Source organism: Bidens hawaiensis, unplaced genomic scaffold (assembly GCF_021521415.1).
Source record: "Bidens hawaiensis isolate Kalapana, Puna unplaced genomic scaffold, B.hawaiensis_p1.1 tig00005359_1, whole genome shotgun sequence".
Classification (NCBI taxonomy): domain Eukaryota; kingdom Viridiplantae; phylum Streptophyta; class Magnoliopsida; order Asterales; family Asteraceae; genus Bidens; species Bidens hawaiensis.
Window position 1 is genome coordinate 1,278,108 of NW_027491341.1, and position 72,089 is coordinate 1,350,196.

At 36.3% G+C, this 72,089-nt stretch overlaps 2 protein-coding genes across 2 annotated transcripts; both read left to right on the forward strand.

Annotated features, from left to right (window-relative positions):
- Positions 1 to 2,589: 2,589 nt before the first annotated feature.
- LOC143629626 (uncharacterized) lies at positions 2,590 to 6,757 on the forward strand. The gene is made up of 8 exons (XM_077098854.1): positions 2,590 to 3,620; positions 4,405 to 4,483; positions 5,453 to 5,549; positions 5,624 to 5,687; positions 5,766 to 5,822; positions 5,908 to 5,945; positions 6,324 to 6,405; positions 6,492 to 6,757. Exons 1-8 carry the CDS (start codon positions 2,592 to 2,594, stop codon positions 6,591 to 6,593), a joined length of 1,548 nt encoding a protein of 515 aa, XP_076954969.1. The 5' UTR covers positions 2,590 to 2,591; the 3' UTR covers positions 6,594 to 6,757.
- Positions 6,758 to 24,412: 17,655 nt separating this feature from the next.
- LOC143629638 (uncharacterized) lies at positions 24,413 to 31,832 on the forward strand. The gene is made up of 3 exons (XM_077098864.1): positions 24,413 to 24,541; positions 24,742 to 25,254; positions 31,638 to 31,832. The coding sequence occupies exons 1-3, from the start codon at positions 24,413 to 24,415 to the stop codon at positions 31,830 to 31,832; spliced, it is 837 nt and encodes a 278-aa protein (XP_076954979.1).
- The last annotated feature ends 40,257 nt before the right edge of the window (positions 31,833 to 72,089 follow it).

Genomic DNA, 72,089 nt, shown 5'->3' on the forward strand with positions numbered 1-72,089 from the left:
ATAACCTATTAATACTTCTTAGTTAGTCTAGAGTGTTCTTTCTCTGGAGTTTTCCTTACAAAATATCCAGCCCTTTTAGGATCATCATGGCTGGTCTAGAGACTTCTTTTATAGCCAAAATATCTTGTGTTTCTAGACATTTCAATGTCTAGAATGGTCTTGCATCAAGCCTGATTTTTCCAGCAGAATTGCAGCCATATTCCAGCCCTTTAATGAGTCCTCTAGAACATTTTGGGGCTGCACAATCTGTCCATAACTGGGTTGCATGTTCTGGCCATTTCCAACAGCTTCTAAGGATTTTGTTGGCTGATTTAGAACATCTCCAAGGTACTGGGCTGGTTCTGAAAGTTCGGGGTTGTTCAGGGCAGCCCTTGATGCTTCTTTAGGGTTCCAGAATGATCTGGATGACGCGAAAAATGTTGGATTTGTGGTACGTGAAATCCTCCCCCACCTGATTTCGCAACGCCCTCGTTGCGAGTTTTCGTCTCTTGTCTTATGATTTGAAGTGTTTTTATGGTCCTTCCTTGTTTAATGGTGTCTTGTTCCATGGACATTGTGTGCACTTCGTCTCCTTTAATTATATATATGGTGTTCAAGTACATTGCAAGAGCGACCTTAGTTTTTCGGAAGAAATCCATTCCAAGTATAATGGGGTAGTCATCCAAAGGTATGACCGAGAAGTTTAACTTGCCTGTCCAAGTTCCAACTTTGACCCTAACATTCCTGGCGGATCCCTCAATGGGTTGGGGTTCTCCATTAGCACCCTTGATCCATCCTCCGCGGGATGTGATAGGCATGCCAAGTCTTCTTGCCTCATCAGGTGAGATATAAATGTGACTTGCTCCAGTGTCAAGCAACGCCTTTACAAGTCTCCCTTTTACTTCAATGGTTTCGAAACGCGGTCTTTATTTCCCCGATCTCGTAGTGTTGCCTGCCGTTGTTGGTGGGCGTGGGTTGGTGTCGACATGTGCCGCCATATTGAGCGGCCTTCCTTCGACTTTAGTTAAGGCATTAAGAACGTGTAATTGCATTGCTCCAAAGTGAGCCTCTTCGGTTTCGTTAGGCTCTTCAGTAACCATTACTGCATCGTTTAAGCTAGTTTTCTTCATGCAATAACGTGGGTTATTCGACCCGTCACATATGAAGTATCCTTTATTATAAGGTTCGTTGGAGATTTGAAGTGGTTTCCGGGTTTCCTCTTTCCGGAATTGAGTGTTGGTGGGTCTGGCTCCCCCCACTTTTGTTGTTGTCTTGGACGGTAAAAACGTTTCTGGGTGTTCGTGTTTCGTTACGATCATGTAGGGATTCAACAAAAATGATGGCAGATGATAGATCTTGAACGTTTCGATGTTCAATTTCATTTATAGCCCAAAATTGTAAGCTATTTATAAACTTTGCCAGTGATCTCCCAGGGGTAATATCCGGAATTTCTAGCATAATGTTAGTGAATTCATTGATGTAATATTTTATTGTACCATTTTGCTTGAGATTACGAAGATGAATTCTTGCTTCATATACGGTGTTTTCCGGATAAAATTGGTGTTTGATTTCTTTTATTAAATCTGCCCAAGTAGCAATGGTACACGTACATTGCATAATCTCTTTACTCTTGCATCTCCACCATAACACAACAGTGTCTTTTAAGTATATGGGTGCTATAGTGATCTTTTTAGCATCATCATTGATGTCTAAGACCTTGAAGTATTGTAATACTAGGTTAGGTACCCATGTCTTGCACGGGTTGAATAACTTAAAAGAATGATAAATAAACTTTAGTATTACATTTATTAGTACAAAGTTAAATTGCAACTATAATTCACAAACTTAAAATAAATCATAAATCTCTAAGAAATACATCATTAGATAATACAATAAATATATGGTAACAACTAAAGTAGCATAGTATTATGAGAACATAACTCGTACAATTGGAACAAAACGAACCTGTCATAAATGGAAGAAAGCTCTTGATTAATCGAAGAATGTGCAGTAAAAGAGAATCGATATGGTTTTGATCAGCAATATATGGATAAAAAGAAATAGATTACAGCTACAGAGAAAAAAAGAATGTGAGATGGGTTTAGTTAAATATCCAAATATTTTTAACAATGAACACGAGTAAGTTTTAAAGGCTAAAATGATTCATATACCTGTAAATGTTTTTATATATATAAAAAACGATATAATTCATGTTAGAGAAGTAAATAATAAAAAATGTTCAATTTATAAAGGAAGTTTAATAAGCAAACCTAATTTCTTCTTAAATAAAATACGTTTTGTAAACACAATTATGGAAATCAAAATGAAAAATTATGCATGTTTAATGTATAATTAATAGGAGAGAGAGGCGGGAAGATGAAGTAAGAGTGCACCAAAGAATGACATGTGACACGATAAATATTTATTATATAGTATAGATATATATTTAATAGAGGAAAATATATAATTATTTTTTTTAAGTTGCAGAAATATATAATTAAGAGACTAACAAAGGGTAATATGTAAACGAATAAAAAAAAACAGTCATTTGTTACACCGTTGGAAACAAAACATTGATTTGTTATTTTGTTAGGGTTTTGCGAGCGGCGACGATGGATTCTTCCGGCAAGCGAAAACGCGAATACACGAACGACGGCGTGGACTTGTTAGAAGCCTTGGAGAAGTCGTCAGACATGGAAGCACTAGACATTAAAACCCTTAAGAAGCTCGTCCTCCAATTCGAACGGCGTTTAAAAGACAACATCGCCGCCCGCCTCAAATACCCGGACAACCCTGAGAAGTTCGCGGACTCCGAGGTCGAACTCCACGAAGAGATCGAAAAGCTCAAGATACTCGCCGGAGCAGCCGAGCTGTACCCGGATTTAGTTAACCTCAACGTCATCCCCTCCATTCTCGACCTCTTGACTCACGACAACACCGACATCGCCATCGACGTCGTCTCCCTCATTCAGGACCTAACCGAAGAGGACGTCCTCGAGGATAACCACGACCCCGCTCACATCCTGGTCGACTCTTTGGTTCAGAACAACGTCCTCGAGTCCCTCGTGCAGAATCTCTTCCGCCTCTCCGAAACCGACCCCGATGAGCTCGCCGCCGTCTACACCACCCTCTCCACCATCGAGAATCTGATCGAGGTCAAGCCTGCCGTCGCGGAGATGGTCTGCGAGCGGACCAAGCTCCTCAGGTGGATTCTTGCCAAGATCAAGCTTAGGGAGTTTGATAGCAATAAGCAGTACGCCTCCGAGCTGTTGGCCATTCTGCTTCAGAGCAGCGCGGCCAATCAGAAACGCTTAGGGGGGATGAACGGGGTGGACGTCGTCCTGCAGGCGGTTGCCATGTACAAGTCTCGGGATCCCAAGAGTTTGGATGAGGAGGAGATGGTGGAGAATTTGTTTGATTGTTTGTGTTGTTTGTTGATGCCCGCCGAGAACAAGGAGAGGTTTTTGAAGGCCGAAGGGGTCGAGTTGATGATTATTATCATGAATCAGAAGAAGCTGTGTTACGGGTCCGCCATTAGGGCGCTTGATTTTGCCTTGACCAATTATCCCCCTGCGTGTGAACGCTTTGTCGATGTTATGGGGCTTAAGACTGCTTTTCCGGCTTTCATGGGTAAGGCAAGTGCATCTTTCTTTTCTTTATGTTAATATCAAGCATTACATTGATTATTGTTTAAATCTTCGGTTTGCTGATGCCTACAACTATAACTCTGTGTTGAACATGGAAGTAATACAACTAATGTGTTTCTGTTATTAGTGATTCTTGCTTTTTATAATAGGTTATGTTGAAAGAATTTGTCTGCAAAACATAGAAGCTTCAATTGTTTTGTTCTTTCTGGCATATACATTTTGGCATTGTTCTAGATGGATGATGAAGAGTTACTTGAAATTTAAGACTGTTTTGATTGTGTTGGATGAGTTATATGCTATTAAAGTCTACGCAGTCGAAATCGGTGCTGTAGTGGTTATCGGACCTCTATCGGCACCGATTATATAGGCGATATTGACCTGATTTATGACTGATATCACCGGTTTTCCTGATATCAGTTATTTAAGTCTTAATTGTCAATTGTCAATTTTTAGTGTTTTAACTCTTAATCAGTTCTTGCTTGCTACAATTGTTAGTGTTTTGTAAGTTGCAAAAGGTTAAGTTATTAATGGTAGGAGAGTATACCAAATTTTTAGTGTTAAATTGCTATATATATAAATTCTGCATGATATTAAAATTACCGATGTCCCACCGCGATAACCGATATTTCAAATGTCGGTTCTTGACCGATATCTGATATATTTTAGCATTAACTGCATGGATTAAAGTATACATGCTGTATGTTTGAAGGCATAATAATTTATGTTGCCAGATATTAAAGTATTTGGCTAAATAAATGTTGTTTTCACTTAACTTCAGATTCCAACAAGCAAAAGCAAGAACAGATCTAAAGAGGAATTGGAGGAGCGTCTTATATCATTAGTTGCATCACTTTTTGGTAAGATGGCAAGTTCAATTTTATCTTTATGTAATTATGTGTGTCTATTAGATTTTTATTAACCATCAATTTTCACATTATCTTTTTGCCCCTATCTATAACTTTATTTCTACATCTTTCCACCTTTTGGCTGATTTTGGTACTTTATATGTTTGGTATATACTTGTTTGGTACATTATATCTTGCAATTTGTTGTTTGGTTCTATACATTAGAAGCTTCAGTTAAAACTAACAATAGATGTCAGGATTGATTGATAGTTTCTGGACATGCTGTTTCAATGGATTTTGCTTATTTCTATAAGTCAGGGTTCATTTGACATGTAAAGCGTTAACTAATCAACTAGTTATTTGATTTAAGTTTATTCCGACGTCAAGAGGCACAAACGAATACAAACACTATCTTCTACAAACACAACCCATTTTGCTTCGCAGTGCCAAACACTCAGATAAATGAATCAACTAAAGCAAGAGCCAAATACATATGATTTAGTTACCAAAACATAAGAACCATGTCTGCAATGAAGAAAACCATAAGCATGTTGTTTTGGTTTATTATATGTTTCTTCATTGTGGATGTGGTTTTTTTTTGTTTTGGTAACTGAATCATATGATTTTGATTATTGATCTTATTGCATAATTTATGTGGGTGTTTGGCATTGCAGTTGATAAAATTCAAACAATCTGTTTAAACAAAATGAGTGCATTTGTAGTCTTGTAAGAGATGGTGTTTGAATATGCTTATTTTGTTTGATTTTGTGATAAACTTATAAGCAGATAAATAGTTGTTTTGTTTGTTTGTCAAGTTCTGATTGATTGACATTATGATCAAAATCTGTTTTCTTGCAGCTACTCTAAACTGATTATTTGACCATAATAAGATATTTAGATTTTAGAACCAATATCACTGTATCCAAAAGTTTTTGAAACCGGATAATTTGTTTATCTTTATAAAAATACAATGTCAAACAGGTGGTGTCTTGAAGGGTTCAAGAAGGGAAAGACTACTGAGTAAATTTGTGGAAAACGAGTTTGAAAAGATTGACCGGCTTATGGAGCTTTATATGAGGTAATTAATTTTTGTGTGCAAATTATTTCTTTTATACACTGTTTTCTTTTACTTTAATTTATATTGTTTTACAGATATTCAAACAGAGTGAAAGAAGAAACTGAAAGGCTGAATGATATTGAACTTGAGGATCTTGAGGTTTAATTTTTTATTTATATATGACAATTGTTTTTTGTTGCAAGTTATAACTAATACGATCGTCATTTTTTTATGCAGATGGATGAAGATGAAAAGTACAATCGAAAACTAGAATCTGGACTCTATTCTCTTCAGGTAAGTAGTTGACCATGTTGACTTTTTCATTATTAACAAGACTATTTTTGTTGGATTCTAATCTCTTTCCTTTTTGACGGTACAGTTAATTGCAGTTATTTTAGGTCATCTTTGGGCCTCTGAGTAAGCTGTTTACTTATCTCTGATATCTACATATCTACACACACACATATATATTTAGTGAAAGGTTCATCACAGAAGGCTAAATTATCACGAGAATAAAAAGGACAAACCTAAATCATTTGACTTTTTTATAATGGTTAATTTTAAAAACTTTTACTTCTTTCATACAAATGTCTATGTTATATACATAAAAACCATAAAACTAATTTGTTCATATGTTTTCCATAGTTATCAAAAAGCGCTAGGCGCACTAAATGTGAATAAGTTGGTTTTCTGCATAGAACCTTTGCTTATACACACACATACATGTGTATATATTTCTGTTTATAAGAAATTTTCTACTTAAAATATTGTAATTTTCAATTGGCAAAATTGCAGACATCCTCCAATTAGAGCAAGAATCGAGTTGTTACTTAAGCAGCAAAAGCTGACAAAAAAGGATGTCAAGAATGTGCTGCAGGTATATATATTTTACTTTGTTCCTGAAATATATTATTATTTTCGAATTCCTCGTTCATAATCTAACTATCTACGACATATGTGTAGGAATATCATGACAACATTGGTGACCTGGATGGTCCCAATGAGAAGGAGAAAGCACAAGCCAAGATTCAGAGATTTATCACAGCTTTGTCGGATACCCGTTAAGCATTCTGTACATGTGTTGGTATTTTAGAGTCAAAATTTGCTTTAGGTGCAAGGCTGGTTGGGGATAATATTAAGGGAGCTTTGATCTTGTACAAGGTCTTTTTACAAGATTGTTTAAAAACCGACATGTTGTATGATTGTGAGTCGTATCATTGACTGATCTTAAGATTTGATTATATGCGAGGCACTGATTTTTAAAATTTGCTCTGTGATTTATTCTCTCTTTTTCGACGGAAAGTATAGAATGAAAATCTGGCGGAGATGAGAAATCCCGCAAACTCAGTATATGGATCTTACACATGTCACATGTTCATTTTTTTTATAATAATTCAATAATGACATATTGGTCTTTTCAAATCAAGGGGTTCTCTCTCCTGGAAACCCCACATGTACCATTTTGTAATTTGTTTCTTTATATCTGACTTTCTTATATATCCTTTCCTAAGACCCATATGCTCAAACCATGGCCAGCTCCGAGAATTGAAAAAAAAAATTTGATTGAAGGCGAAAAATATTTTGGGTCTAAAGTAAAAAAGAGCATTTTGTTGGGTTTAAACAATTTAATTTTTAAATTGGCTTCCTTGGTTATGATTTGGGTTGTTTAAAAAACTAATGTATAAATATAGGCTAAAACATGTTTTAAATGAGGCTAGAACCTACAACCTTTTGGTTGGGAGTCATACCCCTTTACCACTAGACCAAGTTAGTTATATAATTGTGTTAAAACATTAAGTATAGATATAGTTTTTCATCAAAATACATATAATTTTTTAAAAAAAATCCGGGCCTAACGGGTAGTTGGGCATATGATCGTCGACTACCCTGCCATATGCCATGATCGGCCTTGGCTCAAGCAAGGGTTTTTGTTCATTGTTCCGGCCAAGAGAAAGAGACCAGAGATAACTTGAAGCAGTGACAAAGCAACGGGCGGCAAGGATTGACTTAGGGTTCCGGCCTAGAGATAGAGACTAGAGGTAACTCGGTGCCGCCGGTTGTGTCAGCCGCCAGTGGTGGTGGCGGCTCGGGTGAGAACCTCCGACTCTGGTAGGTGTTTTTCTTGATCGATCTATGATTTTATGATTTTGGTCGTTCTTTACCTTTTTTTTTGGTAGACCTTTGATGTATTTTTTTTCTTTTTGTTTTCATTTTTAAGATCTAAAGAAATTTATTTTCGTTTTGGTAGATCTTTGATGTTTGTTTCAGGATAAGATCTAAATAATGTATTTGGTAGTTTTTTTCTTTTTTTTTTTTTAAGGTATGATGAATTTTCGCCCTTTTTCTTTTCGTTTTTAAGATCTTAAGAAATTGAATTTTCGTTTTTTCTCTTTCCTTTCTTTTAAGATTCATCCATATGAGTGTATTTTTTGTTTTTTGTGTATAGTTAAACTAATTATTGGGTTTGTTAGCTTGTAGTGATGTTGACAATAAGTTTATGACGTCAGGAAGATCCAAGAAACGAGTAAAGCGAGATCCAAGAGCATACAAAGAGCACAGACTGGGATCCAATAGTTCGGTTGTTTGTCCTTTGTATTACAGATTTGTTTTTAGTTCAATGAATATTGTATTACAGATTTGTTGTACCTGATAAAAATTTGTCTGTAAAATGTTCAGAAAACATATGTTTAGTTTGGAGATGTTGAATTAATTCTTATGTAAACTGTTTGAAAAACATATGTTCAAAAAATATATGTTCGGAAAACGTATGTTTGTAACTGGGAATATTGAATTATTTCGTATGCAAAATGTTCTTAAAACATATGTTCGAAAAATGTTCAAAAACGTACAATACCAAAATACAGGAGAGAGAGAGAGAGATGACGTAGGAGAGAGAAATGACGCTAGTGAGAGAAACAAACATGACGGATGACTGACATAAAGTATGGACAAGTTAAATTAATATCTTACCCTTTTAGTACTTTAAATGATTTAAAAATTTAAAGAAAAGTTACATTTCTATCAATAAATCTCAACTTTTGAATCATTTACATCAATAGTTACAATAGGGTTTCAATGATTTTCGTAATTGGAGTGAGTTTTTATTTTAACCATGCCCCTCTTTTTCAACGTGGAAGATGTTTAAATATGTAGAGTTCGCTTGAGAATGATCTATAAATATCTAAGCTTTTGGTATGCAAATGGATGATTTAGTATTGGGTGAAATAGCATCTTTAGATAAGAGAGAGTAAATAGTATTGTTAATTTTTAAGTGGTTTGAGTGTTCAACTTTAGTAGTGGACATACTTGTAGATTTAGGATTATAATTACTGAGTGTGTGAGTTAACTGTTTTTTAAAAAGATAAAGAAACAAATTCTGAAAAGCTCGAGCACATGTCATAATCTGATCGTTCTTTGTTCATGCTCTTTGGTAATTCGACTCCAAAACTATACCTGTTGTATTTCTGTCTCAGCCTACGTTTTTTTTTCGCAACTTAAAAAGACCGAGAAAAAACATCTTACAAATATAAGTATTGACTACACCTCTATATAATATACTAGTTTAAGACCCGTGTATTACACGGGCAATTAATGAAAATTAAAATATTTAAACATTAAGTAAAATACAATGAATAACACAATTGTCATATATTGTTAATACAATTACAAATTACATTAAAATTACAGGGATTATAAAAGAAACATTACCCATGTATTTTATAAATAAGAAAAAATTTCCTTGTGTTTGTATGGTTTAAACTTTAATGAATATGCAATTGGCTGCACAATTAAAAATCATATAAACATATGAAATAGTTGAAAGCATTAGATAAAGAATGCAAATGAGAGGCATATGAAAAAAAACATACTAAACTGTTGTTTGCCATAGTTGTTTTGAAGTTTATTTCTGTGTGAGGTAGTAGAGCACCGAAGGTTGTTGTGTGTTATATATAGTACTTGAAAATAGTAGATAAGGAATGTTTTAAAATTTAAATACCAATCCCCTAAAATTAGGGGATAGTTGAAGAAGTCTCAATAATTATTTAATACAATTAATAAATTATGATTAGATTCAAAATATAAAAAGAATTCAAATTTATAGGAAACAATCATGGTAAATAAGTAGACCAAATTATATAACAAACATGAAATTGGATTTTTCTAATTATAGACATTGATATCTTCCATAAAAAACTCTAACTTAATTAACTTATTGATTTATATTTAAAGATTATTTGAAAAATTGAATCATTCACATATATGAACAAAAACTTTATATTCAACATTTTAGTAAACCATGATTGTTTCAAGAATTATAGAAAATCATCGGGTCACCGTTTTTAAAAAATCACACCAAATCAGAATTGTAGGTACAGTTTGAAAACTAACAGTTATTAACCCATGTTAACACAATATAAATTATTTGCTTATTTTTAGTATTTATTTTCATGTATTTAATAACTATCATATATATATATATATATAGGGGAAGGTTCATGTACATTTTGATATTAACATGAGTACGTAGGAAATAACGCCAATTTATTTAAAAATACGAACATAAGAAACAATACCAACTACAATACCAATCTACATAAACAATGACTTATAATAACAAAGAAAAGAACCTAGAAATTACAACAAAAGAATCAAAATCAAGAACAAAATAATAACAGCATATACCAACAAATACTTATAACAGCAAAAGAAAACATTTAATAATAACAACAAAATATAAATAAGAAAATACTTATAACGTCTCATAATCGAAAATTAGTAAATACAAACAAAAAATAACAGCAAACATCTATAAAATTAAACATAATCATAACAACAAATTGGTTCTCACTATTTTCATGTTAAGAATAAAATGTATTTGATCATGTTTCTCTCTCTCTCTCTCTCTCTCTCTCTCTCTATATATATATATATATATATATATATATATAATATGTTAAATAAAAATTATATACATGTGATTAGTATATATCCGTGTGATTAGTCAATACTTTAGTAAGTTGCTACAATATTTGTCACACCCCAACCTACGGCGGAATATGCCAGGGCACGACATTGATTGTATCATAGCTCAGAAGACACTAAGTAAAATACATGTGTCAATATCTAAATTATTCATTCATATATCAAATTTCAAAAGCACAAACATTGTCTCAAAAATACCGTTAAAAATAAATAATCAAAACATAAATGACTTAAAGTAAATGTGTTCTTCATTCATCAAAGCAACCTAAGGTATCATCTAAACTCCAATACTTGATTCATCCAATAAATCTACCTGCGTCATGCATGAAAATATATATTTTTGTCAACATAAAGTTGAGCAAGTAAACCACAGTTTTCGAAATACATATAATACTAAAATGACAATTCCATGCAATAATCGTAAATTACTACAACTAGTAAACAATAAATAAAAGTTGTCTTTTCAACCGAATCGCATTAATAACGGTTTATTCCGACGGCGTATGATCATACTAATGAGGATGAGGATGAAAGTAAAAGGGAGGAAGGAACTGACTTTTTTCAAACTCTACGTGAGAGTTTCCCTTCATACGGCTCGAATCATTCTCAGATGCCCCGAGAGGCATCCTCGTCTGTGATCCTAGGGCTTGTTAATTGAGAGAGAACTACTATTGATCGTGGCCTTCATTGAGTGCATTTTTGGCTCTTTGACATAGTAAGGCGGGAAGGCATGAGCAAGCATTTAGGGATGCTTTCATGCCCGGTTAAAGAAATGTTGGGAGTCAATGTTAGATTCTATTGAAAGGTTGGTAATTGATGTCACCTTGATGTGAAAGAAAGAACTCCTTGCTAACTGCTTCAGTTTTCGACTAGGGCAGCAACTCCCTCTTGCACAACTCCCCCGATCAGACATAGGGATTTTCAGACCGGAATAAGGGGATTCGCTCGACTGAGGGAACGGTGCGTAGCGCCATAGGGAGAACCTAGTGTAGCAGAGCCCAACATAAATTAAACACATAGTCATATTCGCACGTAGTAACTAATCGAGCAATTACAATTATGCATATGACGGAATTGTAGTGAAAACAATTTGATTTTGAACGCATAACACCCCAAAAATTGTAAAGCGGTAAAAATGGGAATGTGAATTTACTTACCTTATAGAGTAGGATAAACGAGGACGAGATAATAAAAGAAAAGGCTAGTATGGAAAATGATCAAGCTCCTCGAGGTTTGCCGACAATTATTCCTAGTTGTTAATGATAAAGTGAGTTAAATATAGTCATAACAAAATGTTAAGATTAATGACGGGTAAAAAATATTGATAGTTACATTTTCGTTAAATATAAGGGTTATTATTATATTTATAAATGTTATCATTATTATTGTTGTTGTTATTATTATTATTATTACTAGTATTATTCATGTTTGCTTTCATTACATTAATAAATTAGATGTTTTATAAGTGATATAAAAGTCGGAAAACTGAGACGAAAATGAATCTTTAAAACGAACACAATTTGGATTATTAAACAAGTGATCATTACATTCATATACATTCATACATATATATATAAAAGATTTTATGGAGAAAAACGACAAGTCTAGAGGTTCGGTTTATCAAATTTACGTTTAATAAATGTTATAACCATATATTTATATAAAAGAAAATGCTTAAAAATATTTTAAAAAATAATATAACAAAAAAACCGGGTCCAGGGGGGCTCGAATCCGCGCCTAGACTGGTTCAGTGTGTTAACAACCCACACACCAGCCGTTGGGCTGGTGTGTTAATTTTTTCGTTAGGTCAGTTCGTTTAAATATAACCAGTAGTTCACAAAACCCAATTTTTATTCATGAACCCTAGAAATTAAATTGTCCAATTCGTTCAAGGTTTGTTACAATTGATTTAGGGTTAATGTTTCTGGGATAAAAGCGATCTAAAAACATAAATCAATGACCGATAACGATGATGTAATGAGGGAGAACGGTCGTTTAGGGTTTGCGGCTTTAGCACGACTTCAAATTTGATCTTACACTGCTTATTCGTTGAAATTAAGTTAGGGGTTTGTGTCTACTGGTGGTAAAGGTGATGTGTGCAAGTTTAATTGAAACGAGGTTGGGTATTTATAGTGTTACAAGGTCAAAAGAGTCGTGGTTCGTTATAGTGTGATTATGAATCAATTAGTTGTCCTAGTTAACGATTACCATGTATAGAATGTCGGTAAACGCGTTAAGGTAATTAGAGGATTTGGTAAGATCAATTTTTGTTAATTAAGCCGTGAATTAAGGTCCAAGCAAAAAAAGGGGGGGGGGTGTTCTTTGTCGACGACGTGAGAGGAAGAAAAGGAGGGAAAGAAGATTGAATAATATTTGCTATTTGGTCCCTGTTCTATGGTGGTGGGTGCAAAAGTTAATTAAAGTTGGTTAAGGGTGATTTTTCTAAAGTTTTATAACTAAAATCAAATAAATAAATAAGTAAAATATCAAAAAATCACGAGATATATTGATAAAATACCCGAACCCGGGTCGGGTAACGATTACAAATAAGAAGGAAACGAAAACCCGAAATGTCACAATATTAAATTAGTTTGATATAATGTATAATTGTTTAAACAACTAATAATCCTTGATTATCAGTTTTTATATTTATCTTGAATAATTTTAGTAAAGTTATATTTTATGAAATATAATATTTAGAAAATCAAAACCAATAAGATAGTGAATATGGTAATTTAATAGTTGGTTTAGCAATATTTTAAATTTTAAATATATTTTGAATTTTGAATATATTTTGACCAAATGTATCTTGAGTGAATTTGGTAAAGCGATATTTTAATCTTTAAATGATAATAGTTGTTTTTTTTTTTGCTAGTAATACACTTATTTATAAATATACATACAAAGTATTCTTTAATTAGAGTAGTAGTGTAAGAGATTTCATGTATATTTTTAAATATACATGAACAATTACGTTTAAATTAAACCAAATTCACCATAAAAAATAATGGTGTGTAAAGCTCTATATGACGATGTTTTATTCCAGAAGTGATGATGCCGAAGTTCTTCACTTATGTCGTGTAATCGTTTCAGAGAGAGTAACAATGTAGATGATGCAACAGTATGTAACAATGGAACGATCTGAAGCAACAGTGGAGATGAACGGTATCGTAAGTTTAATCAGATAAGGGAGAATGCAGAGAAGTAATGGCAGATAATGGAGAAAGCGGCGAATGGATTGAATAATATATGAAAGGGGAAACGAATGGATTGAATAATATATGGATTCGGATAATATTAGTTGGGCGGGTTGATTTGAATTTCGAAATAATACAATTTTAGTGAATATGGGTTAAATTAGTGAATATGGGTTTGAAAAGAGAGGAGTGGTGAGAGGTTGACAAGTGGCAAAATATAGTAGTCTTTTATTAGAGTAGTAAGATTTAAATGCAACTTGTGAACTTTTGTTGTTTAGACTTTGTCACAATACTTTTGTTGTTTAAACTTTTGCCAACATACTTTTGTTCTTTGGACTTTTGCTAACATACTTTTATCAATGAACTTTTCTCACCAAACTTTCATATCTTTACACTTTTACAACAAGACTTTATTTTAACTTTGGCTTCAAAACTTTTACACACTTTTTATAAATTACATAAATAAGGCAACAAATAATTTAGACATTTACAAATCTGTCACAAAAAACATTTTTCACTTTTAAGCGCGACAGTTTCCACTTTACTTTACTCACAGACATAGTGTATAAACTGAACTGAATCGATACTACCCAAGTTTCCACCACGTCCCTGCTGTAACGCGCCGGTTTAAAGCAACTACAGATAGAAGAGTTGGATCCTTTCGATGTTCCTGTGAGGTAATCAGTGGAGGCATTTGGGTTCTTTCGCGAAAGTTCAAGCCGCCACAACACGTGAGGTATCCGACTTGCTATATTTCAGGCTTAGTGCTCATAAAGTGAAACAAGTATGGACAATTTTCAATTTTGGTAAACCATTGTATTTCAGGCTTAGTGCTCACGTATTGAAACTAAACTATCCACATACTATTATTCCAATTTTTCTAGGCGGTAACCTCATTACACGGAGTGCAAAAATGATCCTGTTGTTAATGAGAATGTCATGTTATGGCTAACACTATTGTTAAAGTTGTGTGGATCACACATCTTTTTTTGGAACTTCATGCTTTGCTACAGGATGTTCCCATAATCGTAACACCATCTTTCTAAAGAAATATTTGCTCCTTCACAAATGAGCCACACGTATAGATATTGACACGGCCGTCTCCAAGAATTGTTAAAACTTTTGGGACAAAGACGAAAGAAAAAATTGGCCTTAAGTAAAATGGGTTTTTTGTTGGGTTAAACAATTTAATTTTTAAGTATGCTTACTTGGTTATGATTTAAGTTGTGTAAAAAACTTTTTGTATAAAAATAAACTTAACCATGTCTCAAGTGAGTCTAGGACCCACAAACTTTTGGTTGAGAATCATACCCCTAAGCCATTGGACCATGTAAGAATAAATATATGATTTATATATTTATATATGGCCATCGTATTAACTAATAAAGGGTTTCATTTTGGGTGTATACAAAGGAGATATTAGATTAACATCAACAACCAATTTCATAATCACAAACACAAAATTCGTGACCCTCTCGTCTCTCCCAATTCGGTCCTCTCAAGAACCTATAATCCCCGTCATAACATTCATCCTAAAGGGGATCTCGACAAAGATGACGACCATGTCGTCTGGATCATACTCCTTTGTGGTGGCTACTCTCTCTGCTGTAACAGGTACGCATAACATAGGTTTATCATATCATTCATGTTTTTTCCATTATTAATGTAAATAACCGATCAACAGACCAAGCTAGTGGTTGTGTAATTGAGTTTAAACATTAATTATACATATTGTTTTCAAAAACTATATATAATATTTATAAAAAAAACTTCGGCCCTAGCAGGGGTGTTGGGCGGGGGTCGTTGATCACCCTTGGGAGCCGGGCCCTGGATATTGATTATCATTATGCTTGTGACCTTGTTTTCTTTGATACAAGTTAAACCAAAATGCATTGATGAACTTGCTAGATCAAACAGTTTAATTTTTTCCTCCCAGTTTATGTTACAATGGTGATCGCCGTACAAATTGTCTTTGCATCTCAATGAATCCAATTCATTTGAGAATTGAGATAAAGGAGGGCTAAAGGATTTCATTGTTAATATCACAAACTTGACTACATTTCCATTTACTTCTTATGCAAGTCTTTTGGCCCCACATATGAAGTTGAACATTTCTCTTTACATTTTGCTACAAAACTACTTTTGAACATATGAAAATAACATAACACTTATTAATTGGTTATAGTGGCCCCAAGTCCTTTTGCACACATACTATATGTGTACATTTTTCTATATGTACTTTTGTCTTGGCCGGCTTACCCGGAGATGTAAAGTTTTCCATGTGTGTTTCAGTTTAAACTTGTCACATTACCATGACTGGAATGGACAATAATAGTTTTGTAACATAGTCAATTTACACTACTTGTAGCCAAGGACCGTGATAAGTGTTGTGTGTTGTACTTCACAATTAGTTTTAGCTAGATACTTCACAATTCTTGATCGGGCTGGAAAGACAAAGACAATTGCTTCGTGTTTGCTCGTGTTGTTAAGGAGAACATAGGACTCGTATTTGTGCTTCAACTAGTATTGTAGAGGTAGGAGCTGTAGAGAGATTGCTGTAGGGTTATTGTTAAAAATATTCGAATAAAATACAATAATAAATAGAAAAACAATTTATGTGAGGGCTTAGAGGGTATATTATGATTATCAATGTTATAATTGTATTATTATCATAATTAGAAGATACTGTTTGATTAGATTTTCTTTGTGTTTATCTGCATTATACTCGAATATATAGTTGAACAATGATATATATTATCTCATGGGGTCTTATTATTCTACACTTACAATATGATTACCATTGTCGTAAAACGAATGCGAAGAACACGTAGAAGTAGAAATTTGAGAGCCGTGTTTGACTAGGCTTCGTTAAAACAAATTCCGTTCCCTCATGAAAATGTCTTAGTCCATCTTAGCATTTCACATTCTTCTATTGATAAATTTCAAGAAAGTTATGCACAGGTAGTATCAAGATCTTAATTATTCTATCTTTGATTATTCAATTTTGAATAGTTAATTTTGTGGAGCCAATGAGTTTTAGCTCAACTGACATGGAAGTGAAGATTTGAGCGGGAGATCATAAGGTCTTAAGTGAATCCGATTCTAACCGAGTTTTACCGTAGGGAGCCTTTGGGCGATGAGTTTTTCCCCGGAAAAGAAGATGGTGGGCTTGGACTACTCAACGCTGTCTGCGATCAAATTTTTTGTTGGGTTATGTGATTTAAAGAAAAAAAAGTGGTTTAGGTGGTTGATTAGAATTTAAATGGTTTTAGGTAATTTGCTATCTCAAATAGCGGATTACCAATACACGTCAGCATACATTCCATGTGGCTGTCCATCTCATCCAGTTGTTTAACAAGTGTCATCCGTGTGGAATCCGCTATCTCAAATAACGGATTACACAATGTCTTTTTACCAACATTTACCATCTAGAAACCCTGCGTACTTGTAATCCGCTGTCTGAGATAACAAGTTACCGAAAGCCACTTAAATTCTATAGTCAACCACCTAAAACCATTTTTTTTTCTTTAAATCACCTAATCCAACAAAAAGTTCGTTTGCGATCGCGAATGTATGAAGTCGCCTTTTGCCATTGGGTTATACTGGGTAGCCGTGCTTTCTTTGTTGGTCGTTAAAAAAGATAACTGATATAATGCTAAATATGTATGTTTCCCTTGTTTATTTTATTTAATATTTTAATTTTTTTTGTTCGTTTTTAGTCAAGATTTGTATACTACTAAACGTTTTTTGTATCGTAGGTTCCGGGATTTGATCGTGATTAAAAAGGGCGAAAAACGAGATAAAACGAGCCGAAACGGAGATCCGGAACGCGTCAGGAAGAAACGGAACAGAGAACCGGTCAGACCGGGCTGGCCCCCTTGGAGAAACACGCCGCGCCGCGCCTAGGGGAAAGGCAAAAAGCCCTTAGCGCGGCGTCTAGGCACTGCTGATGGGTTTTTAACTCGTTTTTGGTTATTGTCGGGCCTTGTTTTCGCTATTTAAACACCTTTAACTTAAACCTGACATACCTGAAAGCCACCAGACGATTTTAGAGTTTCTTGGAGCATACTTTCGAGTCTTGTGGTGAATTTGAAGGCACGAGAACAGCTGGTGAAGAGCTTTACGTTCAAGATCGAAGACTACGGGTTTTATCGCCTTTAATCTTTCGTTTCTCATTATTTCACCATGTTTTCAGTTTTATTTGCTTTGTTTGATTTAGACTATATGATGCTAGGCTAAACTTCATAAACTACCTAGGTCGTGATGAACCCTTGTTCGGTTTGATTTTGTTTGGGATTTCTATTCATTATGGATTTTATGTTTTAAGTAAAGTGTTGAGTTTGAATTAATTGATGCGTATGATTGCTTGGTTTTATTTACTTGGATTTATTGTTTCACATTACCCTTGGTGATTGTTTCATAGGATAGGGTTTTTTTAGGTCATTTACTGTGTGTTCTTGACTAGTTTATGATTGATATGCATTAAAATCATAGAAACAATAAAATCAATTAAATAGATAAAAGTGAGCTGCTAGCCTAGAAAGCTGTAATGTGATAGGTTATTGATAGATCTTTGTTGGTCAGGATTGCTAGATTTAGTTCTTCGTAAGGAGTCCGTTTAGGTTTGATTGTCAGCTTAGTCTATTAAGTCAACTGAGTCTTCTTAACTATCTTTGATTTCCACGCTGTAAGGTAGGACTTCGTTATAAAGATACTTAGACATAAATTATTAAATAACCGTAAGAAAGTTTAATTCATAAAACTGGTGAGTCTTAAAACTTGTTAGAAATCCATAGGTGTCTTCTTGAAGGTCTAGGGTCCTGTACGGGTTTTCAATCAAGGGTCTATTTTACGATCCCAGTTCCATAACTTAAGTTTCCCATTTGATTGATTGTCGTGACATTGGGGATTCTAGCCTAGGTTGTTATTTTCATCATCTGAGTTAATATATGTGTTTTAATAGTTTATTATATTTTATTTAATTAGGGTTAGGTTTGGTTAATTAATAATTAGTTTAAAACCCCCCTTCAAACATTATTACTAAATAGTCATGTCTTGTAGTTGAGTCTAATTAGCTAGTATACGTAATTTATAGAGTCTCGTGGGTTCGATATCCGGACTTACTTAGCTGTACTAGAGTCTACCGGTAAACTTGCCGGTTAGTAGTTTAAGAGTCTAGAGTTATTACTAAGTGTCTAGATTAACTTATTTTTAGTTAATAATTATTTGACTACTTTTAGCACATCAAGTTTTTGGCGCCGTTGCCGGGGACTTTTGTCGATTGCGTTGCTTGCTTTGATTCGACTTACTTGCTATATACGTGTTATTTTGTTTTTGCTTTTGAGTTTTTAGGGTTTTAGTTAATTAGATAATTACGTGTTTATTTATTTATTTTTCTTTGAGTCGTAGGTGTCTAATTGTCCGTGTCTTTTGCTTGTTTAGATTCTTGTAATTATGTGTGAAATTTGTAATGGACCTCACTTAACCATTAAATGTCCATATAATAGTAACATTAATTGTGATACATGTGGTGATCCTCATTTACACTATGATTGTCCATACAAGGGTTCTCGCTTTATTTGTTATAGATGCGCTGGTTGTCATATTACTCGTGCTTGTCCATATAATCGTACTAACCCTTCTGTGCAGCCGGTGCAAAATTTTTCACAGGGACCTTTTCCGTATTATTTTGATAATTCGTATCAGCAACCTCAGCAAAACTAGGAGCAGTGTTATGATCAATTTTCTAAAAGACTTTCTGATGAGGATGTAGCTGCTATGGGTAGGATAGAAAAGATGTTGGTCCAATACATGGCTACAAATACCCAAAAGATGCTCGTTGAGCATGATACCATCTTCAAAAATCACCAGGATATTATTACAGATCTCCAACGTCAAGTAAAAGAAATTTCTAGGAGACTGGATGAAGATGAAATGGAGAGGTTAAGATCCTTGGAATATTTTGAGCACTCAGATGAGGAGATCATTAAAGTAACGAAGACAAAAATGGATGTTGAAGTTCCACCTCCGGTTTCACATGCTATTATTGATTTTTGGAGTGACTCTGATGATGAGATAAACGAAGAGGAGAGTGTGCAGCTGGAGGAGCAACCAACACCTGGTTATAAGTATGATGCGGAAGGAAACTATTTGGGATACATGAATCGGTTAGGCGAGTTGTTCCCGACGTTTCCAAAAGAAGGGAAAGAGCCAATCATGGAATATGTAGATGAAGAAGAGGAGCTCATCCCGGATACGGAGACACGAGTGGCTGATGAAATCCCACCTCAGGTTTCACAGGTATATGTTGCTAATTGTATTGAGTTTTGTAGTGACTCCGATGATGATTGTGACGAGGAGGAGTGGGCTGCATATCTGAGATCAGTTATGGTGAAACCTGTGTTTGAGGAAGAGATAGAATTGGGAGAGTCGTTCGAGCCAATGTTTGGTGTTGAGGATATGGTTAAGGTTGATAATGAGCTAAATGAGGAAGATGAATTCTTGAATCTGGAGTTGGATGGATTGTCGGATTATGACGGGGAAGACACATTAGACGTTAATGAGGATGTTGCGTTTTTTGAGGCCCTCCTTATAGAGGATAGTGTAGATGAGGATGTAGTGTTAGAGGAAGAACACTATTGCCGGCCCGTGGACTGTGTTTTGAATGCTTATCAGGAATTAAAACCACGGGAGAAGGTCGAGGGTGATAGGTTACCTGAAAATCGAAGTTGCATATTTTAGGAGATGGTCTACGGGAGTGAAAAAGCCATTAAAAGTCAAACACGACCAGTCTTCTCGATACTTACAACGCATTCGGCTCTTGCCAGGTAAGTTTAAATATAGGTGGTCTGACCCGTTACTGATTTTTAATTCTAAGTTACAACGCATTGATATATTACTGTTTGATCAATTCTGGGTGGAACTAAACAGGTTAGATAGGGTCCAGATTAAGGAGAAACCTCCAGATTAAGTTCAACCGTGGGGAGGTTTCGCGGAGTTTGTATAATTAATCGAGTCACTAACGTAGTTTTTTGTAGTTTTTTTTTTTGTATTTTTGAGTTTTGCTAGGTAAAAGAAAGATTGAGTGAACTAGAAAGATGATCCCCAAGGAAGAGTATATTGAAAAAGACAGGTGTGGGGATGGAGTAGCAGTGGAGCCGTGTACTTTATATTTATTTATTTGCTACTAATTATTCATGTTTTATTTGTGGGTTGACATACTTTGATTGCTTAATATCTATCATTTTGATAAGATACATTATTAGATATTTTTGTTTTGTTTGCCGCTTACGTTCGTGACAAAAGGAGTTACCATTTGCTGAGCACGTTCGTAGTTGGAGGGCATTTATGGAAGAAGATTTTATCACCATGTTTCATGTGCATATTACCAGCTAAGTCTTTTCCTTTATCTAGTTTGTTAACTTTTTTGCTTTTGCTTTTGTTTTTAATTTTTTTAGGTTTTTAGTTTTTTGTAGTCCGACTTTATTTTAATTTATTTTTATTTTAAGTCGTCCTTATCCCGCATTGAGGACAATGCAAAATTTAAGTGTGGGGATAGGATATTTGAGTCGTAGTTTAAATTGAGTTTTTGTGTGAAAAATAAAAAAAATAAAAAAATTGAAAAAATAAAAAATTGAAAAAAAATTGAAAAATGTTTTAAAAATGTCCCTTGAATATAGTTTTTTGCGTTAAAGTGAGAGATGATGATATATTTCGGAAATTGGTTTTTCAAACTACTAATAATATGAGATAAATAAAAGAAAGCGCACTTAACTTGGGATGTGTCGGTAGGCTCAGCCTTGAGAATGAATGGGCAATTTGATAAAATAGTTAAAACGAAAATCTTTTGTGGGTAAAACGTTTTGTCCGTGGAAGATAAGTAATGAAAGGTCGGGCCATACTCAAGCCTCAATTATTGGTATGAAAAAGTGGAAATATCATAAATTTTAAAAAATCTGAATACGTTATCATATGATGCTTGGGTAGGTTTAACGTTAGAGTATGCCGTGTAGCCTATGATATAAACTTAAAACTGCTAGTTTAGTGTTTTACACTTCATTGGCGTATGGTTTTATAACCTTAAATCTACTATTGATGGCGTATGGCGTATGGTCCGGAGACCATGGGTCTTTATGTAATCTATTCATCTGGGTATTCACTATTCCTAAGTGGGGTTGTGAATATTTAAATTAAACCAAAAATATGATCACAAGAGTACAAAAGTACAAATTCCCTACAGACTTGATCATCCACGCTGTTAGCCATGTGGGGTCCCCTTGCTCGCGTCTCATTACCATTAAGAAACGGACCACAAGGGACACGCTACATGTAAGCCCTACAGATGAAATTTTGCATACTCACCTATGGTGAAGGGTTCGGGGTGTTGCTTGATAACGGGGGTATGTCATGTTGTGGGGAACACTAGCTATAAATTAATTGAACCTTAATCGTATCTAATGGCTGCTTGGTAGACTTTGATGCTTAAGCTTAGGTGGATAAACAATACCCTTGATCGTCTTAACTATTCATGAAAAAAAATAGAGCAACACAAGTTTTAAATCTGCTAATTTTGAGGTTTAAGTCAAGTTGGGGTGGTCTAGTCCGATAAAAGCTGAAAATAAGCTGGTCTTAATTGTGTAAACCACTGAGTACTAATTGTCGGATCATATTTGTCCCGGTAAAGATTAAGGCAGGGTTTAAGTGGACAACAATATCAGTGATCGCGGTTTTTGCGTTTTTCAGAGCTTTAAAAATTAACCTATCTGTTTGTTAGACTTTAATTTTCCGATTCTGATCCAACTGCATCAAACTTTTTCAGGGACGAAAAATGAATAAGTGTGGGGATATTTGATATAATGCTAAATATATATGTTTCCCTTGTTTATTTTATTTAATATCTTAATTGTTTTTGTTCGTTTTTAGTCAAGATTTGTATACTACTAACGTTTTTGTGTATCATAGGTTTCGGGATTTGATCGTGATTAAAAAGGGCGAAAAACGAGCTAAAACGAGCCGAAACGGAGATTCGGAACGCGTCAGGAAGAACCGGAACAGAGAACCGGTCAGACCGGGCCGGTCTGACCGGCCCCCTTGGAGAAGCATGCCGCGCCGCGCCTAGGGGAAAGGCAAAAAGCCCTTAGCGCGGCGTCTAGGCACTGCTGATGGGTTTTTAACTCGTTTTTGGTTATTGTCGGGCCTTGTTTTCGCTATTTAAACACCTTTAACTTAAACCTGACATAATCTGAAAGCCACCAGACGATTTTAGAGTTTCTTGGAGCATATTTTCGAGTCTTGTGGTGATTTTGAAGGCACGAGAACAGCTGGTGAAGAGCTTTACGTTCAAGATCGAAGACTACGGGTTTTATCGCCTTTAATCTTTCGTTTCTCATTATTTCACCATGTTTTCAGTTTTATTTGCTTTGTTTGATTTAGACTATATGATGATAGGCTAAACTTCATAAACTACCTAGGTCGTGATGAACCTTTGTTCGGTTTGATTTTGTTTGGGATTTCTGTTCATTATGGATTTTATGTTTTAAGTAAAGTGTTGAGTTTGAATTAATTGATGCGTATGATTGTTTGGTTTTATTTACTTGGATTTATTGTTTCACATTACCCATGGTGATTGTTTCATAGGATAGGGTTTTTTTATGTCATTTACTGTGTGTGCTTGACTAGTTTATGATTGATATGCATTAAAATCATAGAAACAATAAAATCAATTAAATAGATAAAAGTGAGCTGCTAGCCTAGAAAGCTGTAAGGTGATAGGTTATTGATAGATCTTTGTTGGTCAGGATTGCTAGATTTAGTTATTTGTAAGGAGTCCGTCTAGGTTTGATTGTCAGCTTAGTCTATTAAGTCAATTGAGTCTTCTTAACTATCTTTGATTTCCACGCTGTAAGGTAGGACTTCGTTATAAAGATACTTAGACATAAATTATTAAATAACCGTAAGGAAGTTTAATTCATAAAACTGGTGAGTCTTAAAACTTGTTAGAAATCCATAGGTGTCTTCTTGAAGGTCAAGAATCCTGTTAAAGTGATTTGCTTAAGTTTCCTGTCAATGGTCAATTTTACGATCCCAGTTCCATAACTTAAGTTTCCCATTTGATTGATTGTCTTGACATTGGGGATTCTAGCCTAGGTAGTTATTTTCATCATCTGAGTTAATCTAAGTGTTTTAATAGTTTATTATATTTTATTTAATTAGGGTTAGGTTTAGTTAATTAATAATTAGTTTAAAACCCCCCTTCAAACATTATTATTAAATAGTCACGTCTTGTAGTTGAGTCTAATTAGCTAGTATACTTAATTTATAGAGTCTCGTGGGTTCGATATCCGGACTTACTTAGCTTGTTTTTAGTTAATAATTATTTGACTACTTTTAGCACATCAATAACTTTTAGTGCGATTGGATTAAAGTCACGTACACGAGCCTAAGTTGATGCAAAACTTAATCATCACGTATATGCACACTTATTTCCTGAGCTAAGTATAAAGTGATTTGCTATTAATTAACTACTATGTGGACCTAAAGTCTCTTTGAAGGCTGGAATCTTTCATAATAATATGGATTAATAGTGGGTCTTCTCCTTAGTCTTAGTCTTAGTCGTTGTCGTCTTCTTTCTTTTTGCTTTTTTCTTTTTTACATTTTCTTTTCTTGTTAATTACTAAACACACTTTCAAACCAAGGTGAAGAAAAATGGCAAGCATGGGTAGAAGCAGTAGGAACTCAAAGCAGAAGAAAATCAAAAAATGTCAAGGATTCTTAGATCAGATCCTATCTTGGTCTTTATCCGATTTATGCAACGAGCATCTGCACGAGTCAAAGGTTATTTTCTGTTTCATTTTGCTTTTGATACATTTGAACCGACCGTGGATAGTAATTTTCGGCCCTTAACACCCAAAACTTTGTTTGTTTTTTCATCTATGCAAAGTGGTTGTGGCCTTGCCTGTTGTCCGTTTACGTGCCACTTTATTGTAATCATTTGAAATTTATATGAAAGAACATTTCCTATATGTTTTTTACAGGTGGATGAAGTTCCAATGACATTTTCATCCACACCCCAATACATGAACTCATTCAAATATCTGCTTCTTGAAGAAACACGCGCAGATTTGCTCTCTAAGCTTACCGGAATCTCTCAGGAACCCGCAAGTCCCATTTCCGGTTTGCAAAGAATACCAGCGGGTAATCACAAAGAAAATCTATACAACATGAGCTTCAATTGGAACAAGTATGAGCCAAGAGTTGGAGATCTGGTTGCGTTGACACGAGTTAAACCTAAATGCATCGATAATCTTGGTTGTTCAAACAACTTTTTTCTCACTGCTTACGTGACAAAAGTGATCGATGAAAAACCGATGACAGTGAAAATTTGTTCATCAGATCTCAATGAACACAACCCATTTGAGATAGAGGAACGCCTAGAGGGTTTTGTGGTTTACCTTACAAGCTTGACTACAAATATGCGTATATGGGAGGCTCTCAACTCAACGGCCAACATGCATATTATTCAAAGAACATTGTCATTTACTCCCGCGGTAAGTCTGTTGGCCATAAAGATTACATATATAATATTGTAGTTTACATACTTTTGCTACATAGTGAGATTTTTAAAAGTGCGGGAATCCACTTTGACGTAATAAGATACTTATACTCATACGGAAAGGTAGATGATACTTGGGAAAGGATAGATGATTACATAATTAAAAATAAACTTCAAATTATAACCGTTGTAAACACTACTTTCGTGATAAATATATTTTAAAGTTACCCCCCTTACTCTCTCCCCACCCCCCCCTCCTCCCTCCCTCTCTCTCTCTCTCTCTCTAATTGTTTAGTTGAAGAACAAATCCGGTTGCTCGAAACATATTCGACAACTCAACCAGTTAAAGAACAACATATCCGTACGATGGTTAGGTGAAAGCACGATACTATTCTTGAGCTAACTATAGTGCAAAGTCGTATCTCTTTAATAAGGTACAAAAGATTTATTAACCCTACATAATAGACATACAAAAATCATTTTACGTCAAGTAGCATCAAATGTGATGGTTTCGGAAATTCTATGGTTTTTTTTTGTTTTTGTTTTTTTTTGGTTTGGAAAACAAATTGGATTGTTGCGATTGGAAAAATGGGGCACGCTTTTGAAGAAGCGATCTGTTACCCAGCCATCTTATTGGGAATAACAAGGGCATCTATGAAAACAAAGTTTCATATGCGAAGCGAGTTTTCAAGGAACTGTGTGAGTTTTAACCAAAGCAGCTCGACCTGACTCTCCCTCGCTCTTACTCTTTTTGTCCCTCTCTCACTCGGTCCACCAAACTTATTACAAAAATACGCGCCACACGTTAACCACTTGAAACCAGTCATCACTAATATCTTGTTTGTTTTTCTTGCTTTAACTATCGATCACATCCTTCAAGCATCAAAATGTATCTAGATTTTGGTAATGTGGCGATTTTTCATGGACGGGCAAAGAGATATGGACTGATGACTTCATAATTCTCCAGGGCTTGTAACTTCGTCGTTTTTCTAGATTGTAGTGGTTTCAGATTGTTCGGTGGGGCATAATATTTTCGTAGTTTTCATCACTTGTTAGAACATGAGGAAGATGGATGGTGGGAGATGGAGATTGAGGCATGGGGCCATATTAATTTAGTTTTTATATAGAGCGAAAACTTACCTACTCTTTAAATCTACTACTAAATTACACTCACAACCACATAACTTGAACACACGCAATTTTCCAAAATATAGGTGTTAAACAGGGTGTGTTCGAGAGTTGGCGGGTGGTGTGCGTGAGATATAGTAGAAAAAGTGTTAAGTTTTTCAAAAGTTTGTTTCACACAATGTTTAGTTTTAAATTTATAAAAATGATTTTTATTTTAACTAAATCACACACAAATAGGCAAGTGTACATATCGTATATATAGTAAAGTATAGGTAAGAACCAAGTATCGATCCACGAACACACTTGTTTGATTTTTACAACTAAATCATTGTATTTCTTTTAACCGGAAGTAAGCATCATATTACAGTAGAAACTCTATAAAATAATACACTTGGGACCACCAAAATTTATTAATTAAAAGAGTTATTAATTAATCAATAAATTAATAATTATTAATTTATATATTAATTAATATTTTATTAATTTATAGTAGAATACTTAGTTTACAAACACCTTTCAAGCTTCCACTTAATTATTGTATACAATGCATGTATATCAAATGAACGGCCCAATTTGAAAGAAACCTTCAATCTCCCACCTTATTATGCTTCTTGTGTTCAATGTATCACTTTATGGACATTAAAAATATTTTCTATATAAATACACGATCAAAATAGGTTAACACAAAAGGTTAAATACAAGATCAAAATAAGTTAACACATTGAACAATTTCTTGTTGAGCTATGAGTAAACAACACACCAGAAGTTCTTACCATGCTAAGGAAAATTAGAGACGAGATTCAAGGGGAAATTGATTTCAACAAAACACAAAAGACAATTAAGTCATTTTTTAAGAAACCTTCATAAATCATTCATGTAATATGCTAAATATAAGGAATTATTAATTTATATTTTATATGGGGTCTAAAGAAATTATCAAAAATGTATTATCTTATAAATTTAGCGAATTATTAATTTAGCACCCTATCCCCGAGTTAGGACCGGCAAAAAATATTCTCTTAGAGAGTTTATTAAATAATCAAGTATTAATTTATCGAGTTTCTACTGTAGTTTGGGTTTGACAAGTAAATGTTTAAAAGAAATTCAAAAGCATGTATTAAAAACAATATTTATGGGTTTTTATAATTTTTTTATAGAGATGATCAAGAATAAAAGTGTATCATCTTGATTAAAACTCCTCTTAACTCGGTTTAACAATTAATTGGTAAATATATGTTATGAGCTTGCTACAGTGATTAAATATGGGAAGAACACATTATTTCGAAGTCGTGTTATTCCTTGATAATTAAAGAAAGAGATATGCATAACTTCATGACCTCCACTAAAACATCATTTAATATAAGCAATTGTTTTGTATTAAGTATTTATAAGTTAACTTACTTTAAAGATGAGACAACCCCTTAAGTTACTATGTGAATTACCCTTGATATTTTAGTAAAAATAACCTTTTTATTATACTAAAAATATCAATTAAGATTAGTTAAGTTGTAAAGGATCAACCTTGAATTACCAAGTATTAACCCACACAACTCTTGGAAAATTATAGAACTCATGTAATAACCATCCAAGAGTTGTTTAAAATAGGTTATGTTGCATACACACTTGACAAGTAATTAACCGATTTTAGTGGATGAATGTCAACAATCCGTTTTCACAACATTGTCAGTTGTTCCCATTTTAAGATGATCAATTACTAATAACACTTCATTTGGTCCATGTTCATATTAGGATTTATGGTTTTTTTTCTCAACCAAGCCTTTACAAGAATGGCAGTCCCCGACTTATCATCAAGCTCGGTACTTCTTGTCTCTTTTAAAGTTTATAACCAAGGCCTCACAAGAGTGACACTTCCCCGGCTTACTATCAAGCTCAGAACTTGGGGTATCTTTTAAGAGTATTTTAACATTCCCCATCAAGTGATAATTACAACATAACATTTACTTATTATAAATCGATCACATGTTTAACCAATATTGTCACACCCCGACCAAAGGCAGCGGAACATGCAGAGGTGTAACGATTGCCCATAAGCACATGACACTAATTAAAGCGACAATATTTAACAAACTCATTTCATTTCACAACATCGAAAATGTCACATAACAAACTTGTTCATAAGATAAACATAACAAAATATAGCAAATAAATATTGTTCATTTTTGCTAATATCCTAAAGGTCTCGATGACGTTTTCTCCAACTCCATAATCAACCTAAAGCAAACCTGTAATATTTCATAAAATAAAATTTATCAACCCAAAGGTTGGTGAGCAATTCATAAGTTTGAGCATATAAGTATACAATAATAAAAGCCACAATCTTGTATACGAAACAACAAATAAATAGCAATAATTTGGATAATATGAGGTCGCCAATAAGAATACATTAGCGGCACCGTCTATAAGAGAATACCAAATAGATTCGGATTTACTGAGGTCGTTAATAAGAATACATTAAAAGCACCGTGCTATAAGAGAATACCAGATAGTTCAAGGATTTATGAATCAACCTTCCAAAAGCGATAAACATGTAAGCATATAAACATATAAGCATAGAACACCAAATCGAGCATTTATTTAAGTAAAGTATACAATAACGGTTGTGGTTTGAGAATCAAGTATAAAGTATTTAATTTGAATAAGTATGAAATGTTACCCCCAAAACGAAAAGTAGAAAACGGGGTATGAAAATACTCACGTTCAAGTAATAAACTTGAAAGATGATAATTTGGAGATTTGCTGGAATGACGGGTTTAACGAACAATGCCTAAAAGGAAAGAAGTTCCGGATTTAGAAAGGTTGTCTTGAAAGTCTTTGAATAAAATAAATGTTGAGAAATGTAAACAATTAAAGTTCAAGGTTTAAAAATGTAACTATTTAAGTACTCATAATAATAACCCTTTAAAAATGTAAGTTTGCTCGAAACCTAGTTGAAGTATTTGTCCTTGATATATACTCAACCTATGTTAAGTAATAAGGTGGGTAAAATGCAAGAACGCAAGTCCCTTTGGAATAAAGTTATAAATCGGGTTTTAACGAGTGTTCGGGTTGTTGGTTCGGATCTTGACAATTGGTTAAATCCAAAGTCAACTTTCCAAAATATTAAATGTTATGAGATAACTCATAAAAATCCAATAATACTTAACCAAGTATGTAGATCTATTGTTTTAAAACTAACAACGTGTGTTAAGCGAGTGTTTGGTTTTGTCGGTCCAAACTTTGTTATGAGATCAAGTTTGATCCAATATTTCCAAGTACTTAAGAAAATAATTAAAATCAGTTTGTAAACTATTTTTAAAGAAATATACAAGTCTTGATACCTAAAAACACACTTGTGTGTCTTAAGCGAGTGAAAGTCGGTTTAGTTCAGTTTGGTTCGGTTTCCATCTCACAATAAGTTCATAGATGGTTTCCACATGCCCAAATATCCAAGAAATTGTATAATAATGTAAAAATAAAAATACTTAAGTTTTACAATAAAAAAGTTAACAAAAAAGTCTTTAAACAAAAGTTTGGTTTTCGGTTCGGATCTAGTTTCGGGTTAAGATTGAGGTTAGAATTCACAAACCCATAACCATAAAACTTATAAAATAGATTTTATAAACTGATATCTAACATTAAACATGTTTAAACAAGTATTTAACAAAAACTAGTAAGCAAAGTTCGGTTTGCAGTTTAGAGCTATTTACGGTTAAACGGAGGCATAGACTCTTAAAACCTATAACCATGGAACTTGTAAATAAACTAAAATGAGCAGAAGTTAAGCATGGTTAGTATGTATAAACAAGTTATATAAGTATATATATATATATATATATATATATATATATATATATATATATATATCAAGAACACGAAGTTCTCCATGAAACCTTGCCTTACATAAACGAATAACAAGTAATCAATTGAAACCCTTACAATTCGGGAGAGAACATAAAGATGATTAGCCATTCATAGTTTGATTAAACATCACATCCATTAAGAAATCGAATGAATAATAAACCCAGATGATTGATTATAATTACCAAAGTCTTGTTCTCAATCTCCAAAATTCGTCTCTTGCTTGTTTAGAATGAAAGATAATGAAAAGTCTAGCCAAAAACCGATTGAAATAAGAAAATAAAATGGCAGTTACGACATGAACCGTGGCCCACGGTTCACACCGTGAGTCACGGTGTATTTCATCTTCAGCTGGACCGTGGCCCACGGTTGAACCGTGGGTCACGGTGGTCTTCACGGTGAGACAGAGTGCCACGGTACGGTGGCGTCTGTCGTTTTTGTCAATATTGGACCATGCACCACCGTGGGCCACGGTTGACTTTGACCTTGACTTCCCGTTTTCACTTCATTTGACCTCTCTCGCGTCTTCGACTCATTCGGTTGCCTCGGTATACTCCATAATAGCCCCAGAACCTCCTTTGATCCTACAATTCACCAATCATACCGTAGTTATCTAATTCCACAAAATAAACAAATTCAAATCATGATTATTAGTGTTTTAAATCAATTAACGGTTGTCCCATGGACCACCCGTCAAGAGGGATTTTCTGTCATTCTGCAAAACTGTTTTAATAAGGCTCTGATTATGATTAAAGTTGTCACTACTTGTGAACTTCAGGGAATAAAGAAAGATGTTAAAGTTCAAAGCTGGTTGTTACAGCTCTGACATGGTTCATTATAAGAACAGGGGTTCTAGGTTTTGCAACAGGTAGTTTTCAATTCGTTTTCATTTCTTGATCATTCTCTGTACTTTTAAGTTCTTTGGATTCGTAATCTTTGTATTCAATAAGCTCTAATCATTCGATTAGTAACGATATTGCAATATTTCCAATTTTCGAGTTTTTTAAGATTTGTACCTCGTTATTGTTCTTAATCAATTTGTTTCAATTCCGCTTAAAATTGATAACAAATATTGAAAACGAGTTAGGAGGGGTGTTTACTGCCTCATGTGTTCTTTTGTTGTTTATCTAGTAAAAACCATTAGATAAGTTAGAGGGAGTTTATATGGAGTGTGAAGAGAATGTTTGAACAAACTTTTACAATTTTCATTCATTTTCGTACCGTAATTTCTTCATATGCTCGAGTCTAATTAATAAAGAAATCTTTGATGATACTTCTTGTAATTTATTTATTTTTTCTGAATTTTATTTTCTTTGGTGTTAAGTTGAATTAATTATAAAATTAATTTTGTATTAGTTTTTATCATGTATTTTAATTTTAATTTGTATGCAGGTTGCTAGGGACTGTGACAAGTGTTTTGTTTATGGAGAAAAGGATATTATTGACTTAAAACTGAGACAAACTATTGATTCATTTAAGCTAAATACTTCACAAGAAGCTGCTGTGTTTAGCTGTCTTTCTGCTAAAAAATGTTGTCGCCAAAACTCAGTCACTAGCTGTCTAAAATGCAAAATGGACAAGTCGTAAATGAAATTGTGAATTCTCTTTTCAAATATCATATAACATTCTTCAAATAAAGCAATTAATTTTAAGTATAACCCAATTTTGCTACTTAAAATTGTCATCCAGATCTCTAGAGTCCGCCCTAACATGAACATCCTTCACGATTGAACCAAAGAAACCTAGACATCCCATTTCCATCTCATGTACTTATCTGAATCACAAAGTTGAATTGCTAATATCCTTGCATTCGTCATCTAACGCCTTAGCTTCTCTTTCGCGTCTCATATTTCTATTCCATTTATAAATCAAACAGGTACTTGAAGTTGTTTTTTCTTTCAGTCATGTTGTCACACCATTAGTACTTCCATATATAAGTTTCTCCCCCCTACCAATTTTCCGTTCTTATAAATACAGCGCAAATTCTCAAAATCTTTAAAATCTTTTCAAATTTCATAGATCTCCAACCACTCCTCTGACTTCATTTATTTGGCTATAATGACATATTTTTAAGTGAACTATACAAGGTTTAACTAATGAACAATTCACTAATGTTATAAAGTTATACATAGACGAATAAACAAATACATTTTTAACATTATGTTAAAGGGCTATGAGTGAGACAATAATGAGAACACAATGAAAGATATGTTTGACAAGTGTTATTAAAAAAGATCGAGGCATGTTGAATGAAGTGTAGGACTAACTTTGGTATTGTTTATTTTTTAAGACAAAAAATATCTGTATTATGATTATATCTGATTTCATATATACAACTGAAGATGTGGTCTGAAGGTGTATAATATGAAAATATAATACTGTTTGTTTTATAAACCGAAAATTGTCTGCATAAGCTGAAAATTAGTTACCTATAATACATATCGCAGTAGATATAAGTCATTTAGCTTTCGTATACTGCTAAAATAATTGGTGACGGTGCACGAACTATGGAAGTGGGTGGTGGTAGACGATTGTGGTATGCGGTGAACGGTGGGTGGTGGTGATGGACGGTTGTGGTGGGTCGTGGAAAATGGTAGTGGACGGTGGTGGTGGCGGACGCTGGGTGGTGGTAGTCAACGACGGTTGTTGAAAACGGTGGGTGGTAGTGGTGGACGGTGCTGGTGGCAGACGGTTGGTGGTGGACAATGGGCGGTGGATGGTGGTGGTGGCAGATAGTGAATCGTGGGTAATGGTAGTGGAAGATGGAAGTGGCCGATGGTGGGTGGTGGTGGTGGTGGCGGACAGTGGGTGGTGGTGGTGATGGACGGTGGTGGTGTGGGTGGTTGGCGGTGGTGGTGGTGGTGCACGGTGGATGGTGGTGGTGTTGGACATTGGGTGTTGGTAGGATGTTAAGAAGTGTGAAGATGGTGGATATAAGCTTATTTTTAAGACCATAAAAGCAGTTTTAAGATCTTTTTATTTTTTTTAAAACAAAAGGTCTTCAGAGGCTTATATTACGCGCCCGCAGACATAAGCCTTTTGCAGACGTTTGAAGCAAAAACAAATACAACATTAGCCTTTGTGTTACTATACATTTTTTGATTATTTAACATGTAAGAAAAATATTGATGAAAAACAATAATGTTTGCACAATTATTGATGACAAGAAAGTCGATTCATAATTGTTGTAAAGCAAAAAGGACATTTTAAAGTTAAAAACAATTTCCTAGTTTTTGTCAAAAACAAAGTTACGTGTTATGTGGTGTCACGTTATTATATGGATTTTATAATTAAAATGGGCGTAGTTTATGGACTTCATACAAATCATTATCTTATTATTATTATTATTATTATTATTATTATTATATTTACAAAAACAATAAACCAACAACCAATCAACTTCCACCCTCCCCCCCCTTCCGACGCTATGTGGAAAGCGCAACCCCCCCCCCCCCCCCCCGCGCACTTTTCCATAATGCCCATAGCGCCCCGAGGGCGGTGTTCCCGATAATGTTTTCAGACCCCGCCTGGACATCGACCTGGATGTCTTACCAGGTCAAAGTTCTGACCGAACCGGGAGGGCGGACCGGTGTTTGACTCAGATGACAGCATAAATAATTTAAATATATTTATATATATACACCCTATTTATATAAATATACTAGCTTTAGAAACCCGTGTATTACACGGGATAAATTAATGTATAAATTACAATGAATAATTTAATACAAATACAAAAAGGATAATTAAGTCTCTTTATATTATGTAAAACGCCCTGCTTGCGGTACGCACATATAATGTATATATGTGTGAACCCTTGGGTGGGCAAAAGTAAAATTGCACTAATTTTGACGTTATTTTACTAATCTCGTGAAAATAACGTTAAAAGTGGCGGAAGCTTAATCAGGCATCATGTGGAGGCGTTGATTGCCGAAAGATAACGGTACATGCACCAATCAGCCGGTGTTCCGATGATTATGTGTTATGTGACTTATGTCCAAGGCTTGATGCAAAACTACTATCGAGTCGGGGGTCTCACCGGAAGCAGCCTCTCTATCCCTATGGGGTTGAGTTAAGGCTGTCTACATCTTACCCTCCTTAGACCCTACCATAGCTTTGCTATTGGTGGGATATACTGATGATGATGATGATGATGATGATATATTATGTAAAAAAAGGTATTACAAATATAGTAGTTTTATATATCAAATATATTTGAATTTTAAATCGAGAATGTGTTGTTCTACAATCGGTATACATTAATGAAGCAATGCCACTGGAAGCAATATATAAAACGAGGCCTTTTGATGTGAAAGATGTAGTTAAAGTCTTTCACAAAAATGTTACGCATTTCATACTCGGCCATGGACAAAAAAGACACAAGATTTTCCTTTTTGAACAACTTTCATGTTGTCATTATAAACACACTGTTGTTCAACTATCACAATAGTTTTATAATAAATATAAAAAATGGAAGATTTGTCTATGATTTTTAATTCTGAATATTTGTAAAAATAATGTTATTATAGTTTTCTTCAATATGAAGAACTATCAAAAAATTGAATGTTAATGTACTATGTAAACATAAACTCTTTTATATATACATTTCAATTTTAAAGAAAATATATATTTATGACACATAATTATTATATAATATTTTATATTAAGTATGTTTAGAATATAATTTATGACATTAATAATTTAGTCAATGGAGATTGATCAATTGATACGGTATGTTGAATTTATAATAAATACTATTTTTAGAACCATTTTTTTTCCATCAATAGAAGATAAATGATTTTGGCGGGAAATTAATAGTGAGAATTAACCTCAGAATGTCATGTGTCCAGAATTATTTTCTTTTATTAGTATAGGTAGATATAATTTATATATATATAAAATATGAATCAAGTAACTTCCATGTCCATTTATAATGTTTATTTACATTATATAGGATATTGAGAGAGCTTGAGCTACAGTCGATTGATCAATCCATATCGATTAACAACTTGATCTAGTTATATGATATGTGTATGTGTGTAATATGTTAATTAGTAAGAGAAGTGTGTGAGTAAAGTGGAAGAGTAACGGCTTGGAGAGAAAATACTTTAAACACACTTAAATTATGTCGGCTGGATCAGCCTATATATAGAAGACAAATGCAATTCGTTACACATTCCGTAACGAATGAACTTCATTCGTCTTCATTACATTAAATAACAAAATGGTATAACGAATGACTCATTCGCTATACCCCATTCGTTAAAATTTCATGACGAATGGATACGTATCAATAATGATTAAGATCCATTCATTAAACATCCTTAACGAATGAACAAGTATAACAACTTAACTATCATTCGTTAAACAGGTTTAACAAATGAGTACATATAATTAAAGAATGGGCTTGTAATTACCAAATGCCCTTACATTATAATAATGAACATTACAAACGAATACAAAGACTTGAGACGACCAACATCGTGCACTAACAAACACCCTCTCGTCTCGTGTTTTTTGTCTTTAAATTACTTGAACCTCTTAGTCTTCAAATCACGAGAAATATGAATTCCTAACGCGTGACATACATGAACAACATGTTGGAATTGCATAGCTCGGCCATAGTCTTCTCGTCTTGCAAACAAAATCTTGTTCTCGAACAAAACATCGTTGTCAGTTTCTGATAAATTAACAATCCACATTGGGTCTATGACACGTATAAGATTAGTCTTCAGCCTTTTGCCCAAAACAATGACCGCCTCGCCCGTTTTGTTGTCGTAGTACCACCTATTAAATGGCAGATGAATATCTTGCGGAAAGGTCTTCACAAGTACTCGATTCATAGTCTTGGTGGCTTCACTTTAAGTACAAGCTTCCTCCAACCAGTTTGAGGATCAATTTAATCAATGTATTTTCTGGTTGGCACCTGCGGTTTGAAAAATTTAAACCCATGGTTGACCTCAAATAACATATGTTGGTGAAACCATCCTGCTAATTGATTTCCACCACAGTTAATGAATGGCCGATTTGCGAGAGTCCGCACATGCCACCTCGACAGTGAGAGAACCTTAGTAATATATTGAAAGTACTGAACGCCGTTCTCCCACTTGATAATACATACCCGCAACTCTGAATCATATAACCAAGAGACGATGTCACCTTTAACAGTTTGCACGACTTTGAACGTAGTCTTCTGATTTGCTTTTGCATGTTCACTGACATCCAGCTTGTGCTCTTGATGAACATACAAATAAGCTTCAATGATCTTCGAAGTCTGGGATTTGCTGTGATCACCAAACCAACCCTAAGCATCAGAATCCAACGAACTCGATCCCTTAGCTGATACTTTACTCTTCTTCTTGGTTGTCTTCTCGAGATGATCTTTGGAAGCTTTGATGTGTTCTTCAGTAAATGATGGAACACCCTGATCAACATTTGAATGAGTATAAAGATCAGGGTATTCCTCAGCCGTCACATCTTCGATCTCAATCTCCTCGTCCTCATAAATAAATGACAGATTCCCATGTGGAATGCTCGTATCATGCTCGTATCAAGCAGGACTTCCTCGTCATTAATTACCTCAACATCTTCCTCAGCCTCCAATGCGTCCAACTCTTCATCATTTAAACCCAACAACAAAGATATTTGATCACGAGTCAAGGCATGATCAACGAACTCACCCTCATCGATCGCATCCGCATTGGAAGTACTCATCACCACACCTTTTTTATAATACATAAATAATATGGTGTTGGCTTTGATCTACTCGATAGGCTTAACATTAGTAGTATCTTGATAAACTACTATATGTCGATCATTTCCCTCACCACTGGCACTACTAGTACCTGCAGCAGATGAACCGTGAGCTCGTTTCGGCTCACTGCCACTTGCACCAGCAGCATCAGGATCCTTATCAGTATCATTATTCTTCAGCTTCTTCAACGCGTCGCCTTTACATGTCAACTGAAGAATGATATCCTCTTGCTCTTTTATTTTCTCCCCAAATACGTAACAATCTCACGCAGCTCCTTTGTCTCCTTCTGGCAGTAAGAGATATAACTCATCAATCTTCGTTGATTCATCAACATCTGGTCCTGTTGTTGACGATCAACTGCCATTTAATTCTCGTATAAGTGAATCAAGCTAAGAAGCATGTCCATCTGTCGAGCGTGCGATAAACCATGAAAGTTTGGCGGAACAGGCTGCACCGGGCCTTGTGGACGAGTAATTCCCATAAATGATAAGGCCGGAGGTTGTGTCAGCATCATTGTAATAGCAGGAGAAGTTACCATTGATGCCACAGGAGTTGTAGGCAAGGGAGATAGTATCGATTGAGGAATCAAGCCAAACCTCAGATATGATGATGAAGTCGTCATAAGAGTAATTGTCGGGGTGCTAATAGTAAGCGACACCACCGGCCTTTGTTTCACAGATGACCTAGGCACTTGTGGACCAATCTCCACACCCAAACCATGCCTAATATGACGCTTAGGCGGTTGATCTTGAAGCTTTTCCTTGCCCTTGTGTTTACATTGAGCAGCATATCAACTGGCTTCCTCAACTTCAGCACGTCTTCCATCACCTCCATTTCCACTGTCTCCATCCTTATAATTACCACCATCATCACCATCGTTCCCACCTGGTCCCTCTTCACGTTCAGAATCCGAGTCGTCATGGATCCAACGATCATTATAAGGACATACATAATTGGGATTTGCCAAATGACCAATTAAAGTCTGGTCGTTGGACGATCCTCAGGCGACTGTTGCCTATAAGTCTTCATTCTCTTCATTGTATCAATTGTCATGTGTTCCATATTTAACAAGTCATCCTTCAAAGTCTGATCGATTACAAGATCAGGAATCAGATATTGTATAATCAATTGTACGAATCGCAAATACATTAAGAACTTGTTGCGGCGATTCTTAACCAGACAATTCTTCTTCAAATGGTAGAAGATGAGTTCATTGAAATTGAATGGTTTGTTCAATATAAGCGCAACAAATGCGGATTAAACATTATCCGACATTCGTCATAACCACCTTTTCGTCCCCCAAGGCAATGGATCAAGACGTGTAGCAAGTATTTGTATGGAGCACACAAGTAAGCCTTGTTATATTGGGAACGCTCAAGGTCTCCAGTATAGAACAACCTCTGAAAAAATCCACGTATCAGCGCCTTACCGAATTCACATAGAAGATCCATGTTATTAACAAACCTCAGCACCCAACGTATCACATCAGGAGTGATTGTGATAGTCTTCTTGTTTATCTCGGTAACGATGGGGTTCTCGGACACCACATACTTAGCTGAATCCTAGAAAGGACGGATCACACTAAAATGTATCGGAACATGAGCAGTTATAACGTAGTAGATCCGGGATCGGTGTAAAAATGCGATAATATATCCGAAAGCGTTCTGATCCACAAAGTTCTCCTGTACGAATGCACAAATATGGTGCTTCTTGTCAAACGATAACACGGGAGCAGCTTGAACTTGTTGTTACTATGCTGGAGGATATTCCTGTTGTATATCAGGGTGTGGATTAACAACTGGTACTTCTTGGATTATTTCGTCAGCCATTGTTGTAGTCACAAAGTACCGGGTATTAGTAAAATAGAACATAATATTTAATTTAAATCAAATTTCAATTTATACTTAATAATATTGAATTCTGTTTAAAATTACAAGTATCATTCGTTATAATGAATGGCATGATTCGTTGTCATCACATTACCAAATGAGTGAATAACGAATATATATGAACGAATGAGTCAATTCGTCAATTATGTGGAGCGAATGTAGGGATGGCAACGAAACCTGAACCCGATGGGAAAACCCGAAACCCGACATAAATTGGACGGGTAATACCCGACCCATTAGAGTTTGGGACGAGTTTGGGATTATTTTTGAAATTTTTCTCGGGTTTGGGACGGGTTTGGGATTTCTAATATACCTGATTACTCGACCCGATTACCCGATAACATAAACCCATTTACCCGGTTATATACCCGATGTAGCTTATTATATTATAGAAAAAATTACAAATTTTGTCCTTTTGAATTACATAAATTATGGAATGAGTCATTTTTCAAAAATAGTTTCAATCTTTGTCCTTTATTTGCATGTTTGCCATGATTTTCGTCCTTTAAGCTAACACCCGTTAACTATTCCCGTTAACTAGCCCCATGTGCATAAAACGTGATGGGCATAAAGGTCTTTTCCCCCTGCCCCTTCTCTTTCCTCCTGCTACTCATATTTTAAATACTAAAATAAATTAACACATTTTATAATTCTCAAACCCTAATCTCCAAATTCTTCCCCTTTTGTGCTTCAACCAGCCATCCAATCCACCACATAGCTCCTTCAATGGCGATAGTTTTTAAATTAACCATTTGCACTTCAATGGTTTTTAATTTTAAATATAGAAGGTTTTTAAATGCAATCTGCGGTTGAGGACCACCATCGGCGTCCGCATCGCCGTTGTCTTCGTCGTCGCCGGCGGTGGCGCGATTTGATCCGAGAATCAACAGCAGCAGCATCAAATGCAGGTTAGGGTTCATTATGTTTTCCAGCTTTCCGGTAGGCATATGCCATGGTGAACTGATACAGATCCATGAGCAGCGGCGTCACCATTGGATTGGTGGGACCGGCGACGGGCGTAAAGGTAAGTTGCCAGATTTTCAACAGAAATTGATTGGAGTGGAAGGAGTTAGTTGATCGAGGTGAGTTGTATGATAAAATTGGCACCGATGGAGTACACCGGAGGAGATAAATTGCCATTGAATGAGCTATGTGGTGGATTAGATGGCTGGTTGAAGCACAAAACGGGAAGAATTTGGGGATTAGGGTTTGAGAATTATAAAATGTGTCAATTTATTTTAGTTTTAAAAGAAAATTAGTAGGAGGAAAGAGAAGGGGTGGGGGGAAAAGACCTTTATGTTGGGTTTTAACAAGATTATCAAAGTGATAAAATCCCTATTTTACCAAAAACGCAGCGGATATAAAATTTTTAAATCTTGTTAATATGATATGTATAAAACCAATTTTAAACATGCAAAACCCAAACCTGGATCCAAATACGAATTACACACTATCAAATACATGCATGTCACTATAAGTCCATGCATGTTACTACTACCTTTCAATATGACAAAACCGGGTGAAAGAGATGATGATTGAAAGGTAAGAACTTGAATATGGAAGCTCCTCAAGCTAGCATACCCCAAGCTTCAACAACACACCACTTCTAGCTAGGATTTGCACTTGAAATTTTCTTCTTCTTTTCTTATGTTGGATGAAAATACCCAAGAGAGGAAGAGAGAAAAGTTTACTTGGAAATTATGTGTGTTAAGAAAGAATGAAAGAGAAAGACTTGGTTTTATATAAAGGCATCTTTCTCTCCACCAATAATAACCATTGCATGTCTCCACTCACCTTGCATGTCTCCACTCAAACATATAATAATATTACATTTGAAAGAGTTATTATCTTTTTCTTTTATAAAACTTTAAACATATATATATATATATATATATCCATACATATATACTTTTATAAGTTTATAACTTATAACTTATAAAACCTATTATAAGTTAAGAGACATGCTTGGTTATTATTATTCACATATTGTTATTTAACCAACTTAAATAACACTATGTAATGTTCTTTCATAAAACATAAATCATCCATATGATTTGTTTATTACACAAGTACATTTTATTTAGAAACCCCTTTCCAAATACCTCAAGTGTTAATATTCATTTGTTATGATCACATCATATATGAACGAATATTATCGGTGTTTGTCTAGCTTGTTATTGGGTATGACCCAACTTGGATCATATCGTACTAGCCACATCAATTTAATATGTCTCTTGGGCAGACCGAGTCCAACACTTTATGCCCATCACGTTTTATGCACATGGGGCTAGTTAACGGGAATAGTTAATGGGTGTTAGCTTAAAGGACGAAAACCATGGCAAACATGCAAATAAAGGACAAAGATTGAAACTATATTTTGAAAAAAGACCCATTCGATAATTTATGTAATTCAAAAGCACAAAATTTGTAATTTTTTCCAAATTATTTGTCGAAACTTATTTATGTAAATTATTTGAGACATTTTATCTTTATGGTAACCATCTTAGTAATCGATTAGTTATATTTTATCAAAACTCAGTAGAAAACCAGCGGGTTTTTAGCAGGATATACCCAACGGATATTTTATCAAAACCTGATGGGAAAACCCGAAACCCGACGGGTAATTACCCGATTAAAACCCGACTGGTTTGGGACAGGATTGGGACAGACTTTCATAACTGGGTAATTACCCGATTAAACCTGACCCAAACCCGGCCCATTTCCATCCCTAAGCGAATGAAGGTTCATTCCTTACATAATGACACAAATGTGGCTTATTCGTTATGAAGGTTCAACGAATGTGTTCGTTCGTTTCTTTTAAAATACGAATGACTGGCTATAAGTTGTCCATAACGAATAGGTACCAATAAAAATCCAAATTTGACTCTATTCATCAAAGTCAAAATTAATTAAATCTCAAAGGTGAAACATGAAAACTGATGATCAATTAAACTATAAACTACGATGAATCTAGACAAAACTCATATCAGTAGACTTAGAATAGTATCGTTGATCAACCTCAATCAACAAATAATACAATCAATCAAGTTTAATAGGTTCGTGTAACATCCCGAATTTTGTAATGATAAATAAAAGAGGTCTATGATTAAAAACGAGTGTTAATATTTAATTAATATTAAATATAGAAAGAATCATGGGCTTGGGTAATTAAATGGATTAAGATGGTGGGATGGGCCTTAGGTCCATGGGCTTTAAGGGATATAAATACCCTTTAAACCATCCTAAAACCCTAACTTCTCATTCCATCTTTCCATAATCCCTACACACACCCAAAACACACACACACTAGCTACATATACACGGCTGAGAGAGAGAGAGTGAGATCCAAGGCCAAGCAAACATGATTCTTGATAGATCCTTCAATATACAAGATAAATACAAGATCTAAAGTCCATAAGTAAGCCAAACAAACACGAAAAGGTATGTTTTGATCTTAAGGTTTACGTTTTTATAAACGTTTAGCCTTAAAACTTGAGTCTAGAATAGATCGGGTATAAACGAAGCATAAAGTTGTAAACTTGATAATAAACATGAGTGTAATGAACCCGAAAATGGAAACGGCTCGATAAATCAACCCTAGATCTAGTATTGAACATTTTTAGCTTAAAAGATCAAACTTTATGATTCGTTCGGGTCAAGTCTTATCTGAAAATGGACGTGGGAACATTTACGGGGAAGGATAACATCATATTAAAGGTCTGCATGGTGAAACGAAATGGACAGTGGGTTAATATCAGAACTAGTAGCAACAACACGATAACTTCGCTACCTGCAAGTTCGCGTGATGTTAACTTCGATATAGGTAAGTTCGCATAATGTTAACTTCGCAGCATACAAGTTCACATGATGTTAACTTCGCTACCAGCAAGTTCGCTTGATGTTAACTTCGCTATATGCAAGTTCGCATGATGTTAACTTCGCAGCATACAAGTTCGCCACTGATAAGTTCGCTCCAGTTAAGTTCGTCTGCAGCTAAGTTCGCTTAACTTAAGTTCGCTTAAGTTAAGTTCGCGTAAGTGAAGTTCGCTTAACATGTATGTTCGCTTACATTTATGTCCGCTCATAAATGCAAGGTGACGAATAAGATAGCGAATCAGACTTAATTCGTTATGAGGAATGAGTTAACTAATTAGGAACTAAATTAAAATCCTAATGGAAAAGGTGTTAAGACAGTTAATGGAAAAGGTCAGCTTAACCCCAGCCAGGGGCTCTGCCCCTTGGACCCCGCTAGGGGCTGCCGCCCCTAGAACCCCGCTGCCAGGGGCGCTGCCCCCGGACCCCCGTTCGTTGTGGGTAATAATTAAACTAGAAAACGATATGGGTAGTGATAGTTAATTGATACATGTAATTATCATACGGGTAGTCGTGCACTACTCAAGAAAGAAGTAACCATTAACGGAAGAATTAATCGGGTTCAGGTGAGTTTCTAGCCCCACTCCTTGTTATGTTTTTCGGGGCTGTGTGCATACTCGATGTGTTTAGTTAATACACTTACCTTAAGTGGTAAGTGTATGCCATATATGATATATGTGATAGATATGAATGATTGACTGTCGGTACGCGAACGATCTTCAGATATTGCGCGTATTGTCAGGTTGTAAATGAAGATATGAATGTTATATATGGATGATGTATGATCGTTATAAATGAATGCTTGTCGGGGCGTGAACGATCTTCGGATATTGCACGTACCGACAAGGAGCATGATTGTTAATTTAATGATGTGAGGAACGCCTAGAGTGTTCTTATGCTATGATGTGTTTATTGTATATGCTAAGTAAGTGTATGCAGGTACAGGAATGGTACGTGAGTTCTACGTCTGACGTAGTAAGTTAGGATGGCAAACCCCTCTAACTTCTGTTGGACATCGACTTGGCAGGTGATGGCGTAGTTAAGGACTGTGGGCCTTATACGTGATATAGATGATAAATGTAAACGTAGATAGGGACAGTGGGCCTTATACGTGTTGTAGGTGTAGACGTCAACGTAGATAAGGACTGCGGACCTTATACGTATTGTAGATAGGAGTCAGCACAGGAAAGGACTGTGGACCTTATATGTGCTATATTTGTGTTATGGTAGCATAGGGGAGGACTGTGGACCTCGTACGTTCTATGGTTTAGGTTGCAACATAGGGAAGGACTGAGGACCTAGTACGTGTTGTTATAATAGGATGGTACAGGGAAGGATTGCAAACCTTGCACGTACCAAAACTTGTGAACATAGGTAAGGACTGCGGACCTTTTACGTGTTCACGACCTTGAGTACAGGTATAGACGGCGGACTATGAACGTACTCTCGGTAGTCTAAGGTTAGTGATTGTAGATATGTAGGTATGTATGGTAGTAGGGTAATTGACTAAGTTTGGATATGTATCTTCGGGTATGTATATATGTATGATATACGTATGTATTGTGTGTCGCCTGATTAACTAGAACTCACTCAGCGTAGCTGACTTTTAGTATGCACGCAGGTATACATGTTTATCGATATGGCATGAGGATGTCACGTGGCATGGATTGAACGGCTGGAATCTGAAGATAGAAGAAATGATGTTCTAAATATGATGTTTTATGTTATGGTTTTAAAATAAAGATTAAATGTTTTGTAACGGATGATTGATGTTTTATATTCCGCGAAAGTTTTAATAAACTCTGATTTGTAGAACTATGTTTATGAGTAAATCCGACGCTAAAGTAGGGCTACCGGGAACGGGGCCTTACAGTTCGTTGATTAATACATAATACCGGTTAATAAATCAACTAATTAACCTATCTAGACTTGATGATTTTTGACGGAAATCATTCCGGTAGACTCGTTAATATCTTAAAAATCTCAAACGATCAACAAAAACTTGTTTGGTGAAGGTCGAAAAAAACTGAAAATTTTGGCAGGGTTTTGCTTGTATTTGTGATAAACGAGGTGAACGAATGAGTGGACTCGTTCACCCCCTGTTCATTATAAAGGACAAGATTGCACACAAACCAAGACACACGAATGAACCCATTCGTTAATTCAAACTTAATGAATGGTTCATAATCGTTTTCTAATTCGTTAACAAAGGTAACGAAAAGGTAACGAATTAATCATAAGTTAAATTTCATAACGAATTAACCAAGATTCGTTCTTCATACGTCATCATTGTTAATGACGAATGAGGTCATACGTTATTAGTGTAGCGGAAGCGAATGATGTTAACGAATAAGCTTATTCGTTATACAATTAAAAGATGAATGACCTTCATTTGTTATCAATGAAGATAGCTAATGGACTCTATTCGTTATGATTACTCATAGCGAATAGAAATTAAATAAACAATTAAAAATTGAAAACTTTCTTTTTCAAATTCTAAGAATTAAATAATGCATCAAAAACTCGCGTCCCGATGAACTTTACCTTAAGATTCTTACCACTCGGAGTAAGATGCAATACCTTAACGTGATTTGCGTTCAAAACACATAAGTTAAACCAATTACTTTAACGTCGATTAACTTAAAACAATTAAATAAAAAAGTGGGAAAATCTTTTCGGTATTTTCTTTTTCAAATTTCTACCCTTTAGCTCGAAAATCGAAAATAAACTAATAAACACAATATTTTTTGGATTTTTGTATATTTTTGAATTAAAAAATAAAACAAAGACAAATATGAAAACTAGTCTAAGAAAGCAATACATATTTTTGTGAGTTGAACAAAGAATCATATTGACCAAATCACCCTTCCATCTCAGTTTTATATTTCGGCTTTATTATGACTGGCGTTAAGTCGGTCATTGATATTATTGTCAACTTAAATCTTATAACAAACCTTCGAGTATTTTCTTATAAAAACCTTCGAGTATTTTCTTATAAGAAACCTTCGAGTATTTTTGTGATATGATTTAATGTTCAGTTAAGGCATAGAATATCAGAAACTATCAGCCCTTAATCTCGGTTCAGGCCTAGTTTGACTTTTACCATGTCACCCCAAATTGACTTAAACCATTATGCTGTTGATCAAAATATAGGTTTTATAGATTTATAATAAGCAATCTAAGCTCATAATCCCCACTACAAGGTATACCCCATTATCAAGCAATACACCAAGCTTCCTTTACTGTGAGTGAGTATGCACGAGCTTATCTGTAGGCTTACAGACATTGTATCCCCTGGGGTCCGTTTCTTACTAGTATTAAGACGCGCGCAAGGGTGGAACAATGTATGACTAACAACGGATTTTAATCAAGTCAGTAATGAGTTTGTACAACGTACAATAGTGATCAAGTTTAATGACTTAGGGTTCGCTCTAAAAGCATTTGAAATATTCATGTTTATGAATACCTAGATAATAAGCCGCATAAAGACTCATAGTGTCTAGATGCTGGATACATCCCATCAATACATGATTTGAGGCCATAAGACCATGCATCGTTGAAGCGTTAACCATAAACCAAATCCATTTTATTTAGAATTTTGTTTTTGGAGATCAAACAAACAAAAGGCTTGAGTATGACATGCTATTACATTTCTGCCTTCATTACCGAAACTTTTGGAAAAGACTAACACCCCTTTCAATTTGGCAATTCTTTATTTGTATATCACATAATTTACCTTAACAGTTTGTTTAAGACTTATCAATGCACCAATGCAATTACGTACTCAGTCTTTTAAGGTTATTTCTTTCTGTATATGGGACTAGATGATTAATGTACTATCATTTTCTCTTTTTGCTTCAGAACTCATTTTTCAGGAGCATTTTTTTTAATGTTTTTGTATTTTTGACATATTTTCATGTTTTTGATTTTTCTCTATACAAACAGAAAATCACAATATATTTGTATTTTTCCCATTTTCTCCCCCAAAAACCAAAATAATAAAATAACTAAAACAAAATAAACTTTACAAACAAAAATGATTATCCGAGCTTAAGAATATCAGCAAGAGTTTTCAATCCGTTTAAACCAAGCAAAAAAGTTAAAGCGAATTTTATCAAAAGATTTGGTAAGCAGATCAGCTTTTTGAAAATCCGTGTGCACCTTCTCTAGATCAATTAATTTCTTTTCAAACAATCACGTATAAAATGATATCAAATTTCGATATGCTTCGTCTTAGAGTGGTGCACGGGGTTCTTCGTGATACATATAGCAGCTAAGTTATCAATAAACATGGGAGTAGTAAGAAACTTCAAACCCTAATCCCGCAAGTGTTGCTGTATCCAAAGAACCTGTGAACAGCAACTTGAGGCTGCCACATACTCTGCTTCTGCAGTTGAAGTGAAAATCGTTATCTGCTTCTTTCACGGCCAGGAAACAAGCCGGCTTCTTAGAAATTGAAAACCCGCTGTAGTTGACTTGAAATTGATCTTGCATCCTCTATAGCTCGAAGCGGAAAACGCAGTGAGATCAAAGCAATCATCCTTGAGGTACCATAACCCGGTGTCAGGATTACCCCTCAGATAGTGAAGTATAGGTTTAACCGCCGCCAGATGAGTCACTCTGGGACTCGATTGGTACCTGGCACATAAATAAACAGCAAACATGATATCAGGACGAGAAGAAGTAAGATAGATTTAAAAACCTATCATTGCTCTGTACAGGGTCAGATCAACAGTATCCTTCAATTCATCCGGTGAAAAATTGTAACCCACGGGAAGAGGCATCGAAGGGATTTTTCCGGCAGTTATCTTGAATCTACTCAAGACATCGTTCACATATTTCGTCTGATAAATAAATATTCCAGCGTCAAACTGATGAACCTACCACCCTAAGAAGAAACGCATCTCCCCCATCGAGCTTCTTTCGAATTTCGCCTGTATGGACTTCTCAAAATCCTTACAAAGCTTGTAGTTTGTAGAACCAAATATGATGTCGTCGACATATATCTGGACGAGGAGAAAATATTCTCCGAAATTCTTGTAAAAGAGAGTACAATCCACAGTCCTTCGTTTGAAGCCACTATCAGTCAGATGGTCATCAAGTGTTTCATACCAAGCTCTCGAGGATTGTCTGGATCTTCAAAACCAGGAGGCTGCTTCACAAACACCTCTTCATAAAGTTCCCCATTGAGAAACGCACTCTTGACGTCCATTTTATAAACTTTAATATTCTTGAAAGCTGCATTGGCCAAAAATATTCATATAGCCTCCAATCGTGCAACTGGTGCATATACTTCCGTGTAGTCTACGCCTTTTTGCTGATAAAACCCTTGCACAACCAAACATGCTTTATTTCTGACGATGACCCCACGATCATCTTTCTTACATTTAAAGACCCATTTGGTCGGAATTGGCTTATTAATTTTCTATCAGGTTTGTCAATGAGATCCCAAACACCCTGTCGATTAACTGTTGCAGTTCCTCTTGCATTGCTTCTACCCATGAAGAATCTTCAAGCGCCATACGAACATTCGTCAGTTCCATTTGAGACAGAAAGCAGGTGTATTTAGCAAGATTCATGATTCCCAAAGAATGCATATCGGCATACGAACACAATACATTAATGTCACTCATATTAGCAATCTAATGTCGTGTTTGCACACCGACATCAAGATCACCAATAATGTTGTCCTGAGGATGATAATTATGAATTCGAAGAGTTAGATTCTCAGGCACAACAACATTATCATTTAAATTAGTACGATTCTCTTCAGCATCATGAGACGATTCTCCAATCTCATGAGTTTCAGGAAATGGAACTTAAGAGGAATCAACAAAATGACTATCATCCGATGAAATAGTAAAAACATCAGACGAATCAGGAAGATCATCTTGTGTAACATCATCATAATTAGAACTTTAAGACCTCGGTGTGGAAAACAATTGATCTTCTAAATATGCACGCACCAAGTATTCGTCAGGTTGATCAACTATGGGAGTAAACGAATTAAATAAACTCTCATAGTCAAACATCCGGTCAGGACCCTTTCCAGCAGGAGGTGTTGTGTATAGTTGACAATTAACATGATCCATTCTACAACACAACCCGAAGTGAAGTTGAAGACCCGTTTCTTATGCGATGCAAAGCCCAAAAAAATAACCTTCAATAGCTTTTTCTTCGAATTATCCCGCATCTCTTTTCAACATGGTGCAAGGACACCCAAAAGGTTCCAAAAACATTAAATTAGGTTTTTGATTGAAAAGAAGCTCAAAACTTGGCTTTTGCAACTTCTTCACAATCAGAACATGATTAAGCGTATGGCAAGCAGTGTTCACCGCCTCATTCCAAAATTGGACAGGAAGCTTTGAATCTGCTAACAATGTTCTTGCAGCTTCAATCAGTGTTCGGTTTTTCTGTTCAGCTACACCATTCTGTTGAGATACATATGGAGCACTATATTCTCTATGGTTTCCTTTCTGAATACAAAAGAAGTCCAATATAGTATTCTTGAACTCCATACCATTATCACTCCAAATACGTCTCAATTTGTGTTTGTATAGTGATTCGATCTTTGTGATTAAAAACAAGAATAGGTGTCTGATATTTATAACTCATAAATAACACCCATGAGTAGTTTGAATAGTCATCAGTGACAACTAGATAGTACCAATCTCCAGCAATACTTTCACGATTCATATGACCAAAAAAATCCATATGAAGTCGTTCCAGAGGAGTATCAATGGAATTAATTAACTTAGACGGGTGTGACTTCTTCTTCTGTTTGCCCTTTTTGCATTCAACACAGTGATCGGTCAACTTGAAATGTTTCAGGGAAACCCCATCTACCAAATCATTTGCCATCATATAGTTCATCTTTCTGACATGAATGTGACCCATACGCCTATGCCATAGAATTGAATCTTTCTCAGTTGCTTTGAGACAAAATACGTATCAACAAAAGTAGAAGTCGATACTTTAGTACTCATATTAAGTACATAAATATCAGTTGACTGAGGAAACCGCATAACAACCATGTCTTCTAGAATGATATAGCCCGGTTTCAGTATTATGAACCCCTTGTCATTAAATACAGTGGTATACTTTTTATCACAAATTTGAGACACGCTTAATAAACTATGATCCACTTTATCATAATAAATTACTTTCTCAAATGTAATACGACCATTTGACACATCTCCTTCTTTTGTAACCATTCCCTCAGAATTACCCGTAAAAGCTACATAACCCCCTTGAATATTCTTGACATTGGTTAGTAGGTTAATGTTGACGGTAATATAACGAGAGCATCCACTATCCATAATCCAGTTTTCAGCAGATATAATCTTGGAAAAACTCTGCACAAAAAGATAAAATGATTAGTTCAAAAAGGCAGCCCAGACCTCAGCCTTGGGCCCAATTTTGATTGAATCCAAATACGGTTTAGCTGCTTGTGAATAAGTCATAGGCTTTTTCTACTTTCATCTCAAGTATGCAGCTTGAATGACATGTGTGTTCACGTCTTTACAAATTGGTTCGGTAGGAACAAATTTGGGTTTTAAATTAACTTTGCTTTCATCAACATGAATCATCTTGTGTGGATTCACATTAGAAAACATGATGTGAGTCTCAAAATCACAAGACATAGGTCTTTTCATAATTTCTTTAACCAAAGCAACTGGTTTGGATTGTTCCTTGATATACGCATGAATATTTCGTGATTTCTTCATTCCACAGTTTCTTACAACTTGACCATGTTCGCCACATAAAAAGCATGTTCTCATATCAATAAACGTACGTTGTGGTTTGACAGAAATGGGTGCAACAAAAGGTTGATGAGAAACACTTGGAACATGTACTTTGTTCAAGTCAAACGTAGCAGATTTCTTTTTCATATAAAAATCAAAGTTTGAGCAATTAGAAAAACTCTGTAACGTGTTAGTTCCAGTTGATTAACAAATTTAACTTTCTTAACAGATTTTAACAATGGTTTGGCTTTAACCAATGGATATGTTGTGTTTGATACTTTGGATAGCAAATGCATGCTCAAGATCTTGTATCTTTGAAGTTTCATTGTTAAAGGCACTTTCAACCAACTCAGGCTTAATCAAATTAAGTGGAATGTCTTTATTAGTGAACACTTTGCTAATACCTTTTAACTTACACATTCAACCAGTGTTTTCATTAGAAGAAACTTGATTGATGAAACGTATCAAATCCGCATCAGCAGTTTTTGGTTTTTCTGATTTCTTAGCCTTAACCTTAAATATCTTACTCTTTTTTTATTTTAGATGTACTTGAACTGTACACAAATTTTTCAAATTCATGAGGTTCACATTAAATGTGATTCAAACATAGAATATTTGACCCTTGTGTACAATTTCTGGTTCAATGACATCCTCAATAATGGATTTCTCAACAAGGACTTTGTTACTTTGAATATGTGGTTCATGAGTTGCAGATTTAACAGAAAACTTTTCTTTGTCATTTTGTTTTGGTTTCTCCACATGAATGACTGGTTCAATTACAACTTCTTCCTTTCCCGCAAATGGATTTTGAGAATAGTAATCATGAAATGGTGGAGGAATCTCAACAAACCCTAAACCGTTTTTTAGAACCCTTTTGTTTACCAGATACTTTAATAAATACATTCAACAAAAAGGATGAATTTCTAAACTTGTCCAGTTTGCTTTTCAACTCAAGAACCTCATTTTCAAGTTCAGTTATCTTAGTTCTTTGTTTGAGAATTTATTGAAATTGTTTTTAATTAATAGTCATTTTCACTGAAAGTTCTGCTTTCAGATCATGATTACTTACAGACAATCCCTCACCCTTATCCTTAGATTTCTTTTGTGACTCTAATGATTGTCTATATGTATCCTTGATCGAAGCAAGTTCTTTAAGTAGTGAATCATTTTGAGCATTAATTAAATCAATTTTTGACTTAAATGTTTCACAATTAGAACAAGTCATATTTTCTGATAACTTAACAGAAACAGATGAAGAACTGACCTCGTCAATTTTTGCCATGCAAGAAAACGTAATCGGTTTCATGTTGCAATAAAAATCTGAATATGATTCAGTTTCAACTTCACTTTCATAAGTCAATCCCACTCCACTAGCATCTTGAAAATACTCCACTTGATCAAACATTGCAAGATTAGCTTGATTGCCATTGCCCAACAGTTGTGATTCCAACCAATTCCTTCAACTGTGAGTAAAGCTTGTGATCCCGCAGCCTTTAAAATACTTTCCCTAGATGTTTTATCATTAACCTCAGAAAAAGTCTTTCCTGAACTTCTGTCTTGAGAACGAGGTCTGTTGTATTCTTTCTTCGGTTTATCACATTCCTTGCAAAATGACCAAACTCTTAACAATTGTAACATTTGACCTTCAATTTATCAAAACCAACACATTTGTTTAACGATGGTAAATTTTATCCAATTCGTTGCATAAAGTTCTTCACTTTTCGTACAATAATAGCCATGTTCCATTTGAGATCCATTAACTCTAGATCGTCAGGATTAATCTGATTATAATCTTCATCAGTCAATTCACTTGTAGCAATCTTACTACCCACCAAGTTTTCATAAGATGTCATGAATGCACAAAGGAAAGCAAAATTCTGTTAAGCCTCCTTCATGTTCACATTCGGTGATGTAGTGAAAACATTAGCAGTTGATCCACTAGAATAATCAGTAGAACCAGATTCCATGAAACACACATTTGGATCACTATAGGAAGATGATCCTTCTTGTGAAGTTTGAGTAAGAAATGCATTAATTGGAGCGACCGATTTAACCAAAGGTAAACAACCTCCATATAAAGTTGGATCTTGTGTTTCTTTTGATGACTTTTAACATTTCAAGTCATACTCTCTATCTTCAATCTTCTGCATAAATTCCATTGCAGTAATATCTTCATTCTTAAAGAAACTATTTTCTTTAAGTATCATGAGAAACGTCGAGTAAGAATTTGGAAGAGCATTTTTCACAGTATCAATATTATCAATCTCACTTGGTTCCATCTTTAACTTATTCATCTCACCTATAAGATGACTGAATCTTGTAAGCATTTCTTCCACAGTCTCTCCTTTCAATAAGTTAAAATTTCGAAACTAAAACTTTAGCATCACCTTTTTACTTTCCTCAGTATTTCCTATACTTCTCATTTTAATGTGCTGAAACAAATATGCACAAATTTGTATACTTCCCACTTGATGGAAAATATTGTCGGGTAATGCCATTGTTAATGTGGAATATGCATTTGTTTCAATCTCTAAAGCTTTCGTTTCTTCTTTAGAATATTGAGATAAAGCCTTTGGAGTAAAACCAGTTATTTCATTACCAACCATAGGTACCGTATAAACATCGTCTAGACATCTTTAGCAGTCTGGATGTACAGATCCTAGATGTGCTCTAAATCATGGTTCCCATTTTGCAAAATCACTAAATTTCATTAAACGATGAAATTTTGAATGTGATCCGATCTCAGCATCGAGATGTAACATTTGTTGCATCAACATACATTGAGATGCCAGTGCATAGAAACTAGCCATCTCAAAAGTAGATTAAAATAAAAGTTTAGGTTTGATAATTTAAAAACTTGATATTTAAAGGTTTAAAATGAAAATATCGTAACGAATAGATAAGACGAATGGATGAATATGGTATCGAATGGTGAACAGTGGCAAATGGATTATGTTAACGAATAGGAGTATGAATCTCGTGACGAATGAACTTCAGTCTTTACGAATGATGATAACGAATAGCTATCACGAATGAAGATTCAGAGATGACGAATCAACACCCGAATAGCTTAACGAATAAATGACCAATGTGGTAGTGGATAAAAGGAAGTTTGAATTAACGAATGAACTAAGTGCTAATGGGTATATGTAACGAATGGGTTATGTGAACGAATAGGTGAATGAATGACAAATGACGAATGAGTATTTAGCACGAATGAGTAATGATGAATCAGCTACATTGACGAATAAAGTTGTTATTCAGTTGTAACAACCTTGACACTTGGTATGAATCAGTTAGATCCTGATAGCAAATGACTATCAATCTTATAGCGAATGGATGATTAAGACATAACGAATGTGTCTTTGAATCTTCAAATATTCAAAGAAAATTTCCAAATCTGGAAATCCCCATCTTTAAACAATGATCCAAACTAACATAAACTTATGGATAAATCAGCCATTTCTCAACCAAATCACACAAACAATAACTCAATCAACTCGTCTCAATCACTCGAATAATCCTGAACCATTCTGAACCTCTATAATCAATCCAAACTAAGTACAAAAACCAAAATAAACACAAACATAATAACACACAAATTCAATCCAATTCCATTCCAATTCACATTAATAACACAATTCAACAACCACACAATCCAAACAATCAATACCGAATCCAATTCCAATCAGTTTATTATTTGATTAACATCTCATCATGTTAATTCAATGAAAATCACTAAAATCAACTTCGGATCTATAATAATTCAATGAAATCACTAAAATCAACTTCGGATCTATAATTAATATTCAAACAATGAATTAATGAATTAATTCATGATGAATTACCTTAACACATACACAATTTAACCTTGGATTGCTCTGATACCACTTGAGAGAGCTTGAGCTACAGTCTATGGGTCAATCCATATCGATTAACAACCGGATCTAGTTATATTGGCAGAGTAACCGCTTGGAGAGAAAATACTTTAAACACACTTAAATTATGCAGGCTGGATCAGGCTATACATAGAAGACGAACGCCATTCGTTACACATTCCGTAAGGAATGGCCTTCATTCGTCTTCATTACATTAAATATCAAAATGGTATAGCGAATGACTCATTCGCTATACCCCATTCGTCAACATTCCATGACGAATGGATACGTATCAATAACGATTAAGGTCCATTCATTAAACATCCTTCACGAATGGACACGTATAACAACTTAACTATCATTCGTTAAACATGCTTCACGAATGAGTACATATAATTAACGAATGGGCTTGTAATTACCAAAATACCCCTACATAATATTAATTATTATTATTATTATTATTATTATTACAAATGATTACAAAGACTCGAGATGACCAAAACCGTGCACTAACAAAAATATATATATATATATATATATATATATATATATATATATATATATATATATATATATATATATATATATATATTTGAAGTAAGGAAGCATAAATTAAGGTTGGTTGGTTTGGTGGATGTTTGTTAAGCTTCTAATCTCGGAAACCTATTAGATTGGATTCCCGGCATCATCGGAACATTTTTATTTCAGAAAAACAAGGTTTAACCAATTCAACCGGTGATTCATCGTTAATGGAAAACAGGTTTTGTATGCGAACCGGACCAGCATGCCTACCGGGTTCCAGTCGGACCGGTCGAATCAGCCGGTCCGATCCGGGTTTCAAAACATTGGTTCCCAACGCTATGGGGGCTCAATGGGGTGGAGTAGCTCCCCACTACGCATGGTCTCATATGAGTGAACTTAGGGTTGCCTGGAAATCTTGTACAGTATCATTAAGAGGTCTAGCCGATTAAGATGTAGCCTCCGAATCATTTAATATGTTTCTGAAACTCACATGTTAAAAAGCTTCATATTTTAGTGAACTAAAAGCACTTCACCTCCGATCGATTCACATGTAGCATTTTAATAGAATTATAAGAGGTTATCAAAGAACACATTAGTAGTTTGATAGTGAGACAAAAAAAAATCACAACTAAATGAAGCAAATATTATTCATTGAAATAATCCTAATGTATAACTAATTTTCTTGTCTTGTCACTTCATCGTATCAACCTGCAGCACGTTTGAAATAATATATTTTGTCAACAACACATGTTGGTGAGTCTTCATAAGTTTTTGCGTATATAAATATATGTAAATTTTGTGATTCAACGATCGTCATGCAATAAACATTCAAACATATTGTAAATGAAATCAAATAGTGTCGACATTTAATAGTGTTACGAGCTTATGAGTGATCTGTACTTTGCACCTGGGCGTATTCCGCTTAAAGCCAGGGTGTTACAGATAGTGTTAGGATCGGTGAAGCCTTTGGGCTTGGGTGTAACGATTCTGCCTAAACCAGGTATACCCTAACCGGTAGACAATAGTTACGTCATAATTAATGTCGGGCACATGAATTACCATAGTAATTATACGAGAATACAGGGTTCACTGTATTGATTGTACGTGAATATATAATTCATCGTATTGATTATGCGATTAATCGATCGATAGTTATTGAAACCCGAACGAATCGAGGGTTCAATTATAGACGATATCTATAATATTTAGTGATGCTACGAAGCATTAATGCTTCGGGATAAGTAAAGTACGGCACAGAAAAAGAATTTCGATTTAATGGTTCGTCGGTACATTAAACGAAACCTTCAATACCAAACCGAGCAAGAGATGATCGATCAAGCCGAAAAAGATGCACAACTATTAATAATATAATGTTTCAAGTTAATAAATGTCATGGTTTAAGTTTATAAAGTTTTTAAATCGGTTTTATATAAATTTCATTTTTAAGCCGAAAAACGACCGTTTTAGCCTCGTTTTAAGTTAAATTAAACATTTAACCGAAAAACAAACTGAACCAGATTATCCAAAACATTATCCAGATTGCGAGAATCCAAATGTGTGGATAGAAATGGAGAGGTGGGTCCCACCCCACCCCCCTCATATTCCGATCGGCCTCCACATACCCCATTTCCTTATTATTTTTCTTTTTTCTCTCATCAAACATTCATCCATCTTCATATCCTTTCCATTATGATCCGAAAACCCGAGGTTGTAGCAAGAAAAACACGGTAAGGATCGAGTTAATCACGTTTCCATCTTCGTTTCTTGAGTTTATTTGCAAGAAAATGAGGTTTCAAAGATGAAAACTGATTCTTGCATGATCAAGTGATGTATACGGGTTATACAAGGGATCTTGGTCCAAGAAAAAAGTTAAACGGACCAAAAACGGATTTTTACGGTTAAATCTTTGTTTTTAAAGCAATAACCGAAACTATAGTGTAAGAGGCTTGATCGTGAGTGTAACTTGCTTGGTATTGTGGTATGTTGGTTGTAGGTTCTGTATTTAGTGGTAGATAAGGCGGAAAGACGAGTTTGTAGCTTGTAGTGGCGGAAAACGAAAGGTATATTCGGTTTATGTTCGGTTTGGGAGTTTTTGGACAGATTGTTGATGGTTTTGAGTTAGGTCACGAAATTTCACAGGGATGATCTACACATAAAAATATGAGTTCTGTGAATTTTTGGTAATTTTTGGATAAAGGATGAATATTTGGTGAATTTAATGCTCGGTTTTGGCCAAAAATGGTGAAAAATAGTTAAATAAGATGAAAAATTCTGGAAAATTGCAGATAAGCTTTTTATATCATGAATAAGTCACACACAAAATTTTAGGTCAGTTGGAGAAGTCTAAGTAGGCTTTTCAGTTAAACGAGTTCTAGGGTTTTCTAGCTCGGTTTTAGAGAAAATGGCATGTAAAGGAAGATTTTGGTTCTGGAAAAATTACAGGGGACTATGTGGATGGCAGGGAACATCCAGGAGATATTTGGGATTTTTCTAAGATCGTTTGGTATTTACGACATATTTAGTGTTTAAATGGTGTTTAAAAATAGATAAATAAATTTTAAATATAAAAATTAATTCTGGAAATATTTTTATAAAATTCCCCACTGTCAAAAAGTGATTTGTGCAAAATTTCAAGATCCGAGACTAAACGGATAATTATTTGTACTAAAAAGAAGATAAAAACAAACTTTTAAAGTCTAAAACGCATAAACCGGTAAAGTTCGTCTAAACGAACTGACTGATGTATAAAAACCCTAAAAATGAACTATTTTCATATAATAGAGTTAAACAAGTAAAAATGAATCATCCGAAAGTAATTCGGATGATTTGGGTATTTTTTAACCGATTTAACAGTTTCCGGTACGCCAAAGACGGAAACGGGTCCCGCGACCAATCGGGGCGTCTAAACCGAGCTCAAATTTCACAACTTTAATTAAATTATCAGTCAACCACTACTTTCGGGCGTGTGTGACCAAACTCATTTTTGAAACGTAAAAACGGATAACCGTGCTAGGCACGCAAAACGAGAAAAACGACTAATAGTAATTATGACCATGGAACTCTAAACGATATCACAATCTGAGTCCGGAGAAGTGTTTCTGGGTTAACATTGCCCCCGGAATGGGTACAGTACTGGGTTAACAGTGTCCCCAGATGTACCGGTTGATACGGTTAAAGTTATATTAATAATGAGTGTATAGTAACGATCGTAGGGATCATATTACAGATTGGACGTGTTAACTGATATGATTGTTGTTACCTGCTTACATGTGCTAAGGTGAGTTTCACGAGCCCCTTTTTCTGAATTGTTTTCAAATATTTTCCTGGGGCGGAAGCATGTTACTATTGAAATGTTTAAGTACATACTGAACGCATGGATTTGCGTGTATTTATAAATATTTGATTGTACGGGAATCGTACGGAATGGGTACAGTATTGGGTTAACAGTGTCCCCAGATGTCTCTAGAAGTGTTTATGGGTTAACATTGCCCCCGGAATGGGTACAGTACTGGGTTAACAGTGTCCCCAGATGTCCCTAGAAGTGTTTCTGGGTTAACATTGCCCCCGGAAAGGGTACAGTACTGGGTTAACAGTGTCCCCAGATAATATTATATTATGATATTGATTTATCAAGGTTTACTCAAATTGTGAAACTCACCAACTATTCGTAGTTGACCCGTTTTCTCACATGCTTTCCAGGTACAACTAAGATGAAGTGATTGCTTACGTGCTAAGTGCTTGATGTGTGTAAGATTTGCGTGCTGGATGTTAGGATACATTATAATAAATAGAATTATGTATCGTATTGTATGATGTGTGTATCTCCTAGACAGTAATGAAATACGAGATAATGTAATTTGAAGTATATTAATGTATTCAGTTTTCTTTATAAACAATGTGGTTGATATCAGAGGTGTCTGTTGCATCCCGTTTACGTTTCCGCTGCGGTTACGGGGTATCAGAGCCATTGGTTATAAAGAATTAGGATGTCTTTAAAAGATACCTAAAATATAACCAGTAGCTCAAGTATTATAGGATCTGAATATCAACTAATAATTTATAGTGACGAGATCTGGATGAACTTGGATGGACAAGTGAGTTATTATGGTCCGGAACATAATAACAGACTTGTCCGCACGAGAGAATTCAGGGGAAGTCACGGGGAACATTAATAGGTAAAAATGGCAACATATGTGTAAAGTATATAATATTATTTATGCGTGCTAATGTGTATATATATATATATGTGCATATCTTGTGGGTACAAGTATTGAGAAATAAGACCCGGATAAGGAACCGGGGGATGAAATAATAAAGGTACCGAGGATGCTGAAATTCCTAGAGCATCGGTTGATGATAAGCCTGACTTATCGGGCTATAGTTATGATAGTACCAAGTTAGATCTCCTGTTTGACATTAACCAGAAATATCTAGTAACCGTCACTCCCAACCAAAATTGATAAATCCCTTACCCTACCAACACCGGTACCGTATATCCTAATAACCCCATATGTTCACCCGAACCGCCGACCCTCACGTACGGATGGACCGGTACCTGAACCCATTCTTATTCCATTAAGATATATAAATAAATAAATAAATAAATAAAATAAAATAATAATAATAATGAATTTGATAATAAATGAGCAGATAAAAATAATATAAAGAAATATATATATGTATTTCTCACTCTCAAACATATGAGTCATACCACCTCCAGATCGAGAATTACTGATTTTAGCAAACCTAGAACGCCTGAGGACATTGACTGAGCAAGTGATAGAGTTTCCCATAATAGTAATTAATAATATTTGAAGGCAACCCATGTTGCGCGATCACCTTGAACCTTGCAACTCCCTATGTTATCCTTACATCCGTTAGATGCCCATACCCATGTATACTCGAATAGAATGATTACCCATACACAAAGAGGTGTTGGAATCATTATAGCCTAGTTGGTTGTTCGTTCGTAGGTGGTATACCGTGTATGCCGGATATACGAATAGACACGGATATTATAACTCCGTGGTACGTATTCGTTTGATGCTCACGGTGAGAATGTATCGGTTATGCTGACATGCAGAAGGATATTGAAATCAAGCATATTAAACATTGATCTTTGTTGAGAAAGATCTATATGTCAGTTGGTGAAAAGGTTTATGAAACATATTTAAATGTTAACCGACGTCAGGTTAAGTCCGTATGTTATTATATTGTGGGACATATATATACTAGATACTGGTATGTGTAATTTGTATGATAATATTTGGTGTGTATGTGTACCTGCTGTTATGACTGAGCTGGTAACGAGTTATACGGTGAGATTAGTATTGATTACTGCGTACGAGATGAGTACGGCAGAATGACATAAAAAGAGTAACTCCAATGATGGAGATTGATATGATTCAGTCGATTGCTCAAAGATAGCAGATGATGATACCGAATGTCGTATCACAGATCACTGCTAGTGTTGATGCGAATGTGATCGCAGAATTATGCCAAACAGTTGTACTTGCTATGAAACATGAACCGCATGAAGGGTCCTTCCCTAAATGTGGAAAATATGGTTATCGGCAGGAAGAAGAATGTCGAGTGATAGTAGGCCACAGGTGTGGTAAAGATGGACGTAATGCCCCAATTGTAGAACCAATTGAAGCCATGTGAACCGACGACCCCAACCCATTCGTGTACAACCACTCCGAACCCAACAACTTCAATAACAATCCATCCAAAGAAACCAAATTATGCCAAACAGTTGTACTTGCTATGAATGTGGCAGTACAGAACGTTTCAAGAGAAATTGCCCAAAGTTGAACCAAGGTGTCGTTGGAAGACGTACCTCATGACAAGCATCAACCTCTGATCAAGCAAGGAGCCGTGCTTTTGTGAGTAATTCGAATAAAGCATGTCATGATCCAAAGGTGGTATTAAGTACGTTGTAGTTTTAAATCAATAGACTTCAGTGATATTTTTACGGTCGTCGATAGAAGTTAGTTCCTGTTAACCTCCTATCATTTGGAAAGATACCGATTAGTGAAATTATAGAACCCTATACTGTAGAATCGCTAACGGTAAATCCCTAATGGTTAACTAAATTGTTCGGAATTGTCCTATTATTCTGAACGATTAACCTTTCTTTATTGACCTATGACCAGTAAAGTTAAGAAGTTTTGACGTAACAGTTAACATGGATTGGCTAATTCAACATGAAGCTGAAATCAAATATGAAAAAAAAAAGATGATTAGAAGCTCTCTTTCGGACGATGAAGCCACTAGATACAGAGAAAACTGTACGGTATTATGTTACCACTCTAATCTCATCTTGAGATGTTATAATATTTACGACAAGAAGACGTGGTGTATTTAACAAACGCGATTGCCAAAGTATTCGAAAGAAAACATATAGAAGATATCCCGATGGTACGCGAATTTCCACAAGTTTTCCCAGAAGAACTTCCTGGATTACCGCCAACCGGACAGGTCGAATTCAGAATCGATTTAATGCCTCAAGTTGGTCCTGTTGCTAAAGCATCTTGCCGACTTGCACCAACTGAAATGCAAGAGTTATTGGAGAAGGTCTTATACGACCTAGTTAGTCACCATGGGGTGCACCAGTGTTATTTGGGAAATGAAGGACGGAAGTGTTAGGATATGTATTGACTACGGAGAATTGAATAAAGTGACGATCAAGAATAGGTATTCACTTCTTCGAAGTAAATGATCTGTTTAACCAACTGCAAAGGGCGATTTATTTTTAGAAAATTGATCTTAGATATAGTTATCACCAAATGAAAAATCCAAGAAGAGGACGTTGCAACAACAGCGTTTCGGACTCGCTACGGCCATTATGAATTCTTTGTTATGCCTTTCGGGCTAACAAATGCGCCGGCAGCATTCATGGAACTCATGAATCGAGTCTGTAAACTTTATTTTGACAAATTTGTCATAGCATTCATTGATGATATTTTGATATATTTGCAACGTAAAGAAGAGCACGAACGACGTGTAAGGAAAATTGTGGAAGTGTTAAAGCAAGAGGAGTTGTACGCGAAGTTTTCGAAATGTGATTTTGAATAAAGAAGGCATAATCCCTTGGTCATGTTGTAAAGCAACAAGGATTTCACATAGATCCAAATAAGACGGAAACCATTAAAATTGTGCCAAGCGCCGATTTTAAGTCTCCCCGACGGAGACGATGGTTTTGTCGCGTATTGTGACGCATCGCGTGGAGGGTTAGGATGCGTGTTGATGCAGAATAATAAGGTTATAGCCTATGCTTCCCGACAGTTAAAAGTACACGAGAAAAATTACACTACTCACGACTTAGAACTGGGAGCGGTTATCTTCGCACTTAAAATCTGGAGACATTATCTCTACGGTACGAAGTGCACCATCTTGTAGGTTCCCGGACGGATCTTACACGGGATATCGCTATCTACGTAGGTGCGGAATCCCTGCGTAGGTAGATACGAGCGTAGAATACGTAAAACAAAACACACGCGATACAAACGAACACGTTATATATTATAACTTGAAACACGTCTATTACAGACTCTCAACACGTTCACTGAACTCAACAACTGACTCCTCTCTCGTTAATATAACCAAAACTCTAACCTCTTAACCATTACCCGTATGCTATATAAATACACGACAACTTCGCCTCAGGCGAAGTTGTCAGTAACTTCGCCCGTTGAACAAGTTCGCCTAGGCGAACTTGTCAACAACTTCGCTTGTTCAACAAGTTCGCCTAAGCGAACTTGTTGACGACTTCGCTTACATACATAAACATAAACTTAAACATAATTACATTACAGACTCGATTACAAACGCTAGACTATGAACTACTGACATTTATGTACCAACAGACTCCCCCTTGGCAGTAGCTTCATATCTTGATCTTCAAAGCTTGTGTCTTGTAATCTCTCGTCTTCTCTCTTAATCTCTTCAAGCATGCACTCCGTGTCTAACACATACAGAAACCAACTTCTGGTACTTCTTAGCTTCCTCTTTCCAAGCAGGAATGTAGAAAATCTTCTTAGCATGTAGTACCTGCAAGTCAGCTTGAGACAGATTGACTAAGTGCATAGGATCATACACTCTCATGATCTCTTGCTCATCTTCATCCTCCATGACCGCTTCAGCAGTTTCACAATCCACGTACCACCACTTCAAGTCTTTCAAGACGTTCTTGGGCATCACCTTCATCGGCACTTCTTTTAAATGACGGACTGGTTTATACTTCATAACCATCCATGGTTTGCCGTCTGCCCTCATCCCTCTATCTTTGTCTTCTACTAACTTCCCTTTCTGAGGCTTCAGAAGTTCAAACTTTTTGTCTTTAATGGCCTCCTTCCAAACAATTTTCCCAATTACTCTCGCCATGTTATCATCGCTTCTGTTTATCAGCCCCAGTCTTGCTAAGTCTTTCACCTCACATGCCGGTAAGGTATTCAGGGATCTTAACATCTTCTTGAAGTACTGAATGCCGTCGTAACGTTTGATCACAAATAGTTTCAACTCTTCATCGTACAACCAGCATATGATTCCCTTCTTTGATTCTGCATATCCCTTTATATTATACGACTTTTTGAACATCGTCGGTACCGCTGGCTTCTTCGTCTTTACAAACCACTGAGCGCAGCCTTCCTTCCAGTTTGGCTGATCTTCCCACTCAGTGTTGTCAACCGCAGCATCTTCACAAATAGTCGACTGTTCAACCACAAGGATCTCATGCTCTACATTTTCTTCAACAATCTCTCCTTCTTCTATCACATTCTCAACAACAATTTCTGCACCAATCTTTTCAATCTCATCGATTGGCAGAACATCATCTTCATTCATCAACTCATCATCCTCTAACATATCGTCTATCTCTTTTAGCGCATCAATCATATCATCAACCACATCCACATCATCACCAACAGCAACCACATCATCACCAGCTGCAGACTCCCCCTCAGCTGTGGAAGCCCCAAGAGCTATAGTAGTTCTTGGCAACTCACCACCTGCACCTTCCGGTGCACTGGGATCATCGTCTTGATCTTCTCTTCTTTTGGTCCTCAGCTCATCTCCTCTACAGCTCATCTCCCCCTGAGATGCCAAGAACACCTTCAAGGCATCTATAACTTTCCCGTGCTCGACCAGGAGGGATGCCTACAGTTGATTTGCTTCTACTAGGCTTTGAATAGTCTTGGACTATTCAAAATTTCAAAATTTAACCCTTAAGATTTTAACAGTTGTCAATTAAGTTAAAAATTGTCCTTTAAGAAATAAATAACATGATCAATTCTAAGTAACCAGTTAAAAAATCATAAAGCTATCTAAGTACAAAAACGTAAAAAATTTAAAGTTTAAGGGATCAAATTTCAGTATCGATAGGGACTGCTACGTTTTAGAAAAGATCCGAACAGGAATCATACTAACTACGTGACTGTCACATAGATCCGTGTTTAGCTGTATTATGACATATAGAGACAGGTTGTAAGCAGGTAATATGCTTAAGATGGTTTTCATCGTTTCTGTGATACGAGTTAGGTTCAATTAATCCTTAAAATTTAAGTGGGCAACAACTCAGAAATATTGTGACACCCGGTAATCTCCCAACCCTATAAACTAAGTAATCAACCTAATAATTAGGTGATTGTGAATATTATGCGCGCTAAATTAGAATCAGCGCGGGCACGTTATGTGCGCCATGCGCGAGCGCGCTATGTTAGAATCAGCGCGGGCACGTTATGTGCGCCCTGCGCGAGCGCGCTATGTTAGAATCAGCGCGGGCAATTGTTATGTACGCCCTGCGCGAGCGCGCGATGTAAGAACCAGCGTGGGCATATGTTATGTGCGCCATGCGCGAATGTTTTGGCTTTATGTTTTCATGTAATTTAACTTTATGTTGTCTGATGGGTTGACCGTCCCGCATGATGCTAAGGCGGGTGCATCCTAAATCGTTTATGCGCGTGCGGAAGGAGAACTAACCTCCTCGCATGGCGGGAACATTGAGAGTTAGTTTGGCTGAAGCTCCAAGATGGAATTGACTTCAACATATCTGATCACTATGTTGAAATACCAAGACCACCTGGAGAATCTACAAATGAAACTCAATGTCCCTGACTGCGAGAAGGTTACGTACCTACCCGCAGCAAAGAAATGTCCTTCACGCAGAAAGCTATGCGCACAAAGCTATACGCGCAGAACACTTAGCCTAATCTCCAGATATAAGGGGATTATTCCCGCCCAAAAAGGAAACAGTTGCGTGTTTCATAGATTTCTACTTTTTAACTGTACACTGACAAAAGCACCTGAAAAAGCATACTGTAACATGAAAAGTCAACTGTCAGCCACCCTACTCTCACCAACCACAGACCTGCATCTCCTGTCCAAATCAAATCAGAATCTTTTATCCACTCCTCCACTTTTAAATAAATAATAATAATTTCCATACTTTATCATCATTACACCTAGATATGAAAAGATTACAACCCCCTAAAGCAAGGGATTGTGTTCCCTAAATCTTGCCTATAAATATGTAACCCAAATTATCACCCAAACACACTTCAAACTTCTCTCTTAAAACTGCAAATTGCACTAATCATCGTCCAAGCATCCGTTTGATTTTCAATTCCGTTCCTGTTACTAGGTAAGCCGAGATTATAACCCTGAGATCTACTTTCCAACCCTTATATTCTCCTATTTCTTGATCTTAATATATATACTTGTTATTTAATCGTATTCTAGACCTTCAATTCCGAGGCCAACACCAAGAAAACCCGAATCTCGATTAATCCCTTAACAAGAACCACAGGTGAGTCTCACAGCCCCTATTTTCACTGTTTTCACTATTTTTAAACTGTTTTACTAAGCATGTGTTTCAATGATGCTATCAGAATTATGTTTTAGAATGATTTTTATCAAGACTATGATGCAATACGATTTATCAAGTTACTAAAACTTGTGAACTCACTCAGTTTATACTGATTCAAATGTTTTACGTGTCTTTCAGGAGATAACTAGGTAGCGCATGGAGTCACACCTAGAGCACCTCACGCTGAACATCTAAAACTAGCTTTTTGGAAGATTTTAGTTCTATCACTTCGATGCGCGCGGTTGTTCCCGCCACGCAAAGGGGATATGGCGTGGAAATCTTCAACAGTTTTTATACTTGGATGTTTTTATGTAATCTTTAAACAATGTAATGTATTTGTATTAAACATTTCATGCGCAATGAAAATCTTACTTTGAATGTTTGCAATGGCCCGTGCTTAATTATCAATCCCCACTCGCGCGCGCCCGGCTGTTTCCGCCGTTCAGGGCCGGGTGTGACAGATTGGTATCAGAGCACTGGTTATAGCGAACTAGGAAAAGAAGTTTTAACCTAGACTATAACCGTCGGGGAATCGCATGAAGTATTTTTCAAGGAAAATATTTTCAAAAGAAAAACCACACACACTTAGGAACACGGGTCACACAATGTCTAGTGAACATTAAGGATAAAAACACTATGTGCTCATGGTACATGCGCTAAGTTTGTTATATTTTCCCTTTTTTTTAAGAACAAGAATGCCTCCAACCAGAGCCAAGGGAATTACCATGACACCCGAGGAACTCGCGGAAATAATCGCGCAGGCGATCGCGACACATGAGGCCAGCAAGGCCGAATCTAGTCAGGGTCGTCAGAACGAGACCCCAGAACCCGAATCAGGAGCCTTGGACAAAGGGTGCTCCTATAAGACATTTATGGCCTGTAGGCCTTGGCCATTCAGGGGTACCGAAGGGGCCATTGGGCTCTACAACTGGATTGACAAGATGGAGACAGTTCTCTCCATTAGCAGATGTAGTGAGAACCAGAAGGTCCTTTACGTGACCTGCATGTTCTAAGAAGCAGCTTCGTCTTGGTGGAAGCTTCAAGTGAAGACTTTGGGGCGAGAAGTTGCTCTTCACAAGACCTGGGAGGAACTGAAGGAAATGTTGATGAGAAAGTTCTGCTCTCGCGCAGAAATTCAGAGTCTGCAACAGGAATTCTGGAACCACACCATGATAGGAACGGATATCGACGCCTACAACAACCGGTTCAACGAGCTTTGCCAGTTGGTGCCAGACATGGCAAACACGGAGGAAAAGAAGATCGAGAGGTATATCTTTGGGTTACCTCCTGTTGTTAGGGTTCCGCTCAACGCCGCAGCGCCCCCAACCTTTGATGAGGCGGTAGCGCGGGCCATCACCCTTACAAGGGATACGGTCCGTGCGGGTATGTTGACTACGCGCGGAAACGAGCAGCGAACCTCTGACTCCAAGAGGAAATGGAACTCTCACCACCGAGGGTCCGACTCCAAGCAGCCACCGTTCAAGAAGCAGGAAAGCGCAAGGGTTTACGCGATCCAAGCCACGGAGCCATCAAGGAAAGGATACAGCGGGCCTTACCCATGGTGCAACAAATGCAAGTTTCACCATGAGGGTGAATGCGCGAGCGTCATGTGCGCCAAATGTAACAGGCCAGGGCACAAGACGGTGAATTGCCGTGCTAAGGAAGCTGGAGCCAGTGACAACTGCTACGCATGCGGGAAACCAGGGCATTTCAGTCGGGATTGCCCACAAAAGGGAAACCAAGCTCGCGGGAGAGCTTTTGTGATCGGCGCAGGCGAAGCAAAAGAAGAGCCGAATGTGGTAACCGGTACGTTTTTACTTAACGGCCATTTTACATCTGTCTTATTTGATACTGGCGCTGACCTAAGTTTTATATCCGCTGAGTTTAAAGACTCCCTAGGCTTAGCAACCAGTAGGCTAGACACACCTTATACTATAGAACTAGCCAATGGTAGGCAGTTATGCGCGAACGAAAGAACTGAACAATGTGTAATAGTCATGGGAGGTCACGGGTTCAATATTAACTTGTTGTCAATAGACTTGGGAAGTTTTGACATTGTGGTAGGTATGGATTGGTTAGTCGAGAACCACGCGGAGGTTATTTGCCATGAGAAGCAGGTTCGGATCCCACTGTTGAACGAAGAAACCTTGGTGATTCAAGGGGAAAGAAGGGGAGTTGCGACGAAACTGATTTCGTGCCTAAAGGCGCGCAAGTGCCTAAGGAAAGGGTGCTACGCCTTCCTGGCGCATGTAGTAGAGAAGGAAGGAGATGAGCGAAGAATTGAAGACTTACCAGTAGTGCGCGAATTTCCAGAAGTTTTTCCTGAAGATTTGCCCGGATTACCGCCGCCGCGACAAGTCGAATTTCGTATTGATTTAGTCCCAGGAGCTGCGCCAGTAGCTCGAGCGCCTTATCGATTAGCTCCATCTGAGATGCAAGAGCTATCCAATCAGCTACAGGAACTATTGGATAAGGGTTTCATACGCCCAAGCTTCTCACCTTGGGGAGCTCCAGTACTGTTTGTAAAGAAGAAGGATGGTTCCTTCCGGATGTGTATTGACTACAGGGAGCTGAACAAGCTGACAGTCAAGAATCGGTACCCCTTACCGAGGATTGACGACTTATTTGACCAGTTGCAGGGATCCAGTTATTATTCGAAGATAGATCTACGGTCAGGATACCACCAACTTAGGGTCCATGAGGAAGATGTGCCGAAAACAGCCTTCCGAACTAGATACGGCCATTATGAGTTCTTAGTGATGCCTTTCGGGCTAACTAATGCGCCGGCTGTATTCATGGATCTGATGAACCACGTGTGCAAACCATACTTGGATAAGTTTGTGATTGTATTTATAGATGACATTCTGATTTACTCTCGGACCAAGGCCGAGCATGAGCGACACCTGAGATTGATTTTGGAATTGTTGAGGAAGGAAAAGTTGTACGCGAAGTTTTCCAAGTGTGAGTTTTGGCTTAGAAAAGTTCACTTTCTCGGTCACGTTGTAAACGAGAAAGGAATACACGTTGATCCTTCCAAAGTCAAGGCCATCGAAAACTGGGAAGCGCCAAAAACCCCAACTGAGGTGAGGCAATTCCTAGGACTAGCTGGCTACTATCGACGCTTCATTGAGAACTTCTCCAAGATAGCTCTACCTCTGACCGCGCTAACTCAGAAAGACAAGAAGTTTGTTTGGGGCGAAAATCAGGAAGCGGCATTTCAAATGTTGAAACAGAAGTTATGTAGTGCGCCAATTTTGTCTCTGCCCGAGGGGACGGATGACATCGTCGTTTACTGCGACGCTTCACATCAGGGACTCGGATGTGTCCTTATGCAGCGAGACAAAGTCATAGCGTATGCCTCGCGCCAACTCAAGGCCAATGAAAAGAACTACACAACACATGATCTGGAACTTGGAGCGGTTGTCTTCGCGTTAAAGATTTGGCGCGATTACCTCTATGGTACAAAGTATATAATTTTTATGGATCGCAAGAGCCTTCAACATATATTTGATCAAAAGGATTTAAACATGAGGCAACGAAGATGGGTGGAGTTGTTGAATGATTATGATTGTGAAATTAAGTACCACCCTGGAAAGGCGAACGTGGTAGCAGACGCGCTAAGTAGGAAGGAGCGAATAAAAACGCTACGAGTCAAGGCTCTAAGGTTGACCATTCGCGCAGATCTCTCTACCCGCATCAGAGACGCTCAGCAAAAAGCCTTGAAACCAGAGTTTGTTAAAAACGAATCCCTTGGGGGTATGATTAAGAACTTGGAGATCAAAGAAAACGACACTCGATATTTTGCTAACCGCATATGGGTCCCTCTCAAGGGAGGATTGCGCGAGCAAATATTAAACGAAGCTCACAAGACGCGGTATTCCGTACATCCTGGCGCAGACAAGATGTACCAAGATGTTAAGTAAGTGCCTGACGTGTTCGAAGGTAAAGGCTGAATACCAGAAGCCGTCGGGGTTACTTCAGCAGCCAGAAATTCCCATGTGGAAGTGGGAACAAATCTCTATGGACTTCATCACCAAACTGCCAAGGACACATGGGGGTTACGACACGATCTGGGTTATTGTAGATCGGCTAACTAAGTCAGCGCACTTCCTGCCGATCAAGGAAACCGATAAGATGGAAAAGTTAGCCCGATTGTATATTCGAGAAGTAGTTTCAAAACATGGAGTCCCAGTGTCCATCATTTCTGATAGAGATAGTCGGTTCACCTCAAGGTTTTGGAGATCGTTACAAGGGGCTTTAGGTACTCGTCTTGACATGAGTACAGCATATCCTCCCCAAACGGATGGACAAAGCGAGCGAACAATCCAGACATTGGAAGATATGCTGCGCGCGTGCGCAATCGATTTCGGAGGTAGCTGGGATACTCATCTCCCATTGGTTGAATTTTCTTACAACAACAGTTATCACACAAGCCTCAAGGCTGCGCCGTTTGAAGCTTTGTATGGGCGCAAGTGTAGATCCCCACTGTGCTGGGCTGAAGTGGGTGACAAGCAAATGACTGGTCCAGAATTGATCCAAGAAACAACAGACAAGATTTTTCAGATACGGGATCGCCTTAAGACAGCGCGCGACAGACAGAAGAGCTACGCAGATGTGCGAAGGAAACCGTTGGAGTTTCAAGTAGGGGATAGAATACTTTTGAAAGTCTCTCCATGGAAAGGAGTCCCCCGTTTCGGCAAGCGAGGAAAGTTGAATCCGCGCTACATTGGACCATTCGAGATCCTGGAAAGGATCGGTCCGGTTGCTTATAAACTCCGTTTACCCGCCGAACTCAGTGGAGTTCATGATACGTTTCATGTGTCCAACCTCAAAAAGTGTTTATCTGACGAAACGTTGATTTTACCATTGGAAGAGATTCACATCAACAAACAACTGCACTTCGTAGAAGAACCTATAGCAGTAACCGATTGGAAAGAACAAAAGTTACGCAGAAGCAGAATCAAGTTAGTAAAGGTTCAATGGAACTCAAGGCGTGGGCCTGAATTCACTTGGGAAAGAGAAGATCAAATACGCAAGAAATACCCACACCTCTTTCAGAGCATGGCTTCTGCCAGCGACGTCTCCTAAATTTCGGGACGAAATTCTCTTATCAGGGGGAAAATGTGACACCCGGTAATCTCCCAACCCTATAAACTAAGTAATCAACCTAATAATTAGGTGATTGTGAATATTATGCGCGCTAAATTAGAATCAGCGCGGGCACGTTATGTGCGCCCTGCCCGAGCGCGCTATGTTAGAATCAGCGCGGGCAATTGTTATGTACGCCCTGCGCGAGCGCGCGATGTAAGAACCAGCGTGGGCATATGTTATGTGCGCCATGCGCGAATGTTTTGGCTTTATGTTTTCATGTAACTTAACTTTATGTTGTCTGATGGGTTGACCGTCCCGCATGATGCTAAGGCGGGTGCATCCTAAATCGTTTATTCGCGTGCGGAAGGAGAACTAACCTCCCCGCATGGCGGGAACATTGAGAGTTAGTTTGTCTGAAGCTCCAAGATGGAATTGACTTCAACATAACTGATCACTATGTTGAAATACCAAGACCACCTGGAGAATCTACAAATGAAACTCAATGTCCCTGACTGCGAGAAGGTTACGTACCTACCCGCAGCAAAGAAATGTCCTTCACGCAGAAAGCTATGCGCAAAAAGCTATACGCGCAGAACACTTAGCCTAATCTCCAGATATAAGGGGATTATTCCCGCCCAAAAAGGAAACAGTTGCGTGTTTCAGAGATTTCTACTTTTTAACTGTACACTGACAAAAGCACCTGAAAAAGCATACTGTAACATGAAAAGTCAACTGTCAGCCACCCTACTCTCACCAACCACAGACCTGCATGTCCTGTCCAAATCAAATCAGAATCTTTTATCCACTCCTCCACTTTTAAATAAATAATAATAATTTCCATACTTTATCATCATTACACCTAGATATGAAAAGATTACAACCCCCTAAAGCAAGGGATTGTGTTCCCTAAATCTTGCCTATAAATATGTAACCCAAATTATCACCCAAACACACTTCAAACTTCTCTCTTAAAACTGCAAATTGCACTAATCATCGTCCAAGCATCCGTTTGATTTTCAATTCCGTTCCTGTTACTAGGTAAGCCGAGATTATAACCCTGAGATCTACTTTCCAACCCTTATATTCTCCTATTTCTTGATCTTAATATATATACTTGTTATTTAATCGTATTCTAGACCTTCAATTCCGAGGCCAACACCAAGAAAACCCGAATCTCGATTAATCCCTTAACAAGAACCACAGGTGAGTCTCACAGCCCCTATTTTCA

Bases quoted from the DNA above. Each gene is read 5' to 3' on its own strand.
- LOC143629626 (XM_077098854.1), top strand. From the start codon at position 2,592: ATGGATTCTTCCGGCAAGCGAAAACGCGAATACACGAACGACGGCGTG. The intron at 4,484-5,452 runs GTAAGATGGCAA...AATGTCAAACAG, and splicing joins ATTAGTTGCATCACTTTTTG to GTGGTGTCTTGAAGGGTTCA. The intron at 5,688-5,765 runs GTTTAATTTTTT...TTTTTTATGCAG, and splicing joins TTGAACTTGAGGATCTTGAG to ATGGATGAAGATGAAAAGTA.
- LOC143629638 (XM_077098864.1), top strand. From the start codon at position 24,413: ATGGCAAGCATGGGTAGAAGCAGTAGGAACTCAAAGCAGAAGAAAATC. The intron at 24,542-24,741 runs GTTATTTTCTGT...TGTTTTTTACAG, and splicing joins AGCATCTGCACGAGTCAAAG to GTGGATGAAGTTCCAATGAC. The intron at 25,255-31,637 runs GTAAGTCTGTTG...ATTTGTATGCAG, and splicing joins CATTGTCATTTACTCCCGCG to GTTGCTAGGGACTGTGACAA.